This window comes from Alexandromys fortis, unplaced genomic scaffold (assembly GCF_014885135.2).
Source record: "Alexandromys fortis isolate MF-2015 unplaced genomic scaffold, M_Fortis_MF-2015_v1.1 scaffold_80, whole genome shotgun sequence".
Lineage (NCBI taxonomy): Eukaryota > Metazoa > Chordata > Mammalia > Rodentia > Cricetidae > Alexandromys > Alexandromys fortis.
This window is the reverse complement of record NW_026068174.1, coordinates 5,126,842-5,196,709: the sequence shown is the minus strand read 5'-3', so window position 1 is coordinate 5,196,709 and position 69,868 is coordinate 5,126,842. Positions and strand designations below refer to the sequence as shown.

Here is a 69,868-nt window from a genome sequence, read left to right as displayed (position 1 = left end):
ATCCAGACCTGGAGGCTGCCATTAACGAGGTCTTGAGCTACAAACCTGTGCCTTTCCATCGGAGCAGCCTGGAGCCCGACTCTGAGGAGGATGACCGGAAGAGCATCCAGAGTGCCCGGAGTGCACAGCTGGATTGCCCAGAAAGGGGCACCAGCATCCGCCGCTCTGCCTCGGCCGTGGATGTCTCTGGGCCGCGCAGTGGCCGCAAAAGCCGGAGCAAGCGGAGGAGCAGACGGAGCAGCCCCCGCTCCAGCTCCAGCTCCAGCTCCTCCAGCTCGGAAGGTTCCTCAGGGCACAAGCGGCGGAGGAAAGGGCGCTCTCGGAAGAGTAAGAAGAAATCCAAATCAAGAAGAAAGAAGACAGAGTCTGAGTCTGAATCCTCCTCGTCCTCATCCAGTGGCTCCACGGTCTCCGGCCATAGCCGCTCCAGTGTGAAAAGGGGCCCTACCGCAGATATCGAGGAAACAGGGCAAGCGCCAAGAAGGTCAAAGAAGGAAGAGAAGCAGCGAAAGAAAGAGGTGGACAGTCTGATGATGCGGTACCTGTATCGGCCCGAGAGTGACTAGCGCAGTAGGTGACACCTAGCCTGGCGTGGAGTGCAGCATGGCGTGTTCCACCCTTAGTGAACTAACTCCTCCCTACCCCTCCATCCACAACCTCGGGCTCCCCTCTTTGGCCTCAGAGAGCCTCCGGAGCTGTTTTGGAAACTAATTTGTAATTTGACTTCCTAACAAAGGTTTGATCAGCTCTGTTTCATAAAAGGTAGGGCCCAGAGAGGTTAAAGTTACCTGCCCAGGCTCCACAACTGGGAAATGAGGTTACCAGGAGCTGATGGGGTCTGTTTAACACCTTTAACCTTAACTGCTTCTCCATATGGCCATATGCAGAGCATGTGGGTGACACGGAGGTGTCACCAGCACCCATTTCAGAGCCCTCCTCCAACAAGAGGGACCCAGGAAAGGGTCCTAGCTGGCATGACACACTGGCTGTGAGCTCTGAGAGTCACTGGCTCTCTGCTCTGCTGCCTTCCTCCCTAGCACGGATCTCAGCCTACATTACACCACACCCTCCAGTAGACCCGGGACTTGCCTGCCGCCTCCCTATCCCTTCCGCCCACACTCAGCCCACACATGGGCGTCACCTCAGCTCTGCTCTTCAAGTGAAGTTCTAATGAATAGAAATTAGCAGGTGCTGAGTGACAACCCCCTCTCTGCTCTCCTGCCTCCCCCAGCTCTTCTCCCTGGTGCCCACATCTTGAGCCGAGAGGCAGAGCCTGAATCATTGGGATCCCATTGTTGCCAGCTTCCCTGGTGGGTGGTGACATTTTGAATCACCCCTGTTGCGAGAAGCATTTTCAGCCTGGCACCCTCACGGGGCATGCTTGCTGCTTCCCAGGAGACTCCACCCTAGGCTGTAACCCCCTGGGGTACGACAGTTGTTTCCCAGACGCATGAACTAACACACCTGTAGCATGCTTGTGCGAGGGGCATCTGGGGAATTGGGCTCTACCCAACGGGGTCCCTCCGTTTAAGGTCCCTTCGAGGAATAGAACAAGAGGAAGTTGCCTGTGGCCGTTTGGAAATGGGGAGGGGAAGGAAGGCAGGCAGTGATTGGGAAGTGGGAGTAAGGCAATGGAGCTTGACTCCAGACCAGGCTTAGAGCAGCTCAGGCCTGAGCTATGAAAACATGCCTTGGTCTCAGCTCTCCCACTCCTCCGTCTCAGTGCTGCTCTGTGGCTTCTGCCACGGCAGTTGGTTTCACAGTGCTCAAGGGAGAACAGGGAGCGTGAGTGGCCTTTGTTAGCTCCATCCTGAGAAAAGACAGGAGTCAAAATATTTGGCCTACAATTTCCACCTCCTTTTAGCAGGCTTGCGAGGGACCATGCACCCCAGGGTGAGGAGTCAGTTGGAGGGTGGAAGGGGAGGTCTAGAAACAAAAAGGCCAGGCCTTTCTGTAGGCCTTCCAGAAGGAAGCCAGCGTCTTTCTGGACCATGCCAGACTGATTGGTCACTAGCAGATGTCATACCTGAATCCCTCCAGCTCCAGTCACCATCTACAGTGAATAAGACAGAAAGCCTGTTTCCACAGCCTCCTCTCCCCCACAGTCTACTGGGGGAGTCACCTGGTCCTGAAAACCTACACTGGGCCACTATGCGAATTACAGTCAATGTTGGTAGAGCTTCCGTGAAGTGGGGGGCAGAGAGCTGGGAGGGCTTTGCTGTTACCTGCTGCCTTTGAACTGGATATGCCTGCAAAGGCAGAAGGTGGGGGCTGGAGCCTCCCCTGGGGATAAGGACCAGTGAAGAATTCCAAAACCTAGTGCAGCATCACCCTGGGCTTTCCCAGCAGGAATTAGCTTGTGTCCCAAATTGTTTGTGACAGGATGGAGCAGGAGCCACTGGCTTGTGGGGAGGAAAGCTTTTTAAAAAATTTAGTTAAAACGTTCCAATTGCCAGCCCTGACTCTTGCTCTGGGGACAGGGAGCTGCCTGCCATTGGCTTACTGGTGGTAGTGGCAACAGATGCAGCTAGGGAGGGAGACTGGCCAGAGGAGAGCTCAGGAAAGATGGCAAAGGATCTTGTGGCCCTGTCCTTGGCTGCTGCGACTGCGCGTACCTGGTGTCTGGGGTTTGGGAGCAGAGGCTGGAGACCCACCTGTGAAAAGAGATGAAGGATGGAAGGAACAGGCCACGCAGGGCTATGCCTCATTTACATCTGGGCCCCAGCCCTGGCATCTGCCTCATGCCCTCTGCTCACAGAATAACACCACTGTCTTTCTTCACAGTCAGGCGTTCCTTAGCCGGAAAGCAAACCTTTAGCACAGGGTGTGTGGAAATTCTGTGTTAAAGAAGACAATAACCGGCTCCCACTAATTCAGGATTCAAACAACCCCAGGGCTACACTGACCCCCATTTTTCCTGTGCTGCATAGTTATTGTTGAGCTTTATAGTTTTGTCCTGGAGATGCTGCAAGGCCCTAAGTGCTTCTGGTCCATCAGAATAAGACTCATTTATGTTCAGTCTAGTTTGTATTAAGTGTGTTTTGTGCTATTCTTATTCCTTTAAAAATGGTAATTCATTCATGAGAAATACGATAACTATTAACCAGACTGCCCTGTTGCTGAGCCATTTTGCATAATTGAACATATATTTTCCCAGGCTCTTCCTTTCCGCCAGGGACCCAGAGACCTGTCTTTACATACCCTCTTTCCGCCCCCATCCCCACCCCAGCAGGCAGGAGACTTCTGGTTTGGTCTTGTTTTCTTCTTGTCTGCTCTAGTGGCAGAGTGCCCCAAGGCTGAGGTTCAGGTTCATATCTTGGTTGTGACCTTGGTCCAGTTGCTTCTTCCCTTTGAACCAGTTGGCTTCTCCCCCCCACCCCTCGTAGGTTGCTGGGAGAACAAGACAAAATAGTAATTCCCAATCAGCAGTTCTTGACCTTCCTAGCACCGCGAGCCTTAACAGTTCCTCACATTGTGGTGACCCCAGCCATAAAATTATTTCCATTGCTACTTCATAACTGCAGCTTTGCTGCTGCTGTGAACCACAATGTAAATATCTGATATGCAGGAGATCTGATATGCAACCCCAAAGGGGTTGTGACCCGTAAGTTGAGAATCACTGGTCCAGGGGGCACTGCTTCCTATAGGAGGACTTGGTTGTGGAACCTTTTCCTCTGCACCCGCTGCTACCTCCAGGGAAACCTAAAATGCTGTTTGTTTTAAAAAGAGCAGTAAATCAAGGGCATCCTTGGGCTCCTAGTTTAGAATATAGCAGGCCTAGCGAGTGTAGAAACTGTAGAACAGTTACAAGGGCCTGGAGGTAGAGCCGCGTCCCTTCGTGACTCAACTCAGGCCATGGCAGCAGCTCCAGGGACCCAGATGAGGACAGAGCACCAGCAGAGGTGAAGCTGTATTGGACAGTACCTTCTCCAGGGGTGTTAGACTGCAGTGTATGTGATCAGGGCAGTGGGGACAGGAGGGGGCTCTGAGGTGAGGTCTTGTTGGCTGTTAGATGTCACAATCCTCCTCTCTCTGGGGTATAATGCTTCTTCATATCATCGTTCTCCAGAGCTGGGGGCCTGCTGAAGACTCCCAGGAGCTAAGGGCTTTTCCCATTGGTCCGTCCTAAACAGGTCTTGCCAGCCTCTGAATCTCCATCCCTTTTTCAGTAGAGGATGCCATGATCAAGGACAGAGTCCTCCAGGCCCAGGGGATCCTGTCAGGAGTAGCAGTCACTTGTCTGAGCGTTTCCTCCTTGGACAAGTTGCAATCAATCTCGAGTCATCATCTGTGTGGTCTGTGGTCTACCTGCATTGGAGGAAGGGAGCTGAAAACTCCGAATGCCTGGGTTCCTCCCCATGACTCAGTCCCAGCTTCTTGGGGAAGAACCGAGGAACATGCAGCTCTTTCTTAGGCTCACGGAACCCTGGTCCCTGCTGCCACCAGCCTCCCTGCCCTGATATTCTCCAAAGCTTTCTCAGTGTGAGCCCCCTGCTCCTTTCTCTGCGTTAAGCATCTCCTGGGTGAGCCCGGGGGCATTGACCCAGCACCATTTAAGTTTGGAAGTGCTCAAACAGAGCCTTGGTGGCCCAGAGTAGGAGTATTATTTGGCCTTGACCTTGTTCCTCTCTCTGCAGCCCAACCAGCCACTGGAAGTCCCTAGCCCCTGACCCGTCAGATGATGAGCACGATCCTGTGGACAGCACCTCCAGACACCGATTCTCCCACAACGGTTTGAGTGACAGCGACACAGAGGCCAAGCCAACAGAGACCAATGCATAGCCCGGGAGTGTCTCACGGCCCTCCCACCCCACAGCCTCTCCCAGGAAATGGAGGGGTACCTCTGTCCCCGCTCGACTGCCGACTGCCGATCTGCATGGAAAACACCGCAGCGCTCTGTAAGGGGTACTTTCCAGGCTGTGGGTGTCTGGTAGCTCCACGTGGAAGAGGTGGGGGAAGAGGAGTCTCTGCGAGAACTCCCACTCCCGCCTCAGAAATGCCATGCTCTTGGCTCCTACCCTGGACCCTGTGGACCATGTCAGGTGGCCTGGCACTTCATGGAGCCAGCGGTGGATCTCCGTGTCAGCCTGCTGCTCAGGGATGGTGGGTGGATAGGTTACCTGCTGGGCCACTCCAAGTTGCTAGGCCCACGTGAAAGAGTCAGGAGGGAGCAGCAATGCCTCCCCTCTGCTGGGGTGAGGGCTTTCTCTTCTCAGTGCCTGCTGTCTTTTTACTGTTTAATTTAAATACCCAAACCTCCACGCAGCTGCGGCCTTGAGAGTGGGAGGGGCTGCTGTCGCAGCTGGGCCCTGTGGGGTGTCTTGGGAATCTCCTCTCTGTCTTCACTCCGTCTTCACTCCTCCAGGGGTCCTTTCTCACGCACCCTGCAGCCGGGTGGGCGCGCCGGTGAGCAGAGCTGGGGCCCTGGCTCTTAAGAGGAAGAGTAGGGAGGCTTGGCGGCCTGGTGCTTCTAGCTTGGGCCTAGCAAACCTTGTTGAGTATTAAGTGCAATGAGCAATTATTTAAGAGCCGATCTCGTCCACCTGCACCAGCCCATGGCTTCCAGCACTGCCTTCCTTCTGTCCACAGTGTAGCCAGCTCATTTGGTGCTGAGGACTTGCGGTGGGCACAGTGGGAGGTAGATGTTTGGTCTGTTTACCAGACCAGAGTCCTAACCCTTTATCATCTTTCTTCTGCCCGTGTCCCTGTTCCCACACATACCCCAGACACAACAACAGGTGGTCTGGGCATCCCAGCTGCTTCCCATAAAAGTCATTGCACCTACTCTACCAGACTTAGGGGCCCAAGAGCAGTGCCTGGTGCTGGACCTGTCTGCCATCCCCCTTCCCTCCTGCAATTGGTTTGTACTTATCGGGCTGTGCTCGCCCTGTGGACTTGATTAAGGAAATAAAAGGCCCCTTCCCTCCTGGCCACACGTGTCACTGCCTCTCCTTGCAGGCTCAGGAGAAATCCAGGGTGACCCCAGGGCAGGGGCAGAGGTGGGATTCTGGTGGTGACATGGAGCCACCTTGGTCTCTGGTGGCCTACTCCCAAGCCAGACCAGTGCCACTCGGGGAGCCTTGGCAGTTGAGCTAAGTGAGGAGATAAGGAAGGCAGAGCCCCCGCCCCCCTTTTATATTGAAGCTAGTGGGGTTTGCAGCCCACTATGTTCTCCCCCTCTTCCACCCTTGCTCCCCCACTTCCTCCCTCCCCAACCCTTTTCACACGTTTGATTTTAGTCTCTCCAAAGGTGACTTTTTGATCAAAATTTGGCAGCATTTTCTCTGTCCCTCCACCCTTTCTAAGCACAGGAAGCTTGAATACGCTGGGAGTACCACCTTAGATGCCTGCTTGGCCCCTGCCTACACACCTGAGCTAAATCTTATGCTTTGTGGCAGTTACGGGGCAGTCACGCAGATGGGCAAGAAACCAAAGACCCCTCCCCCTCCTCTTCTTCCTCCTCCTCCTCTTCCACTTTTCATGACCAGATACATTTTCTGCAGGAGTTAAGCGGTCTGGGGAGGTATGGGTGGCGGGGGAGGCTCTGCTGATGTCAGCCACCCAGGAAGTCAAGAGAGGGAACCAGACCAAAACGAGCTGGAGAGAACTATGAAATGGATCCTTCTAGGACACACCTGCCTGCCCTCCAACAGAGGCAAGGCAATGAAAGTGAAGTTATATTTGTTTGTTGAAACTGAGTCTCACTGCACAGCCCCGGCTGACCTCCTGTTTCCACGTCTCCTGCCTCAGCCTCCCTCATGCCGGGATTCCAGGTGTGAGCCGACACACCCAATTTGGGGCGAGAGAAAATTTTTGGTGCTCGGGTAATCTGCTCAGCATTTGAGAAAGCTGTCTTGATTAGCTCCTGTTGCCTGGGCACAGTCCTTCCAGACCAGGGATGTCCCAGTAAGGAATCCGACACTCAGAGCAGACGCCTTCCCTACTGCTGTGTGTCAGTTTCCGTCCCAAGAAGAGTTAATCACAGTGCCTGTCCTCGGGGAAGGTGAGCAGGAGGGCAGAGGAGGTGCTTTGGAGCTCTGAGCCCAGAATGCATGGGCAGTTAGTGCGGGGACATGCACAGGAAAGGAAGCTTACACAAAGGTCCTGAGTCTGAGTGGGATAAACAGTGCTCATACCACAGCTGCCTGAGAAACCAGAGGCCACAGCACTACCACTACCACCAGTGCTTCTCGAAGCTTCCACATGACCCTCGGCTAGGGTTGTAGACTCCAGGTTATGAAGGGGGCAGTTCCCTTGGTTCCCACTCCCTGAGGTCCAAAGGGCCACCAACGCATGTCTTCATTTGGGTTACACCTAGAAAACTCCACAAGTTCCTGAATGCCCGCAGTACCTTATTCCTGAGATGTGTGTGAGTCCACAAAACAAAACCGTAGTCCACGTGCCTGTCTTGCAGCCACCCTGTGTCCCCTTCGAACCTCCGTTCTGATTTCCAGCCCTTAGGATTGCTCTGACTCCTGAATAAGAGGCAAGGGCAGGAACCAGAGCCCTTGGGGGACTCCCCATACTGCCCAGACACCACAACAGCAGCCAGTGACCCCCAAACTGCTCCCTTTGTCCTCGAGTCCTCTTGGCAGGTTATCCCAGTTGTCCTTCCCCCATCCCCGGCCGGCCCCGTGCCTGGTGGCACAGACACTTAGAGATTTGCTCCTTAATTGTCCCCCAGCTAGGCTGCGCAGATGCCGCTCTTTAATCTCTCCTGATAAATGAATCGCGCCGCTCCTTTAATCATATGTTCATATCCAAGCCAATTTGAATCAATTTGGCAGGGAGCATGTTGCAAGGGATGCCATGACTGCTGTTCTCCCCCCAGGGCCTCAGAGCCTCAATGACTTGTAGTCCGCACTCAGCAAGGGGCCCAGGAGGCCCATCTAGGAAGAGGAGTGCCTACCTAAAAGGTGGGGACTTTTTAAAGTCAGCCACCTCATTTGCTTCTTGCACTGCAAGCAGGCTGTGTGGGAATCGAAGATGAATTCCCAAAGGCCTCAGGAGTGGGAGAGACAGGGGATGAGCTCACAGCCTGCCTTGGTCACTGAATAAAGGGCCACATTATCATGCCTGGGAGAAAGTGCTGTCTTAAATCTAACCCTGATCCCTTCTGTTTCCTCGGAGCTGGCTCTCAGGAACTTGGAACACCTCATCGCCTCTAACACAGCAACACATGTCAGACCAGACTAAGCTGGTTTGTCCCCGCCCGCTGCTGGCAGCTGCAACTCTCTTCATCTTTCCCTAGGCTATCGTCTTCTTTAAACCCTCTAGCCCAGGGACAGCCCTGTACCACGTTTTGCCTTTGGGGTAGCTGCCTCCTCCCTGCCTCAGTTGGAGTTCAGACGCAATGGCAAAAAACAAGCAGGCTACCTACACTGCAACCTTTGGGAAAAGGGTCCAACTCTTCTGGCCTCGGTTTCCTCGTTTGTAAAGTGAGGTGGTGTTGCTGGCGAGAACTTTTGGTTCCTAAGTTCAGAGCTCATTGCTGCAGCCACAGCACCCTGAGGTGGCACCCGTGGGGCTGGGAGGCCTGGGTGGCGGGGAAGTTCATGGTCTGGTGGGGCTTGGCTTCTATCCAAGCCTCTTTCATTCCCTGTCCTCTTCCCTTCCCCACTCCGCCAGTCCCAGCACGGGACTCCTGGGAAACCAGGAGAGGGGTACCGTTTAGTCAGGTCTTACTTGCAAGTCCACAGCCCTGGCTGTAGAGCTCAGTAGACTGGCACCTGGAGATTCGTCCAGAAGCCACACCTTTTAAAACAGCAATGTTACCTTTGTCTTGGGTCTCTCTACATAGCTCTAGCTGTCCTGGAACTGAGTATGCAGACTGGGCTGGCCTTGAACTCACAGAGATCTGCCTGCCTCTGCCTCCCAAGTACTTTGGATCTCTCTTTTCCCAGATCGAATCGTAAGAGTGGTCTGGATTGTTCTGTCTTACCATCACGGTCAACATTGACCTTTTAATGATTTCAGCATCAGGAGGCTCCAGGAAGCAGAGGCCTCTGGGAAGTCTCAGGAGTGAGCGGAGCTGAGGCAGTGATGGGTGGGGCTGGTGAGCGGGAGGAGTGCTTCCCAGCGAATCACCTGTTTGGTGAGGAGGTAACAATAGCTCCCATGCACTGACTTTGCCAGGTCCCCAGCTCTTAAACTTGGCTGACATAATCCATCACAATTCTGTTAAGTGTCATTATCACCTCCCCACCCCCACAGGTCCCTGAGGTTCAGAGAGGTGATGTCAGCAAAGTCTTCTGCTTGGTTCCAGCAGCTGGCCAGGCGCCTGGAGCCATTCCAGGCTCCTCAGAAAAAGAAAGAGGCAGGAAAGCGAAGCACCACTGTCATAGCCTTCCCAAGCCGCTGTGTGCTTGGTTTTCACCAGGCCGGTCCTGAGGAAGAAAACACTCTTGGCGATTTCAGGATGAAATGCCTCCCCCACATTCGTGTTGCTCTTTATAGTTTCCCGAGCACCCCCATACGTTATCACTTTTGCGCCGCACCCCCACTGTGCCAACAGTGTGGGTAACGGTTCCACACGGCCCAGAATGCAAATTCTAAGGGATATTCCCTTCATCTAATTGCGCGACGGTAAGACAGAACAATCCAGACCATTCTTGAGATTTGATCTGGGAAGAGAGAAATCCAAAGCAATAGCCTTTTTGGAGCTAACAAGGATGCTAGATCTGTTTAGAAGGAATTTTACAGAGAAATTGAGTTTCCCGCAGTGTTTGCTCCTACGGTGGGTCATATCCATAAGGAGATTCCAGAAAGGCTGTGTGCCTTGTGATCGAAGCTGTGGTCTCAAATCTCCCGGTAGAATACTTATATGTGCAGATAGAATTTGCTTTTGATATCAAAAGTCAGCTATGACAGTTTTATCAAAAAATTTTTTAAAGGATATTAAGTTTTGACACCGTTCAGGCAAATTATATTTGAGGTGACTTAAGAGTCAAAGAGTTTCCACATTTTAATAAATTTTTATATGTTTTGTGCCACATTTATGATCTGACTAGATTAGGGAAAGAAGCAAACGCATTTGGGGAAGAGAGGGCGCCGGGGGATTTCAAAGTGGGGAATAAAAGAAAAAGAGGAGGTAAGGAAGAAAAGCTTGGCACCCACCGTGAGAAAGATGCAACCACAGCCTTTGCAACTGTAAGTCTGAAAGACAGGTCAGCGACCAGCAGCCCGACAAATAAAATCGTGTGTGATGAAATAGGTCCAATGCCTCATTTAAACCCCGGGGCCTGACATCAGCTGCAGGTTGGCACCTTGCTGGAGGGCGGAGTCTGGTCCCTAGGGACTACGATATGATGGAGAGCAAGTCATAGAAACCCTGGTGTGTGGCACTCTCTGGAAGGTTTTGTGCCAAGGACGGGTCTTGTGATGTGCCCCTATGGACCTTGGCTTTTATAGGGGGCATCTCTCCCTAGTGGACACATACTTAGCCATCAAGCAGGCATTGGTGATGGGAAGGGAACTTCTGCTCACAAGGACCTTCTGAAATAAACCAAGAGCAGAGAAGCAGCTTGGTGCTGAAGATGTAGCTCCGGGTACAAAACTTGTCTAGCCTGTGCAACACCCTGGGTTCCATCCCCAGAATGGAGGAAGGAAAGGAAAGAGGGTTGGAGAGGAAGGAGAGAGGAATGGTTTTATAGCTGTTAAGGGGTCCTTAACTATTACAAGTACACATGACAACTGGCCAAGGTATTGTCTTTATTCCCAACACTCCGGGAGACAGGAACAGATGGGTCTTCCTGAGTTCCAGGCTAGCCTGGTCTATATCACAAATTCCAGGCCAGAACATGAAAAGAAGAAAGTACACATGAGAATGCAGGACAGTAAATAAATGGGGAGCCGGGGCCATAGCTCTGAGTGGTAAAGAACATGTGTAAGGCCTCGGGTTCTGGGGGGCGTGTCTGTAATGCCGGGTACTAGGGCCAGTCTGCAGCACATCAAGTACACACACCCCTTCCCTGCCGCTCCCCTCCCTGTGTGTGTATTAACATGCTATTAACGGTATCTGTGCTATTAACATGAAATGTGTATGTGCTTTTTGAAAGGCAGTACAGGTGTGGGTGCCAGTGCCAAAGGAGGTCCCTCCACTGTCCTGTGTGTCTGACTGGAAGATTACTTCTTTCTTAGCCTCCTCTGTATAGATGTCAGGCTGTGCCTCGTGGAGTGGGGGGTGGGGGTGGGGCAAATCATGTGGCAAAGCTGCTTAAGCACCGCTTGGCTCCTTGCTCAGGGAATGCCGCCCTTAAAGCAGCAGGCATCCGCTGGCAGGCCTGAGAGCAGAAGCTGGAAAGAGACAGGTTGGAGGATGGAAGAGTGGGGAGAAGAGAATCCAGACCTCACTCTCCTCCCACCAGCCCTGAGCCCTGCAGGTGATGGGCCTGGGTCAGGACATTCCTGTTGATAAAGGGGCTGGAGGTGAAGTGGAGGTCGCACGAAGCTGTAGAAACACATCCCTGCTCTAAAGAGACATTTCTCACTGGCCCAACTTTGTCCTGGCTGATAGATTTGTGCATCTAATGTCTGTTTCCACCTGGGAAAGTTCATCCTCTTAAGGAGAAGGAGAACGTCTTATTAAATCAAGTGACCGGGGAGTTTCTCCAAGGAAGTGAGAAGGTTTGGGTGTAGAAGGGGCCACCTGGGGCTTCAGGCACACCAGAAGGTCTGGGAAGGACAGTGGGTGCCCCAGGGCCTGAGTGCAATTTCCACGTCCCGCCCCACCCCCACCCCGGCTCCCCAGTAGAAATCAGCTACAAATCTCAGCTTGTTGGGAACAGATGGCCTTGGCTGACGAATAAGCCACCGCAGGCTGCTCCACCTGTTCTGGAGCTGGAATAATCAGCTCGAGACAAACATCGATGCTGAAATAACTCACGGCAGCGGGTGATGCGCCGGCACGGATTCCAACACTCTCTTAAGCAGACCCCTCTCCCTCGCCCCTCCCCAGCCCTCCCCTTTCCCCAGCCCTCCCCCCCTCTCCAGGCCCCGGAGGCCATCAGAGAAAGTAATGGAGCAGAGATGATTGAGGCCCAAATGGAGCAAGCAAGGCTGGAGGAGGTAGCAGTGCCAGGCAGGGCCGGGTGGAGGGCAGGGCTGTGTCCTGTGACAGGGAGACTCACCCGATCTGGTGAGAAATTGTCTCAGGGGGCCTTCGAGAAGGTGCGAATGACGGTGGCAAGAGGGACCTGGCAAGGCTGAGGAGACTTCTTCCGGTCCCGGATGGAAGAGACTTAAGGATCTGAGGTTTGCTTCATTAAAGGAGCGCTATGCAAATAGGACCTAGCTAGGAACTGGCTCCCGGCACACAGCGACAGCACAGAGAGCTTTTTCCCCCTTGGCTGCGGGTGGGTGCCTGGCGCCCGCAGTCACTCGGCTTGCTTGCTTGCGGTCAGCTTCCCTTCACCTCCTTGATGAAGTCATCTGGGCTAGTGTGCCCAGCCTGGCCGAGGCTGCTGAGCCCAGGGAAGAGTGGTTGACAGTCAGTGGGGGTCAGGCTTCCTAAGGAGCTGGTGGAGAAAGTGCAATCCTTCAGACAGTGACTTTCTGGTTCACAGAACACATAGAGGGGTCCAGGGCACCAATTCTCAACCTGTGGGTCGCGAGCAAAATTACAGTTATGAAGTTATGAAGTAGCAATGAAAATAATTTTATGGCTGGGGTCCACCACAGCATGAGGAACTGTGTTAAAGGGTCTGAGCATTAGGAAGGTTGAGAACCACGGCTCTCAAGGCTGCTGGGCACAAGCAGAAGCCTGATGGGGACTCTGCGGTCTGGTTACAGCTCTAAATGCCAAGTTTCTGTGCCTGTGTTGCCTGAGGCCTCGGACATTAGAGGACAGGTCCCTCCCCTGTTGTGTAGGATCCTGTGAAACCCTTCTAGAAGCTGGTTCTGTTCTCAGAGGTGTTCTGGGTCCTGCTCTCCTAAGTCCTGGTTCTACTAAGTCATTCCTGCTTGTGAACAAAATGTAAAAAGAGCAATAAAGTGGCCCCATGTCACCCTTAGCCACAACGGTGTCATCAGGGACTGCGCCCCAACTGCTCCCTGCCAGCTGAGGGCAGATCTGAAGATTCATCAGGAGACCCTTTTGTATTGACCCTCCTCCGAAAGAAAAGAAAATGGTTCTTAGCTGGATGGTGGTGGTGCATCCCTTTAATCCTAGCACTTGGGAGGCAGAGGCAGGCGCATCTCTGTGAGTTCGAGGTCAGCCTGGTCTACAAAGAGAGTTCCAGGACAGCCAGAGCTGTTACACAGAGAAACCCTGTCTCAAAAAAAAAAAAAAACAAAAAAGAAAAGAAGATGGCTCTTAAAAAACACGTAATCACAATACTTTCCTCATACCCAAAAACTAATCAATAGTTTTTTACTCTCAAAGATTCAGTCAGTATTTAAATTTCCCTAATGCTATTACATACTTTTTATTTTACATATATTTATACATGTGTTTTATATAAAACAGATGCACAAGCTTGTAATCCCAAGTACCCAGGAGACTGAGGCAGGAAAATCACAAGTTCAAGGCTAGCCTAGGCAACTTAGTGAGTCTGTCTCAAAAATAAAAATAAAAGGGGATGGGGCGGAGGAGATGGCTCACTGGGTAAAACTCTTGCTTTGTTAGCCTGAGGACCTGGGTTCTGATTCCTCAGAGTCTGTGTAGAAGCTGGACTTGGTGGCATTTCTGCAGTCTCACTGTTGTTACAAGATGGGAGAATCCAGGAGGCTCCCGGGCCAGCTGGCCTGGAGTATTGAGCAACCATGGCAAGGTGGAAGGTAAAGACAGACACCCTAGGCCTTCTGGTCTCTGCACATGGCAAGTTTGCACCCATTTTCACCCACATACATACACAAGCACAAAATGATAAAATAGGAAGAGGTGGGGACAGAGCCCAGTTGTGTCTCATGTCTCATCTGACTGGCGTGTGCAGGACCCTGAATTCAGTCCCCAGTGTTAATAAAAGTGTGGGGGGGGGTGTTCAAAACAAGATCCAAATAAGATTAAAGGACTTAAAAAAAAAAAAAGCCGGGCGGTGGTGGCGCATGCCTTTAATCCCAGCACTTGGGAGGCAGAGGCAGGTGGATCTCTGGGAGTTTGAGGCCAGCCTGGTCTACAAAAGCTAGTTCCAGGACAGGCACCAAAGCTACAGAGAAACCCTGTCTCGAAAAAAAAACAAAAAAAAAACAAACAAACAAAAAAAAAAGACTATGTTCACAGCCTTCTCTGTCAGAGATTCTGGTTTAACTGGCCTTGGGTGTGGCCTAGCATCATATTGGTTTCATGTGCAGCCAGGTTCGAACACCCTGTGTTCCCAGCACTTGGAGGTCCCTGCGAGAGCCTCCCATCCAGGCTGTCTCCCTGGCTTCAGCCGGCGGCACACCGGGCGGCTCACACGGCTGCCGGCATGAACATGCTAGCCAAGAGGTACACATCTCCTCCAGGCTCCTCTTCTGAGGTGTGCTGGACGGGGTGTTCCTTCGCCTCCAAGTTCACATCACACATGCCCGCTGCCATCTCTTTCTCCCCTATGTGCCCAGTGCTTGTTCTTGCCTTGCAAGGATAACGGATTTTTTTTTTCTTTTACCCTTTTCTGTGCAAATAGCAAAATTCCTGCCTGGGAAAAGTGAGAACTTCCCTGGGGGCTGTACTCATTTGCGGTTTAAGAGGTGCGTGCAGAGCTGGAGCTGAGTGAGGGCCTCTGGAAGCTTGGCAGCAAGCCTAAGAGAAGTGAGGGATTTGAGTAGAATTTGAACCCAGCACATCTCAGGACATCTAAGAAATGGCCCTGTCTTAAGATGTCAGTCCCAGGATCATTGTTGTCTATAGCTGCCCAGTCTCTGCTTGGAGCTGGCCCCGAACTTGCCTTCTTGTGGTTGCTTCTGCACTCCCAATGGGACCCCTCCACTCTTCTCGCTGATTGGATCCCTTCCTCCCTCCTGTGTCCCCCACTCCATGCCTCACTGGATGTTGGTGAAACAAATCAAGTCTAAAATAATGAGCAATCAGCTACCCTGATGCTCGGGGCAGCCTGGGCAGGGCTGAGGGAAGGGGTAGAGAGCTGAATCATTTATAAAGCTTAATAAAGATGCAGATGAGCGGTGCTGAGGAGGAACCCCAGAGCTGGGTTTATTCATTATTCAAAGTTATGCAAATGCCACTGGGCATGCATGATAGAATCCTGCCCCTTGTCCCTCCCCCCAACCCCATCGGGCTGACAGATCCAACCCTCCTTGTGTATCCCCCTCCTACACCTAGCAACCCATTTCCAGTCATGCTGGGTAGTAGGGATCCTAGCCAGCAGCCTTCCAGAGGGATTACCTCAGGCCCTGGCCTTCAAGTGAGCCTCTCCAGGCCCGAGGCGCAGGGCTTCTCCATGCCTACCGATACCCACAGAAACTTGTTCTAGCATTGCTCACGTCCACGCCTTCAGATCTCACATTTCTGCCTAAGGGGGATAGATTTCCCAAAGTCTAATCTAAATCCCTCTTGCTGCATAGAATGTCCAACACAGAAACAACCAGATTCTCTTCATTTGCTCTCCCCAAGAAGTGAGATGCAGGCATGCCTAGAGTCATTTTCCAGCCTGTGTCTGCAGGTCAGTTCTTCTGTTTGCCTGGCTTTGGCCCCTTGCAGGTTGGATTGACATCCCTTAAGCTCTCAAGCCTGTTCAGGAATACCAAACTTTGTTGAGAGCTGAACCCGGCCTGACCTTCAGATCATTGAGCTCCTAAGGCCTGTCTTCCCTCTGCGCCAATCTTTCCCACTTTCCAACCAAGACCTCATTTGTCAATTTAGTGAGACTGAGGGATGAAGAATTGGGTCAGAGTGGGGAGCGGCATCGATTGCCTCGGCTCCCCTCCTTTTCTGGCCTGGCTCTCCTCCCTCTGCAGCCCGTCTATTTTTAGCCTGCCTCTGTTTTCCGTAGTCTGGTTGGCAACCACTCTGGCCTCTTTCTCTTCATTGCCCTTATCTCTCCCTTGCAGCCTGTGCAGACCCCAGCTGCCCCTCCTGAGGACTCCTACTGCCTCCCAATTGCTTCTGATTTTCTTCCATCTTGAAGATACATTGGGGCTGCCCAAGAGGGGATGCCTGGCCATGCTCCGGCAAAAGGGAGGCAATGAGATGATGCTGTGTTGGGTAAATCCTTCACTATTGTCCTCCAACCCCTCCTGCAGTGACTTTTGCTTCACTGTGATCCCAGACATTTCCCTATGCCACCTTTCCTGTGACCCCATCCAACCACAGCTAAGAAAAGCTCCCTCTGCCCACCCGTGCAGGCTGGGCCTTGGCCTCTGGCTTTGTGTGTGCCATGCTCCTGCAGGCTCAGCTTTGGTCTGCAGCTTGCCAGTCTCTCCTTACCTGACTCTGTTTCACCCCATTCTTTGCTACCCTGTTCCCCTACTACCTGTTCCCAGGGCTACCGCTCTGCAGCTCTGGGACTCTCTGGTCTTGTAGAGGCCTAAGACTGCTCAGGCAGGGTTTGGTAGCCTCCCCCACTTGTCCTTTCTCAGGCTCTGCAAGACATTGGTCTCCCCTTTTGGCTGTCACTGAGAAGCTGAATAAGGCTGGATATTTTGGAAGGGGAACCGCAGCTGGCTGGGGGAGGAGGCCAGCACATTGGAGAGACAGAGGAAACAGAAGGCAGGCGGTGGGCCACAGAGCAGAGGGATGTTCCTTAGCCGGCTCTTGCCAGCTTTGTCAGCATGAGAGTTGCTGAGCTCATAGGCAGGATGCTGGCCCTTCTCAGCATCTGGTCTCTCTGCCCTGCCACCCCCTATGTTATACTACAATGCAGTCCCTTGCTTTGTGGCTCATTCCTTTTCAGACAGAACCACGCTGGCCTTGAGGTCGCCCTTCTAAAGCTGAGCATGACCTTGAACTTCTGGTCCTCCTGCCTCCAGTGTCTAAGTGCTGAGATCACAGGTGAGCACCACTCCTGGTTTATGCACTGCTGGGATCTGAACCTGGGGCAGCATGCACACTAGGCAGATACCCTACCAAATGAGCCGCATCCCCTCAGCCTTTCCTGCCGTTCTCTAGTAGACATGGCTCGCCCTTACTGACCCACTCCTCGGTAAGACTGCCGGTGACCATGCATGGAACGGCTCAGCATCTGCCAGACTTTCTTGTCCTTCCTTAGTCCCCCAAAACATTATGTGTTATAATTTACATGGGTTATAATTTACAGGTATACTCTACTCTGAGCTTGGGGGTCAAACTGGTCTTTTGAGCTAGTTCCAGGAAAGCCAGGCCTCACAGAGAAACGCTGTCTCAAAAAAATTTTTTTTCTTTTAAAATTTACATACATGCATAGCTTACATGTCCTCTTACTGCCACCATGAGCTCCACAAGAGTAAGAATTTTTAACCAGGAGGTGGTGGCACACGCCTTTAATCCCAGCACTTGGGAGGCAGAGACTGGACTGGCCTACAGAGCTAGTTCCAGGACAGGCTCAAAACAAAGCTACACAGAGAAGTCCTGAAGTCCTGTCTCGAAAATCTAATAAAAAAAAAAAAAAAGGAATATGAATTTTTAAAAAATCACAATAGAACACATATAACATCGTCTTAGCTATTTTAGGTGCATAGTCAGCTCAGTGACATTAAACACTTTCACACTACTGTGTGACCAACTTCCAGAACTTTTTTCATCCTCCAGAACTGAGGCTCTGGATCCATAAAGGAAGCACAATTTCCTCTTTCTCCGCTCAGTCCCTGGCAAGACGCATCCTCTCTGTCCCTCTGCAAATCTCACCTCTGGACTCACACAGGCGGATCCGCGCCGCATCAGCCCTTCTGTCTCTTCTCTCATTTCACTTAGCATGTCCCCATTTCAGCCACCAAGTGGTACGTGTCAGGGTTCTCTTCCTTTGCAAGAGTTAGCACTGCCCCATGACCTGTACAGACTACATTTTGTTTGTCCATTCCCAGGTTAATGGACATCTGGGCTGCTTCTGCCTCTTGGCCATTGCGAACAAATGATGCTATAATCATGGGTGTATAAATATTCTTTTGAGACCCTGCTTTCAGATCTTTAGGAGATATTCCCAGAAGTGGAACTGCCAGATCATAGGCTACTTCTCTTTCCTGCTGGCTAGGTTTACGTTAACTTGACACAAGCTAGAGTCATTTGGGAAGAACTTTCAACTGAGAAAAAGCCTCCATAAGATCAGACCACTGGCAAGCCTGCAGGGTATTTTCTTAATTAGTGATAGATGGGGGAGGGCCCAACCCATTGTGGGTGGGGCCGCACCTGGGCTGGTGGGCCTGGGTGCTCTAAGAAAGCAGACTAAGCAAGCCAGGAGAGCAAGTCAGAAAGCGGGACCCCTCCAGGGCCCCTGCGTTTCTGGACTCCAGGTCCCTGCTGTTTGAGTTCCTGCCCTCACATCCTTGAGCAATGGAGTGTGACCTGAGAGTTGTGAGCTGAAATACACCCTTTCCTCCTCCGAGTTGTTTGTGGTCATGGTGCTGATCACAGCAACAGAGACCCTAACTAAGGAAGACAGGCCCGCTCTGCTGATTTACAACAGGGATTTCCACCTGTGTATTTACTGATTGTCTTGGTTGCTTTTCCTGTTTCTGTGACAAATATCCTGGAAAAGCAATTTAGGGAAGAAAGGGATTTATTTGGCTTTCACTTCCAGATTAAAACTCATTATTGAGGGAAGTCAAGGCAGAAGCCTAAAAATATCACATCTGTAGTCAAGAACAGAGAGAGGATAAACACGTATATCCTTGCTTACCTGCCCGTACTCAGCTAGCCTTCCCACCCTTACAGAGTGTGGAGGCCTCTGCCTAGGGAATGGTGGTACCCACAGTGGGCTGGGTCTTCCCATGTCAGTAATCAAGACAATCCTTCACAGACCTGCCCACAGGTCAGTCTAGGGAACTCCTCCTTGAGAGTCTCTTCCCCGATGATTCTGGAATGTCTTAAGCAGACAGCTAAAACTAACCAGCACACTGAGGCGGCTGCAAAGTACCTGACACATACTACACACTAAATCAGTATTTATGCATCAAATGAGTAAGTGATAATAAAATTCGATCCTCGCACACTTCGGTGTAGTTGCCATTACAGAGACTGAGTTCCTGGGAACTACCTGAAATGGCCCCAAAGCAGACTTGGCACGGGGCCGACAGGATGAGCTGGCTCTGGAACTCACTGGAGAAATGAATCAGCTAACGCATATGTCTGGGCCTTTAAGGACTAGGGTAAGTAGAGTGATTTTACTTGAGGTGTATTTCTTTGTGAATATTTCATTCCTATCGTTCACTTTTCCTGTCATTTCCTCCTGTCATACCCGCCCCTCGTTTTCCCAGCTTCGCTCTCCCCAGAACATGTAAGAGCGTGTTCTCCAGGGTGGAACTGGCCCTCTCTGAAGGTCCCCCGCCCCCCTGGCTTTTGGGTACCGTCTAAGCACATCAAGCTTGCATGCATCCCTGTTCACACCCCTCACCCTTCCACCCACCCAGGGGTAGTTACAAGCCCCATTCTCTTCCAAAGCAATTAGTGCAAGGAGGCCAGCCGCCTGGGTGCTAATGCTGTTTCATTAAGTGGGAGCAATCCTAATGATAATAAAATGGCACATTTAACATTCAAACATTGAACGGGGTTTCTAAGCGAGTGTGTCTCTGGCTTTCTTTCCAGTATAACAGTTCCGTCTTCATAAGGACCTGACAATACACCTTAATGAGAGAGTGGGGAGCTGAGCATCTTTACAGATCTGGGGAGAAGATGAGGATGAGACAAAGGAGCAGACGAGAAGGACACAGGGCATCGACAGATCGGAGACTCCGTGGATTCCTGGGGGTAACGGGCTCTGCGGCACTAATAGATCGTTAGAGCCGATAAGAAGCGGCGTTACATAGAAAATAAAGGCTTCCTCAGACATTGTGCAATGCAGTTTATTTTTTCAGCAACATTTTCTTTCTGGCAAATATTCATCTATTAGAGCATGCTCAAGTTCATCCAACGTCCCAGCAAAGAGAAATTTAAGGAGCCCCTTAGCGTACTGAGCCCATTCTCGGGCCCCTCCTAAGCTCCTTGCTGGTCTGTGATGGTGAATCTCTGGCTGATTTTCTGAGGATGGGAAAGGAGGATGACTGTGAAAAGAGGGTCAATCATTTGGTGTTTACAGGAGAGTCCATAGAAGCAGGCGGAAGGGAAATTCGGCAAGGCCACTTCCTTCTCCCAGAAGTCATCCCCATGAGGGCTGTCCCCCGCGGGAGAGAGTCAGCTGGGGTCAAAGGTGGGCTTTGCTCAATGTAGAGAAGCGGCTTATCCGAAACGGTGCCAGGTCATAAGATGGCGGTAATTTCATGCTTAGCTCATAGAGGATCTTGCCCACAACGGGGGCCAACTTAAATCCGTGCCCTGAGGGAAGAATGTATCGCGTACCTTCAAGTACAGACTATGGCTCTAGAGAAGGTCCCCCCACACCCAGACAGCGCCACCTCTCCTCTCTCATCCCAAAGCTAGAAATTGTCTCCTGCCACAAGTATCCCGTTTTTGGACTGCCCGCCCTCCCTATACACCCAGTGTGCAGACTTCAGTTAAGCATGCACGATCCCCTCTTGTCTGGTATTTCAGTAGGTCTGTTTGCAGGCTCCCCACCTCCCCATCCTCAAGCTCACCAGAGAATCCAGCACCGATGACAATGTTGCCATACTTCGGGTGACAATCAAGAATGAAGTGCTTATCGGGCGTGTTCTAGAAAGAAAGTCATACCTGTGTCCTCTGAGGACAGGAGGGGTAGGAGCTACAGGCTCTGGCAGGAACTGGCCTGGGACTCTTTCAAGAGAGAACTGGATGGGGCTGAGGTCTGCCCTACTTGTCCCATCCCCCCAGACATGCTGGTTCTTACTGAACAGCTGTCCCTCTCCTACTGTGCCATGGACACAGGAGGTAGTCATCTTCGTGAACTAACTTTAGCCAAGATGCCTCGGGCCCGATAGCGTCTGTCTCTTCTCTTTGTCCCCAAGGCCTGCTCAACTGGGAACATCTTGCCAAGAACTGCTTTAGAGCTCTTCTGGGAAATACAGGGAGGGACTGCCAGGCGAGAGCCTCGCCTCCTAATAAAAAGGAATATGAATAATCTCTAACAGGTCCCTCGCTTATTGAGGCGAACCAATCCACAGGAATAGGCTGGCTAGTTTGAGGTCACATACTGGGTCAGAGGTCAGATGGAGTAGGGTCTGTCTGTCCCCTCTCCTCCGCTACTCTGCACCTTGGAACAGCCTGCTTACCGTGTACATACAGCGCTCCATGATGTCAGGCTCGGGCTGGAGGCCTGGCATGTGCTCTCTGACAAAGTGGCATAGAATCTGAACATCTTGGATGTCTGAGAAGGTTGTGGGGCAGTCCCGCTCCTCTGGGTCCACACTGTCACCATGGTGATAGCCGATCTACAACCCCATTAAAATAGCATGGTCTGCAAAGCTGACCTTCTAAACATAGCAGCCAGTGAAGGATGTGTTTGGACGCAGGGTGACTCCACCCATCACCCGGGTCCCCAGACCTGGCAGGTGCTATGTGTTAGCACCTGAAGTTGCCTAGTGCTCATCCCCAGCCCTGTCTTTTATTTGGAAGGACAAGGCAGGCACCCTAGATCTCAGGGTGGGGATGGGACGTATGATATTATGAAGCAGACACCAGGAGGGTCCTAAAGAGGTATGTTAGAATATGGATTAAATATGAATGCCCAGAACTGCATGGGCACCCAGTAGCACAGTGGCCTTCTTAGCTCTTTGCTTACCTTCATCAGCCCTGGGTACTCTGATGCTGGAAGTCCATAGATGTAGTGGGGATCCTGGCCCAGACTCAGAATACACGGGAAAGCCTGTGATACACTGTAGCTCCCAGGGACCTTCTCTCTCCAGTAATACACATTGATCCTAAGGGTCTTGGTGTAGGAGATGAAGAGGAAAACCATGAAGCTCTACCGACGACAACAGCAGACTCTGGTAGGGTCCTGTGGCCCTTTCCCATCCAACTTGCTTGACCTAATTCTGGTGTCATGTCATGGACTTATGATCTATACGCTGTTGTACAAAGGTCTCTAAATTCATCTTGTCCCTATTCTTACTTTTCTTCCGCAGCAGCACCCCGGCCCTCCTTAACCATCTTTTCAGGAGTGCTTACTCTAAGTCTGGCCATCTCCTGGAGGCTCTAGACACGCCAGATAAATCAGTTGACAATAACCTTTTGAGGTAGCTGTTATTTCCCATGCTGGTAAACCTGACGCTTAAAGAGCTAAGCAAACTTGCCCAGTGATGACCGCTAGGAAGTAGAAGGTCCAAGGCTAAATCAAGCCTGGCTGGCTCCAAGGTTTCTTTTCTTAGCTATGACTCTCAGGCCTCCAGTTTGCCCTACCTGGAGAGGCAACTCAATTCCCAGGGGACGGAGAACCCGGTTGGTCCAGGGACCAGCAGTGATGACCAAGGTGTTGGCTTGATAGCTCCTCAAGGCGGTTTTCACTGTGACAGGTAGACCAGGTGTTATCTCTACCACCTTCTCTCCGTCACACACCGTGCCTCCGAGCTGGCGAATTACATGCTGAAAGGGCAGGCCCGTGAAAGACGAATTAATTAGTTGTGTATGTGATTCACCCTGGGAGACCAAGAGTCCCCTACTCAGGGCAGACAAGATTTCAGAATCTTAGGATGGATGGTGGCGATGCACGTCTTTAATCCCAGCGCTAGGGAGGCAGAGGCAGGCGGATCTCTGTGAGTTCAAGACCAGCCTGGTCTACAGAGTGAGTTCCAGCAGCCAGGGTGGTTATACAGAGAAACCCTGATGAGAGGGGGGGAAGAGAGAGAGAGAGAGAGAGAGAGAGAGAGAGAGAGAGAGAGAGAGAGAGAGAGAGAGCCCTGCTTTAGGACCAAAGTGAACAAGGCAAAACCTTCATACTGACTTCACCAGGGGCTGCCTGTGGGGGCCAGGATGCCCAGAGAAGGGACCTGTATTGCCCCTGGGACTGCACAGCCTTACCTGGAGGGCTCTGAGGGCCTTGTCTGCATAGAGAACACCTCCAGTCTTGTCCAAGAGCCCCACTTCTCCCCCGGTGAACCGAATGTTTGGGAAACGTTGCTTTAAATCTGCTGGTGAAAGACACTCATGCTCAATCCTCTGCCTGGACAGAGTGGCCTGGATTGTTTTCAATTCTGGATTCTCCTTCATTCCCAGCAACAAGAGCTCAGTCTGCCTGTTTCGAAAAGGAAAGGTCAGCTGGGTGAAGGGATTTGTCATGGCCCTGGTCACCTATCCTCATTCCTCAATAAGGTACCCGTGTCTACATCATCACAGCTTGGCTTACATTCGGAGTACAGGAGAAGCATCTAGACTCTGCAGCTGTTTCCAAACTGTTCCCAAGTCCTCCCTGACACTCACTGTTGGTTAGCTTGTCCCTCTCTCCTGCTCTTGACAGCAGAGGTCCTAAGTTCCCATGATCTTTACAACCCCTCGGAAATGCCAAATGAACTAGCAGGTGTCCACTCAAATGCGGTTTCTTGCCCTTCCTCCTGTTTCCTCTTTGCAGAGCCCTCTGTGCTATCCATTGCCCTTTCCTTTCCCATTTTTTCTTCCCTTCCCCCTTTCTTTATTTTCCAAAGATTTATTTTATTATGAATTTTTAAAATTTTGTAGGTATGCATGCACATAAGTATAAGGGCCCACAGATGCTAGAGGTGTCTGACCCCCCAGGAGCTGAGGTTCCAGGCAACTGTGAAACTTCCCGACTTGGTGCTGGGACAGAACTCAGGTCCTCTGGAACCCAACCATCTCTCTAGCTCCCCCTCCCACCCCACCCTCACCCTGGTCTGTGTTCTTAGCAAGTACTGCCTTGTCCTTCTGCATTTGTGGGCTTCATTGTTCCTTCTCTGTCTGTGGTTTAAGGAGGTCTGGTTCTGCTTCTAATCCGGGTGTCACCTTGATGTGACCTTGACCAGTGACTCACCACTCCAAGTTCCAAATTCTTCCTTTGAAACCCAGGACATTGAATGGAAGCAGTACTGGCTGTTTTGCGGCTGCATGATGGCTGGGGTTGCCCTCAACATTCAAGGGTTGCCAAGCCTGCAGCGCCCCAGAAGATCACCCCAGACCTGCGGCTCTTTCGCCAACAGCAATCTCAGAGACTCTCTGGTTTTGAATCTCTCGACAGGCTTCTCCTGCCCTTCTCACTCTGTGAAGGAGACAGCCAGTTCCCTTTGATGCTTCCTGACTCTCTGTCACAAGAAACCAGAAGTCCTTTTGGTGGGGGAGCTATCTAAACAATGGAAAGTTGCCTCTGCCCCTCGGGACTGCTCCAATGTTCCCTCTCGGCTTCAGCAACCCCACAGCACAGTGGCAGCCAGCCACATCCCCCAGGTACTGCCTATAAAGCTCGTAATAGCCTATAATGGAGTCTCATGGATATTACATGCTTCCAAATCCCACATTATCTGGTTGTGGGGATTAAAGCGGAGACTGGGAGGGGGTAGGGATGCAGTGGGCCTGGGGGCCGGTGTCAGTACACAGAGCCGCGCAGCGCGCCCAATCCATTCGCCATGGCCCCCGCCTACCCAGCATTCGCGGTGAGATAGCGACGCCGACTCTGCTTCTTCAAAACTCAGCTTAGGCAGGATGAGACAGAATCCCCAGCCAGGAGCCAGTCTCCTTTCCGTAGCCTCCCAAACGAACTTCAGATTAATTCTTAGGTTATGAAAACTTGCCTAGTCAACTTATTGGTCAACAAGATAATTTAGAAGCCACCCCAAAGGCTGGGAGTGCGGGTGGGGGTGTGGCTTAGTGGGGAGTATTTGCCTAGCATTCACAAGTCCCTGGGTCCCATCCCAGCATCTCCAAAAATAAAAGTACCTGGTGTCTTGTAGTTAGGTTATGATGCTAGAGCTGGAACTCAGGGATTCCTGCACGCTAGGGAAATACCTCACCAAGCCACACCCCTTGTCTCAGATGTGTGTTTTGGTTTGTTTGAGAAAGGGACTTACTGTGTATCCTAGTCTGGTCTCGGCCTCGAGTTCTTTCTGCCATGTCTCCCACATGTTGAACTTCAAGCATGTACCACCAGGCCTAGCCAGCTGTCCTCGAACCTTTTTATCTGACAGACTCCAGGCTGAGTAGACTTGTGGGAAAGATGCCGCTTGCAGCAGCTCACCTACGCAGATACAATGTCTGCTCTCTGGTCCAGACACCCCACAGAGTGACTCTTTAACCCTGCCTGCAATATGGCAGCCTTGGTTTCTCCTGTACTCTTCCCTTCTGCCATCTTGCCTTCCTTCCTACCTTCCTTCTTTCCTTGAACCAGAACTCCATTTACAGAGACATGTTGTATGGGGAAAAGGAACTTGTGCCAAGACAACGGGCATATCTGTCGACTTATGAAATGCTGAGTGATGTCCTAATTCCCAAGTCGTCCTCTGGTGGATGAAGCCAGAGCTCCCCAACCCCGGGAGTAATCAGTGAGCTGATTCTGCGGTGGATGTAATTGTGCCGATTGTAATCATTTTGCTCCAGCTCTCTGCCCCTGTGGCATTTATTTCTTAGCCCAGATATTGATCTAACAGTGGGAAATTTTCCATCTGAATCTGTGATGCTAGACCCTCCCCAAGTCTGAAGATGTTTTTGGGAAATTCTCATTTTCCGTGGATCACAGCTGAGCTATTTGGCCTGAGGGAAACCGTGCACTGTTGGAGAAATGCCTTGGATTGGAGAGAGATTTCTGACCATTATGAGCAAATCAGAAATAAATGTAAAACACTGCCTGGAAATGCTAAGGCCTGTCATTATGGGAGACAGGTGAGAGGCTCCTATGGGAAATACTCAGCGCATTGGAAATCAGTCAATCAAAACCAGGATCGGAGACCGGGCCTTTCCCCAAGTATGAAGACAGATGACTTCCACAGGCAGATTGAAAATCATTTAAGTGCTGATTTCCTTAATGGCTTTTCCTAGATCCCAATAAATAGTCTACTTATTCTGCATCAATTTCTTACACACACCTGTGCTTGGGGATCCCCCCGCCTCTCCCCCCCCCTCTCTTTTTCTCAGATACAAGCTACAAAGTTGGAGAAGAGAAATGAAAGGGACAAAGGCCTTTACATAAATGGGGTTGGGACTAAGAAATGAATAGTTAAGGCTAGTCTAGAGAGAAGGGTCTAAAATCCTAGGGTTACCAGGGAACCCTAGCAAGTTTGCAACACACCTCCCAGAATGCCCATCACCTGACTCTGGAGCCCTTGATATGAATGTCGCCCACTTTGCCCCAGCACCGAGAAGAGGCCATTAAAGAGCCCTCTGGAGGGCCAAGTTGATACCTCTGTGGCCCACATACAATGGGGAGCTAGTGATCAATGAATGACCAATAAAATAGGGCAAGGGAGCAGGGTGTGGTGGCACATGCCTTTAATCCCAGCACTTGGGAGGCAGAGGCAGGTGGATCTCTGGGAGTTCGAGGCCAGCCTGGTCTACAAGAGCTAGTTCCGGGACAGGCACCAAAGCTACAGAGAAACCCTGTCTTGAAAAAAAAAAAAAAAATAGGGCAAGGGGTCAGGAGGGAGGAGAAAGCAAGGAGGCGCTGGGAGGGGCAGACAGCTCTCCCTGAATCTTCTATTTCCCGTCATGGGCTTTGGCTGCCTTTCTCTTTGCTCTAGTTCAAAGTGCCAGGTGAACCAGCTCTCATCAACACCTTGGGGAAGGGACTTGGTAATGGCTGCTGTCTTTGTTGGTTTGGGAACAGCTCACTGTATTTCATCTTCTGCTCAGTGGGCCGAAGTGGAATTGGTTAACAAAGATTGCTCCAGGGAGGGGATGTGGCTGACAAGCCAGACACTTCGCAGGCACAGGAAGCAGCAGCTGCGGAGGGGGCCACCAGGTTCTGCCAGCAGCTGTACTGCCTACGGCTGTGATCTTGTCTGAGATTGTCAGTGAAGCAGGGGCAGCCAGGGTCAGGAGCTGGAGAGTGGGACTCAAAGGGAGAAGGTGGAGCAGGAAAGAGATGAGCCTCAGAGCCGGGCTTCTCCGTTGATACTAGCATCCTGGCTGTACACATCACAAAAGACTCAGGCCTTGTGATCCGACACATGTCATTGTCTGTTCCCAGAGCATATGCAAATATCCCGAGCCCACCCGTGTTTCGTATGCTCTGTCACAGGAAGCAGAACAGAAGAAGAATTGGGCAACCTCCTCCACTACGAGCTCGGAAAGGTTTTTGTGGTTTTTTAATTCATCATCAGATGACATTAAATATACTCATTTCTATCATTTATCTTATGGTATTATGCCAGTGTGTCTAGAAGGAGCTCGAGAGAAGCAAGACCGACAAAGATGGTGAAATCATTTAGAAAATCAAAATTAAGAGCAAAGCTAAGGCAATTTGGATGGCATTCAGCCCAAAGGTGGAGAACTATATTCGGATACCATTCAGAGAGTGGGAAGAATCTGTTCTGCATCCTACTCAGTAAAAGGGGAAAAAAATCTATTACACGTGAATACATTAGGGTAGCCATAAGAAAGGATTTGCTAATGATGGAATAATAGCAACAACAATAATAATACTTAGCACTCTGTCGTGCTTTGAAGGTTTTTAAAAGCACATTCACATTACTCTTCATTATTCTTAATTGGAGCTGAGAGACATCTGAACGCTCTCTTCATACAGGCGACCGTGTTCCCTTTAAAGTGCACAGATGCGGGGGTGGTGGCGCACGCCTTTAATCCCAGCACTCGGGAGGCAGAGGCAGGTGGATCTCTGTGAGTTTGAGGTCAGCCTGGTCTACAGAGCAAGGTCCAGGTCAGGCTCCATTCCCACTGAGAAACCCTGTCTCGAAAAACCAAAAAAAAAAAAAAAAAAAAAAAAGGTGCAGCCCAGATGCATTTTAGGCCTGGATGTGCTTGGAGACAGGCATGGGCAACATAACCGGTTTGAACTAAATCTGGCTTCATGTCTATTTAGTCCACAAGTTAAGATGATTTTTATTATTTTTTAAGTGGTTGATTTTTAAAAATGTAAAGCAGAATTCCATTTCAAGGCACACAAATCACGAGCAGGCTGGTGTTCATGCCCAGAACCACTCCAGAGACTAAGGCAGGGAGGGAAAGCTCACATTTGAAGTCAGCCTGGGCTACTTAGTGAGTCTGGGGCCAGCTACAAAATAGAGCCTTGTCTCAAAAAGGAGGGTATGTGGAGAGATGGCTCAGTGGCTAAGGGCACTGGCTGCTCCTGCTGAAGACCCAGGTTCAGTTCCCAGCACCCACGTGATGACTAACAAGTGTATCTGTCTTGGGGATAAAATGCCCTCTTCGGGCCTCCCTGGGCACCAGATACATGGATGGTGCATACACGTATGTAGACAAAACACTCATAGACATAAAAACAGGGTGGGAGAGATGGCTCAGCTGTTAGGAGCACTTGTTGCTCCTGCAGAAGATCTGGGTTCAGTTCCCTGCACCCGCATGGTGGCTCCCACTATCTGTGGATCCATTTCCAAGAGTCAAATTCCCTCTTCTGGTGCCTCCAAGGGCAGCAGGCATGTATGAGTTACACACATGTATATGCAGGCAAGACACTCAAATGCATAAAATAAGAAAAATAAAATCTTTTAAAAATGTAAAAATAAACCCTTAAAAGCCACAAAGAAATAATATGAAATTCAGATTTCAGTATCTTGAAATAAAGTATTTTTTTTAGATAAAGTTTTATTGGAACACATCCAGGTTCATTTATTTGCATCTTTGGCTGCTTTCACACTACAATGGCAGACTTGAATATTTGCAAGAGAGACCATATGGCCAGGGAAGCCTAACATACTTACTGTGTGGCTTACAGAAGAAGTTTGCTGACCCCTGTTACAAACCAAGAGCACAGTAATTCAGTGATTTAGAGTAATATATTATGACAACTACACGGCCAATGGTGGCACACGCCTGCAGTCCTCAACACCCTATGCTTCAGTAGAACCCAAGGCTTCAAGGCCAGCCTGGGTAACACAAAGAGATCTTGTTTTGGAAACAACAAAAGAAGAGGAGATGGAATAGGAGGAGAGAGAGAACCCTAACCTTCAGTAGCTGCCCTTTTCCCTTTTATAAAGTTGTGACATGAACTAAGAGAGCTATATGTGTGGAGGGAATGGCCCTTCCTGAAATGCCTGGGACCAGAAGTGTTCCTTATCTCTTTAGACTTGGATACATGGATGCAGGGACTCCCAAACTCTGGTCCTCAAGTCTGTGCAGCTCTTTTAGCTACTGTGCCATTCCTCTGGTCTCTGTCTCTGAGCGCTGGGATTACAGGGATATACCACCATGCCCAGTAGCATGGGGCTGCTGGGGATCAAACCCAGGGCCTTGGGCAAGCTAGGCAAGCACTCTACCAACTGAGCTATACCCCCACTCTCTGCTGTATCTCTTTTGTTTCCTGTTTAGGCCCACAGACCCAGGATGCAGCTGGCGAGAATAGGGGGAAAGACCTCCAGGGTCTCATTTCACCTTTACAGTTCCCTATGAGAGAGGCACACACACACACACACACACACACACACACACCATCACCATCACCATCACCATCACCATCACCATCACCATGTAGCTGGTAGGAGTTGAGTCAGGAAGTCAGACTCAAATTGTGACTCCAGACATCTCATGACTGCCTCATCCTTCAACATTGGCTGGGCAGACTTGTGCCCTCCAAGGCCTCAGGCACGTCTCCTACCACAACATGGTCAGTAGTAGTCCCAGCCAACTGCCAGAGAAGGGTCCCTTTGCCAGGCCACTCCTCAGAAAGACATTCTCCTTTATTTGGGTGCTGGGTATATTCTCTGTCTCTGAATAAATCCTTAATTAGTTGCCCTGGTTGTATTTGCATAATGGATTTCACTTTGTTCTTAAGTTAATGGTGTTTTCGTAACAGAACAGTAACCTCTTGGTTCACAGCCATTAAAATAACTGCCACCCTGTAGGGTAGAGCCAGGGTTATGTAAAGGGAGTTCAGCTAAGAGTTCAGAGGAAAGAGTGGGTGCAGGAGTGGTTTCTGCTTCCTTCCTTAGGGGTGTCTGAAGGGTCAGTGAGCCCTCAAGTTTGGAGAGAACCACAGGCCAACAGGGCACTGTTACGGGGTCACATCCAGGCAAACTGTCTGGCCCGTGGAACACTCTCATTTTGTTCCCAGGAGATAATGTATCAATAAAATGCATTTGTGGGTTGTTATGGGGGTGAGGACTCAGTATAAAAAGATAGGATACTAGGGGGTAGGCGAGATGGCACAGTGGTTAAGAGTACTTGCTGCTCTTGCAGAGGATCCAGGATCAATTCCTGGCACTCACACGGCAGCTAGCCGTGTTTGTAACTCCAGCCCCAAGGTCTGACACCCTCTATTGACTTCCCTGGGTACCAGGCACAAGACACACATGTTGTTGCATCTACATATACGTAGGCAAACATTCATACACATAAAGTATGCATGAGTAATTTTTTTACAGTTAGGACATGAGTAATAATGCAGCCGGGCTGTGGTGGCACAGGCCTTTAATCCCAGCACTCGGGTCTCTGTGAGTTCGAGGCCAACCTGGTCTATCTACAGAGTGAGTTCCAGGACAGGATATATATACTGCTTCTTCCATTTTGACTGCACCAGAAGGCTCCATGCAGGCCTGCCCTGCTCTAGCTATCTGCCCACAGTGGTTCCTTGGGTTTTCAGAACACAATCTGTACCAGCCTTGGACACAGAGTCTGATGCAGGGCAGACCTGGAATTCAGAGCTGGTAGGGACCAGTAGGGCTGGTGTAGAGACAGTGGCAGTGAGCAGGAGCTTTCATAGGACTGGCACCTCCCCCAGGTATGTGTCCTTCCCGGTGCACTTCTAAATCACACCTTCCAGCGTCAAATATCCAAAGCGTCTGGAGGGGTAGATCCCCGACATTCGAGGTCTTCCTCCCTTGCCCACCTGTGCAGTTGGGTTCCCGCCTCGCGCTCCAGCTGGGCCCACGTCTGGTAGCATTCATCCATCATCCTCACGTAGAAGTCCTCCTGGTAAGCCTTTCTGATTATGCGGCTCTGTCCGTGTGAGCTTCCACGGGAATGCGGAAGAAAGAACTAGAAGCAGGAGGTGAGAGACAAGAGAAGCCACTGCCCTTTGTTCAATCCTCCCTTTGCCCTTTGGGAGCCAGCTCATCTTTCAAATGTTTCTCTTTGCCAGGCGATGGTGGCGCACGCCTTTAATCGCAGCACTCGGGAGGCAGAGGCAGACGGATGTCTGTGAGTTCGAGACCAGCCTGGTCTACAGAGCTAGTTACAGGACAGGCTCCAAAGCCACAGAGAAACCCTGTCTCGAAAAACAAAAACAAAAAACAAAACAAAAAAAAAATGTTTCTCTTTTTCAGATCCTGGGGGTTGAACCTCTGGCCTTGCCCACACTAGGCGAGTGCTGTGCAGCTAAGCCCTAGCTCTCTTTTTACTTTTTATTTTGAGACACGGTCTTGTTATATGGCATAGTCAGGCTTTAAACTTGCAATCCTCCTGCATCAGCTTCCTGAGTACCTGGGATCTGAGTCCCCCATCACCAGGCCTAGCTATTTTCATACGTTTTTATACAATCCTTCCAGTGTCTCCTTGCAGCCCACTGACTGGCCCGGCAATCGGGCCAGCAGCGTCTCAGAAGCCCTGAGTGAGCTCTCCCTTTAAGAAATGACTCTCACAGCCGCTAGCGCTAGCCCCTTTGTTAGCAATCTTCCATTGTGCTCCACCCCAGTTAGACTCCTAGGAGAGCAGAATTAGAAAGAACCTTCCAGATCATGCCTCTCTAGCCCCTTGATTTTATGGATCAGAAGAAAATGCCATCTCACGGAGTCTTCCCGTTACTCGGAATAACTAACTACCTTGGGATTGGTGCTCGGGATGCGGGTGTGTGTGAAGAAAATGGGGAGCTTCCTGAGGGATGTGATAGGAATCCCTTGGGCTCTGGGGAAACGGATAGAGAAATTGAAGGCAATTTCTAACCATTTCAGGAAGAGTAATTGGTAACCAGCTTGGAGAGCTGCAGGCGGAATGGAAAGGGAGAAGCCATGGAAGTAGAAAACCCCAAGTGATGGACGATGTAGGCCCTGCCCCTGAGGGGGTCCTGCAGGTTCCCAGTGCCACCCTCATTTGCAGTAGTCATGTGACCACCTTTCCTTTGAGGAAAAGAAGACCCTAGTCTTAGTTCCTGTGTGTCAAGCAAAGAGGCTGCTATTCCCCAAAGGCAGTGGAATCAACAGAGGCTCCCGCTAGGTTCCGGTAGGAGAGGAGGGAGGGGGGAAATGCAGGAAGAAACCTTTCCTCCGAAGCTGGACCTGAACCAGCCTTTGCTTCTAGGCAAAACCATCTTTATTTAAGGTTACCCAGAGCAGAACTGATTCTTTTTCTGGGTTGGATCAACAGTTTGGGCACAGAAAAGACAGGGTAGCAAGAAAGAAGAGAGATGAGACACTTCTTGCTTGATCCAGGGCAGGAATTGAGAGGCAGTAAAAAGAATATACCAAGAAACTCCATATGGACGACGGTGGAACTTTCCTTTCAATTGTCAAGATTCACGCAAAGTAGCTAAACTAGGAAGTGCACAGAATCCGTGCCGTTCAGCCTTTGACTTCACCCATAGCCTGCAAGTTCTGAAAAGCTCTCCCTAGGTGAGGAAAAAGGAAAAGACAGTCTTGTACAGCAGAAGGGACAGTGTACCTGCTCCAGCAGGAGGACCCTCTTCGAGTGTTTGGCCAGGTGGTATGCAGTGAAGCTGCCCTGGATGCCTGCCCCGATCACAATAGCATCCCAGAGATCTTTCTGAGCAGCCATGATGTCCGTTTAGTCCTTCAGCCACAAATGCATGAAAGAGAAAGCAAACAAAGACTGCCTCCTGGCTAGAGGAGAAGGAAGGCAAAGTTCAGTTTGGCCAGAGTTCCCACAATCCCCTGGTGACCGTGTCCTTGTCTTTCCTTCCCTTCCAAAAGCCTGGCACAGGGCTCAGCCTCTGCCTCCCCTGCGGAGCAGAGCTGGGTAGACTGATTTGTGAGGTTTAGCCCAGCTCAGCTGCCAGCCTCACCCTTGCATCCCTCTAACTTGCTATTCTTGGCTCAATTATTGTCATGCAAATGGGCTCCTTCCTATGCCACCTTCCTGTCTCATTATGATCTTTGTCTCAGGACTTCGGCCCTGGAATTTCAATGCCTCCTAGACCAAGCCGGGCACCGGGAATGCTGCCTCCCCCTGCTGGCTTCCCCCTCTGCAGCTTGATTCCCTCTAGAGATCTACAGGGCCAGCAAAGAACTTGGCAGAATGCCCAGGGTCTGGCCCTCCTCCCTGGTGGGTGGTGAGGTCAGGGGGTAGATGCAGAGGCCAATTGGGAGGGCAGTTTTGTGATTATGAAATCATTCTCAGTGTGTTCTACTTTCATGTTGAAAACAGAGAATAAATGATCCTGGGGGTGGGGTGGGAGGAGGGAGCTGGATAGGACAGTGAGGAGGAACCTTGTCCTCAGGCACACAGGGAACCAGGTGCCAGCCCAGCACACATAGGGGCCATGTGTACTGAAGCCTTCTGTGCCAGGCAGCAGGCTCAATGGGTATTGTTAAAGGCACTGGGGACAGAGCCAGGGTTGGCAGGTCCTGATTCTTACACAATTTGGAGGTCCATTTTAAGATAAAAGGAGAGGGGACTGGAGGCATAGCTCAACGGAAAGTATTGCGTTTAGCATGCTTAAGGTCTCGGGTTCAATCCCCAGCACTAAAAATAAAAGAGAAAAAAAAAATTAATTAAAAAATTAGTCATGCAAAATTAGATGGCAGAATTCCCCCTCTTAGGAGAAACTGCTCAATGAGGGAGCCCTATGGTTGAGGTTTTATTAGCTTCCTGGTAAATTTGCCTCTGAATACATTATCTCATTAAATTCTCATCTTTTTGTGTATTTTTATCCTCATTTTTGGCAGCTTGAAGATAGCCTCAAGTTCTTTGATAGTCTTCCCCCCACCACCACCACTTTCCCGATAGAATGTGGTGACCGCCACACTCTTTCTGGCCTAAGCCTTCGAACAACGTCCTCCTCTTGCCTTGGAGAATGCATTCTTAGACCCTGAACTGCTGTGTTAGAAGTTCAGCCATGGAGACGGCAGATGAAGAAGCCCCAGGATGACACAAAGAGCCACACGTAAGGGAGAAGCCATCTTGGACCTCATGCCTAGGCCAATTGAATGCTAGAGTGACCCAGTCAGAGCCCCATGACCCAACATCACTCAGCCGAGCTGCATCAATATTCCTCGGTTTTATGAGGTAGAATAAAATGTTGTTTTTAAGAAACTAACTTTTGAGAATGATTGTTTATATAGTCATAACTCAAATACCACTACACAGCCCAAGATGGCAGGATCTACCCAAAGCCCCATACCCAGTATACCCAGGTGCTGAGACATGAGCCTAGGCCTGTCTGCTCCGAAATTCACTTGTTCTTGTTATTTCTATTTCTTTTGTGTGTGCAGGGTCTCATGCGTCACTTAACTGCCTTCTAACTTGCTTTGCAGCAGTGGGTGGCCTTGAACTTTTGGTTCTTCTGCCTCTGTCTGCCTCCTGGGAGTATATAGATCCTATCAGCATGTTTGGTTTAAAATGGTGCTGGGGGCTAGGCGGTGGTGGTGAACACCTTTGATCCCACCACTCAGGAGACAGAGGCAGGCAGATTTCTATGAGTTAGAGGTCAGTCTGGTCTTTAGAGTGAGTCCCAGGACAGCCACAGTTCCACCATAGAAATCCCATCTCCAAAAAAAAAAAAAAAAGTGCTAGGATCAAACCCAGGGCTTCGAGCAGACTAGCCACGGACCCTATCAACTGAGCCCCATGCCCAGCCTCAGGACACGTCCCCTTCACCACAGTGTTACTGTGACAATCCACCGGAGTTTAGAGTCAAGTTTCCAATCACAGTGTTTTGCTGTTTTCTGATGGCCACACAAGAAAGAGAGAGAGTGACGTGGTGTGCACATATGACTGCAGGGAGTTGCTTCAGCTCAGCACAGCGGCTGAATGAGGCCCCCAGCAACACTTCTACGCCACAGACAACACCCAGAGTAGCCTTAGCAACCAGCTGTCTTCTGGCCAGCCCTTCCTTCCCTTGGGCATAGGAGCCCAAGGAGGGACTGCCATCTGACTAGATTGTTTTTTTCCCCAAAGAGAAGAAAAAGAAAAATCCTTCTTGAGTCTAAAGGTCACGGCTCTCTGTCTCCCCACCCCACAGAAGTCAGGATAGCATTTGCCCCACCACTGGACAGATCCCTTACAGTAAAATAATAGCAGATATAACCAAGAAAAATATGGTACCCCGCGTGTGTAAGGGCTTGATAGAAATATATAAGATCAGCCCCTGGATTTCTTATAAGATGTCAGCAGAGATGAACAGCTTGCACGCAAGGAAAAGCAGGCAATAAATCCTTGCATGGAAGTGTGCCCAGTTCCACCAGCAGTCAAAGAGAAGGGAATTAAATAACTCTAAGGTACTATTATGTGTCTATTAAATAAACAAAAATAAAAATGATACAACCATATTATGTTGTCCGTGTTGCAGGTAGCAATTCGGATTTGATCCTGTGGAATATTCTGGGGCTACGCACAATAGGATAGAATAGTTTAAATATTCTGCCCTAGAAGTTCTACTTGACGACCACTCCCCTGGGGGAGAAAAAGGCATTGGTATGAAGACATGCATATCTATGCTTTTATAATGTTTAAAAAAAAGAAAGAAAGAAACGATCCAGCAACAGGGAGTAGCTAAGCAAACGCTGACATGTTGACACACTGCAATACCGTCTGGCTATTCCAGATAGCAGGCGCGAGGACCCTGCTTTGTAGAAATGCAGACATGAAACTGATACAGAGACACAGAACACATGACACACACTGATCACAGGCGTGATCTCTGCGCATGCTGATCAAAGATCTAAGAAGAAATGGGTGAGGCAATTGATCTTAACGCTCATTAGGTCCTGGATTCTATAAAAATGGTGCCTCCATTCACAGTTTGTCAAAGAAGGAGAAATCCCTGGGGGACACGGCTGCTTCCCATCTCCCTGGTCACTGGTTCCAGGGCCTGGGAAGTTCTTTCTTTGTTCTAATTGCAGTTCTTCTAGCTACCGACATTGTTCAGTCCTCCAGGGAAGTCACTCTGTATCTCCCCCCCCCTGCCACCTCCCGTTTAATATAATATCCTTTCAGAGATAAAATGTCAATCCCATTTCCCCGTCCCTACTTCACAAGCCTGCCCTGGATTCCTGGACTCAAGCATTCTGCTTCTAGTTAAGAATTTCAAACAGCGGCTCCGCCGAAAGCCGCCACTGGCCACTGCCCAACCTTGAAATGAAAAGCAAATCTGCTTCTAAAGGCTTTTCCTCTCTCACAGAGGATTGCCCGTCCTTGCAAATGTCCTGACAGAAGCAGGCAGAGGGAAGCGATCCCCTCAAATTCCATTTTAACACCCTATTCTGGATCGGAGGACTATTAAAGGGGGAGCCAGCAGCCCTACACCTTGCTGCTTGTGTGTGTCAGCAGTCGCGGCTCGTGTCCTGGGGCACAGGCGCCGAGGGTGTAAGGCTGAACTGCTCATCCGATAGCTTGATTGACACTTTGCAGACAGGGGTGGAAGAAGCGAGCCAGGCAAGCAGCAAGCTTTACAGCTCAGAAATAATGAGAGGACCCGAATGGAGAGAGAGCGTGGAATAAATACGAGAGAACTAGGAGGGAACAGAGAGCCTTCTGCTTTTTTCTTCCCTGCCCCACTTTGCCAAGGAGCTGAAACCTAGGGCCAGGAGGCAGGAAGGCGGGGATGAGTCCTACCCTGAGGGCAGATCCTGCCCCGCTGCTGGGGTGCCTGGGGCCCTGATTGCTCAGAGGACGCCCGAATGTGGGAACGCAAAGAACAGGCTTTGTGAGCGCTTTCCTTGCACATCGCCGACCCACCCGCCGGCTGTTCTATCTCAGGTTGATCGCTGCCCCGACCCCCCAGTTCTGCTCCCCTTAGGTCTGATCATCTACCCATCTCTTTAAATGGCAAATCTGTACAGGTTACCTCCCCGCCCCCGTTAAATTTTTCTTCATAGCTGCCCTTTCCTGCTAGGATAAAAATCTGAACTCCTTAGCTCGGCACACGAGGTGGCTTTCGCTCTGACCTCTGCTGGCTCCCGCAGCTCCACCTCTGATCCTTTCTCTCTGTGCTCTTGGCACCCCAGCCACGCTGAGTGGAGAGAGGTTCCAGCACTCACCTGATTATTTCAAACTCCCAGTCACCCCCAGGCACCCCCAGGCACCCCCAAGCAGATGCAGTCTTTCCTACACTGTCTCCCTATCCTGCAGAGTCCATGCTAACAATAAGCACATTGTGCTGTAATTGTTTGCATGTCTGCCTTCCCCCTACGCCTCTTAAAAGGAGGGAGTCTTCTTTCTATTGTCATTTTTCACAGGTAATACATACACATGGAACAACAGTAAAATGTACAAAAGAGGACACCGTGGAAAGAATCTCCTTTGCCACCTATTCCCAGAGCTCAGTTCGCCTATCAGATGCAACACTGTTTGCTATTGTCTTTTGTGTCCTTTCAGAGATGTTCTGTGAGTATACAAACATGCTTATACAGTATGTACTCCGTGTGTGTGTGTGTGTGTGTGTGTGTGTGTGTGTGTTCCTATATAACACCCTGGCAGTTTCATTTCCTTTATTTTGGCGATCCACATCAATCATAAAGAGCCGGCACATTTGTGTGATGGCTGTGTAGTATACAATGGTATGAAGGAGGCATTTGGCACAGAAACAGTGCTTGTTATAACAGACACCCTGGATTCCCAGGAGTCTCTGACTGTTCTGGTATCGGTGCTCAACAAGGAAGGGTTGCCTCCCTGAGCTGCCCAGGGTAGACTCCTCCTTGAGTTGGTGCATACAGAGGCCCTGGATCTCGCTTCCTGATGTCCCTCTGATTTTGTATTTATTAAAAGGCAGCTATCAGAGTTGACTCTACAGCAGTGAAATCTCTAGGCTGATTCCAGGGATGGGAGATAAATAAAGTCCTGGGAATTTGGACTGACGGCTCTGCGGAAATATTAAATCATCTTTCCGTCTGACAGAGTTGGGACACAACTATAAAAGGACGCTCTTGAGCCTGGCATAGTGACACACACCTGTAATCCAAGCACTCGAGAAGCTAAGGCAGAAGGATCAGAAAGTCCAAGCCATCCTCAGCTACATAGAAAGTTTGAAGTTAGCCTGAGCTTCACAAAGACCCTGTTATCAAGGGGTGGGGAGTATAAAAGACTCTTACTGACCATGGAGGCACAATGGTAGTGGGAGGCTGAGGCAGGAATTCAAGTCCAGCCTGAGATACATAGAAAAACCCAGTCTCCAAGAACTAAGGGCTGGGAATATAGCTGAACAAAAGAACCCTTGACTAGCAGGAACAAAATCCTGCTTGAACCCTGTGCACTGAGGGTTGGGGCATTCTCAGAGTTTACTGGGATAACCAACTTTACTAAAAATGAGGTGGGATTTTCCGCTGCTGTTGTTGTTGTTTTGTTTTTTCAAGAAAGGGTTTTTTTGTGTAGCCCTGGCTGTTCTGGAACTAGCTCTGTAGACCAGGCTGGCCTTGAGAACTCACAGAGATCCACCTGCCTCTGCCTCCCGAGTGCTGGGATTAAAGGCGTGCGCCACCACCATTGTCCAGTTTAGCCTGTTAACATCTTGCTATTTCATTAACTGTTCAAGGCTTTAAAGGTGTCCTTGTTATATAGAATTTTCCATTGTTTACTGGCTTGGTTGGCCTAAATAACCTGGTTTACCATGGCCAGGCTTCCAGCCTTGGTTCTTGTTCAATCACTGAACTTCAGACACATAAACTCTCCAGGATGGCCTCTGTTTATACCGCGCTCACGTTACCCAGTCCCCTTCCTTCCTAGATATCAGTGGTGGAGGAGAACAATGACAATTATCAGCAAAAATGACCACCTTCCTCCTTGGGCAGCAAAAGTGGCAATCTCATCATAACAGCCAACAGGAGTGCTGACTTCATGTGAGGCGGCCAGGCTTCCGCTGGGGACCAGTTTGCATGGACATTGAGGCACCATCCTGAACTGAAATAAGTGCAGGAGGAATCTGGCTGAAGAGATTGCCTTTAGGAAACCACTGTGTTTGATTAAAAGGCCAACGTAGATAAGGAGCAGGTGTAGGCTGTGACCCCAAGGTTGTCTTTAGCTGAGACAGGGTCCTGCTTCCTGTGCATGTTTTGAAGAATGGGGTGCATAATGGCCCACCACCCCAAATGGTACAGAACACCTGAGAACCACAGTCTAGCATTCATTGTCCCCCCCCCCCCCGTGCAGAACCTAACCTCACTAAAGAAAGTGTTGAGCAAATGTTTAAAGAAAATTAGGGTTTTCTTGGTTCCTATAACAAGAAGCAGAAGCGCCAGCAGCTGCCTCTGAGGAGTGTAGCTGGGTGGAATCTTGTTATGTATAGGAAAGGCTTAGGAAGAAATGCTGTACAGATCACTGCGGTCCTGATGGGACCCAGGAATAGGTTCTGGGCATCATCAGCATCCTGCCTACATCCTCACGCTCGCCCTTGGCTTAGATAGAATCCAAATCCACAGAGAAGCTAGAGAACAGGTGAAAGGTCATGAGCAGTGCCTGGAAATTCCAAGAATATAAAGAAAAGGAGGTTGTGGGACCCATGCTGAGCTTCATCTCACTAGCAGGGTTCTCGACAGAACCTTAAAAGGAGCCTGCTGGGTTCTCAGTGGCATGGTGAGTTGTAACCAGCTGCTACCAGCTTCCTACCTCATAGTGGTTGGCAGCCCCTCTCAGCCTCCCAGCCTCCCTGCAGCCTTCCCTCTATACCCTGCCCCCACTCCCTGGCAGTCTCTCCTTTGAACATTTGTCCACCTATATTTGCTCGCTGTTTAGGGGGGCAAGAGAAAGAAAGGTTTAGAAAAGACATTGGGATGATTCCAGCTGTGTTTGGAACAGAATCTCAGGGCATCTTGCCCAGAATTCTCAAAGGAAAGAAGAAAAGTAGAGGTTCCTGGAATAGGCTAGGAAAGGTCTATAGGGAGCTGCCTCAGAAAGTCAGAGGGATGGCTTAGTGGGCAAAGGGGCTTGCTGCCAAGCCTGAAGACCCAAGTTCGAGCCCCTGGACCCACAAGATGAAAAGAGAGACATCAACTCCTGAAAGTTGTTCTCTGACACAACAGTGTCAAGTATCCCTGTTCCCTGCACCCCATGCACACAAATAAAAATGTCATAAGAAAAGTTTAAAGCTGCTTGTGGACACCTCAGAAGGCTTGTCCTCATCGTGACTCCTTCAAAGATGCTTGCTGAAGGTTTCAGAGTGGTCACTTCCTAGGTGTCTCAGCCCGTCACCAGCAACAGCCCTGTAAAGCCAACTGGCAGGCTCTTCCTTTCTTCCTTTCTCCTTTCCTTCCCTCCCTCCCTCCCTTCCTCCCTTCCTCCCTTTCTACTTATTTTTATTTGTGTGTGTGTGTGTATGCTGCATGTGTGTGTATGCTGCATGTGTGTGTATGCTGCATGCGTGTGTGTGTGTGTGTGTGTGTGTATGCTGCATGTGTGTGTGTACCTTCAGAGGCCAGAAGGTAAGAGATCCCTTGGAGCTGGAGTTAATAAGTCACCAACATGGGTGCTGGGAACTGAACTCTGGAAAGACAGTAAGTGCTCTCAACTACTGAGCTACTCCTCCTGCACACCCTTCCCCTACCCCGCCCCCACTTTTCTCATTGGACAGGGTTTTATCTTATTGTCCAGACTGGCCTTAAACTTGAAGTGATTCTCCTGTCTCAGATTCCCAGATGCTAGGATTATGTGTGCCAACATACCCAGCTAAGGAGGCAGGCATGTATGTATGTATGCATATATGTATGTATATGAACATGTGTATATATTGTAGCTTAGAGACAGAGGCGGGTAGGCCTCTAAGAGTTCAAGGCCAGCCTCATCTCTCTATTAAGTTCCAGGCCAGCCAGAACTACACAGTTGAAACACTGTCTCAAAACAAAACAAAACAAATTAAAAACATAATTCACAGACGAGGAAACTGATAGGTCCAGTGTGGAGCCAGCACCCAGGACTCCTCCCCAGCCTCTCTCAGTGTGCCACTGAGTCCTGGTGTCTTCTGTGAAGCGAAGGCAAAGACTGTGGCTCACTCTGTCGCACACTGCTGAGCTCCACATTCAGTGTTACACACCAGCACACACTCCTGCAGAGAGAGAGAGAGAGAGAGAGAGAGAGAGAGAGAGAGAGAGAGAGAGAAGATGGCCATCTCCTGATGGGAAGGGAGTCTAAAGCAGTCTAAAGCAGCCCTGGGGACCCTCGGAGAGACTGTTTGATTCATTCCATCCCCCCCCCCCACCCCCGGTACTCTGTGCCACATCTATAAATGTCAAAGCCGAAATGAAGTTCCCACTGCCCCGGCAGCTGTTGGTTACTGCTGTTGCTCACCCAGGATTTGCCTCCAGTTGATTGATAGGGAGCCAAGGAAACGAAAAGCTCCCAAGAGTATTGACGAAGGGAGGGGCAGTCTCTCCAGAGGAGAAAAGGAAGGATCTAGAAAAGTAGAAGGGGATGGGTGTGCGGTCTTGTCTGTCTGCCAGTGTGTAAGGAAAAGGCCAAACAGTGTGGAAAACACCCTCCACTTAGGTGGAGAGAGAAAATGCATCTTTAATCAGAGCAAGCCAGTCTTTCAAGAGTCTATATCACAGCCTGAGCCTGAGGGAAGGCAAAAGCCTCAGCCAGGCTCTTTCTGACCTGCAGGCTCTTTTCTCTGAGAAGCGAGGCAGGGTAGGGGCTGGCAGAGCTTCAGAGCCCGAAAGGCCCTGGGGGAGAATGGGAAGAAAGGAAAGGTAAGAGGATCTCAGAAGGTCTCACAGACTGAAGATAGTACCCCACTAACTGAGCCGGCAGCTGAGATCGGGCAGGAACTGCTCTAGGAGGAAGCTCATCTTGTAGACACGCCTTCTGCATTGGCCCTGTTGCTCCCGTGACAGTCTCCGATCCTGGCAAATGGCTGGTTGTGACTGGCTCGTGCCGTCCCAACCAAGCCCATGGGAACACATCAGTCCATGAGGGATGGCCTGAGTGGTTCCTAAACAAGACATTTAAAAGTTGTTCATAATTCGACCTTTGTTGACTATTTATTTATTTATTCATTTATTTATTTGGGGTTTTTTGAGACAGGATTTCATTGTGTGGCTCTGGCTGTTCTGGAACTCACTCTGTAGAGCAGGCAGGCCTCAAACTCAGAGATCTGACTGCCTCTGCCTCCCAAATGCTGAGGTTAAAGGTGTGTGCCACCACACCTGGTTGTACCCTTATTTTTAGTCTCACGCAACCAAATGTTTCAAAATGATGGTCATTCTCTTCAAAGACTTCAGAAGTTATGAGGCTAAAAAGCCCAGCATCCTTAATGTGTGACCCAAATCATCTTGCAGGGTGATGTATGCAAACCTTCAGGGTCAGTTTATAACCCAGGTAATAAAATATCTTGTTTCTTTATAGGCTTTTATTTTCTCTCCTTTGGCTTGCTTTGTCAGACCTGAGTTCCTGTCACTAGTGGCCCTTCCCCCAAACCAAATGCTGAGCCAAGCAGCATTCCTGGTCAGCCTTCAGGGACTCAGTTATTCAATGATGGGACACAAGTTTATTAGCAGAGAAGAGGTGCAAACTCCCAAAGGGCAGAAGAATGCCCACCTCAGTGAGAGGGGTCCCAGGAGGGGTCTCATCAGCTTTCTTGTATGGAAAATATTTTTAAAGCTGGAAGGTTTTTTTTTTTAAGGTGGAATAAACAAAATTTGGCAATTCATGCAAAAGAATATCATTCAGCCTTAAAAAGGGGTCACTTCTAGGGCTGGAGGGATGGCTCAGTAGTTAAGAGCGCTTGCTGCTGGCTCTCAGTTCCCAGTACCTACATCAGGCAGCTCACAACTGTAACTACAGCTCAGGAGATGTGAACCTCTGGCCTCTGTGGACACCTACACTCACGGGCATATGCCTACATCATACATGCACGTGTATACACACACACACATACACACACACCCCACACACAATTAAAATTAATAAAGATAAATCTTTTTTAAAAGCGGACACAAAGCAGGTGGGGTCACTTTCTCTCCCATCTCACCGCCTGGGTGAGCACTGAGGACATTGTGCTGAGTGAAACAGGCAGACACATGATGAAAACATTGCATTAACAAGGGCTGTCTAGAATAGGGGCTTCACTGAGGCAAAAGAGCAGGGGGGAAGTTAGGGGGGCAGGGTGGGTATAGAATTTCCATTTGGGAAGATGAAAAGAGTTTTGGAGAGGGTGACATAACAGTGTGAATTTCAAAATAATTAAATGCTAAATTTTCTCTTAAATATGTTTTGCGAAAATTTTAGCAAAGTTCAGATAACAAAATCCAACCTACCTTCTTCAAAAGCTGAGAGACTGACATCAACGATGTTATTCAAAAGAATCCATGACAGTGTGGGCCAGAGTCCAAAGACAAAGATCAAAATTTCTCTTCAGGGGGACGTAGATGGGCTCCGCTGAGTTAAACATGGGTGTCTAACTTCGCTGCTCTCAGCAGCTCCAGAAGGGTCCCTCTCCTCCCGCTCTTTCCTTCTGTAACATCTTGACTTGGTTGCTTTGCCCTCTTAGCCCCTCTCCCAGCTCTGGAATGTTCTACATCCTAACCAAAGTGTCTCTGACCTAGCCCTCCAGGTCTGGCCCACTCCCCTGGCAACAAGGCAAGGCTGTGGCGAGCCAGGCCTCTGCTAGCCAGGAGGCTGCTGAGGTGGTTTTTTTTTAATCCTCCAGCCGTGCCATCTTAGTGATTGCTTTTATTAGGAAATGTAATGAAAAAGACTATATGAAGCCCCTGCCAGAAAAAAAAAAAAGCTAATAAGATTTTGCACCAAGTGTGGCGAGAAAAGAAAGGGGGGAAGAGCACATTAGGAGTCAGATAATGAGATAAATGAAAGACCGCGGGGAAGATCATTTTTGCAGACTTGCTGGATGGTTGTAAAAATTTTAATTTGCTGAATTCTCTTTTTTCGTCGCCCCTGACTCGCCCCACCTCAGTCTTCCACAGGGTCTCTCTGATGCTCTGGATTCTTCCGTGTGTGTGTGTGTGTGTGTGTGTGTGTGTGTGTGTGTGTCCCACTCCCACCGAGGCCAGAACCTGCTTCACAACTTGAGCAGGAGGCTAAGACCCACCCAGTCACTGGACACAAAAAGACAAAGAACTGGCCCCCTTCCCCCAACAGAGCCTGCAGTGATTGAACTAGTGCAAGAAGGGGGAGGGGGAAAGAGGAATGGAAGTATGGAGCGGGGTGCGTGGGGGGCGGCGGCAAGAGATCAAAGATCTGGGAAGTAAGGAGGAAGAGAAAGCCCCCGCTGCTCCCGCAAATCGATTCTCTGCAATGCCCGCCTCCCCGTCTGTGCTTCAAGCTCCTAAGCAGAATGCTGCCTCCGTGGGTTGTCAGGCCTGAACAGAAGGGCCCAGGAGCACTGGGCAAACATGCAGGTCAAGCTGCCAGAACCACTGGGCCTGATTTGTCCTACAGGGAGGTCCAGCATTCCCAGGACACCCCCTGACCTCTCTCCAAAATCTCTACCCTCTGCTTCCTTCAGGGGACTCCTGCCTCCTCCTCAGCTCCTGAGGATTCTGGGATGTTTTTTCACTGCTGTCCCTAAGGCTCAGTTCTCAGCTGCAGCAGGCCAGACTGAGGGTAGACTTGGGTAGCCTTTCCATCCTGAGCTGTTCATTCCTGCATTTCACAGGCTCCCATACCAAGAAGCCTACAGGAGCCGGAGTGTTTACAGAAGTGTGACTACGGGGCCCCAGTCAAGGTGAACAGAAGAAAAAGAGGCCAGGGAAGGGCTAGGTGGGCCAGAATGGTAACAGAAGAAGGAGCCTTTTCAGGGGAGGAGGACGGGAGAGCTCTGGGGTCGGTTGGGGAGAGAAGCAGTGCGTGACTGTGGAAAGGCTAGCAATGACAGCTAATTACGGCCACATACGATGCCACATCACATAGTCCCACTCTTTCAGGAAGCTGAGGCAGGAAGGTCTCTTGAGCTCAGGAGTTGGAGGTAGGGGAGCTTGGGCAACATAACGAGACCCTATCTTTAGGGGGAAAAAAGTCAGAAAATATACATGATACAGCCTGTGTTCTGAGTACTGCTCTGGAGACCTGAGGACACTTACTGAATTGTCACCCCAATCTTGAAATGTCACCGTGAGCATCTCCATTTTATGCACAAGGAAACTGAGGCATGGAAGAGGTTAGGGAGACCCAGGAGGCCTTCCATTGTCTGGGCTTCTAATTTCCTCCCTCTTGTTCCCAGCAGTACAGGGCCGAGGGCAGCAGGGCACTGCGGGCTACTCGGCAAAGCAGCAGCAATGTGGTCCAGAGGCTGGAGAGTTGGATCTGCCGCTAAGAGCACTGGCTGCTTTTCCCCTGGACTCAAGTTCGGTTCCCAGAACCTACACGGTGGCTCACAGCCATCGGTAACTCCAGTTCTGGAGGATCTGACACCCTCTTCTAGCCTCCATGGTGTACATACATACAGGCAGGCAAAACACTCCCACACAGAGTAAAATCGGTAACGGAAAAGTGAAAAGTTTTAAATGTGAACTTCCAGGGGTCCCCTCTTGACTACCAGAGAGGCCTTGGGTAGGACCCTTAGTGCTGAGGCCACCACCTTGGAGAGACAGGAAGAGTGGCTGAAGCATGTAGGTTAAAACACAAACATGGCACTGGTCCCTGAGCCTGGACATGGCTTCTCTGCTTGCTGTGAGATGAAAGAAGCATCTTGGGTGCTTAGCAACCAGCCAGCCTCAACCTCCCAACTCTCACCCCACCTCCCACCCCCAAGAAACATTGGAGCAACCTTCCCCCACCAGAAACCAGCTTCTTAAGGACCCACCATCCTGTAAACAGCCCCCCCAAAGTCCCAGCACACACAGCACAGCCCCCTCCCTGGCTCTGTCCTACCAACCCTAGAAGTTCCCAGGCTCTGGGGGCAGCCCCCTGATGCTGAGGCTCCTTGCATTATTCCGGAAGTATGTGTCACCACCCTCCTCCCCAGCCTCCCCCTTCTCCCCCAAACCCCTGTTTTATTCTCTTCATGGAGAGGGCACAAATTAAGCAGAAAGGAAAATGTTGACAGTTCCCAGCCCTCCTTCGCTGGGGATAAAGAGAAGTGCGTTAACGGTGGAAGCTTTAGGCGGATCAAACACAGTTTGCGAGATGCTTCAAATGTATTATTCATCTCGCCAATGAGATGCAATCTTGGGCTTTCTTCCCCCACCCCCACCAGGAGGAAACCTCAGCTACTATGCATCTCTCGCAGGGCTCCAGAGGAAAGCCTTCTTTCCATACTAAATCAACAAGTCCTTCCAGATGACACAGGTCCACTTGCCAGAAACCTATAGGGGCTAAGGTTGTAGACCAGGTACAGAACTGGGGGTTTGGACATAGAGGGCAGGGGCTGGAGATGTTGGTTCTAGAAGTCTTCCAGTGTTCCACACGAACCTAACCAGATGTGACTCTGAAAAGAGTCATCACAGCCTTGCCTTTGGGTCTACGCTAGTCACTCAGGGATATGGAGCATCTAGGGGAACGGTCTAGATCTGTCCTGGCTACCTAACACTTTGATCTTCTAATTCAGACTCCTGGAGGCCCCTGCCCCTCCTGCTGGGAGATTCTATAACCCAGGTCCTATCAACTTCCCATTTGTCCACAAAGGCTCCCCCAGCACCTACCAATGAACTAGAGAAAACTACCGCCCCAGGTCTGGGGCTGTGGCTCAGCGGTAGAGCACCTGCTTAGCGAGCACAAGCCACTGGTCTGATCCTCAGGATCAAAGAATAAACAGATGGGGCTGGAAGGCTTACTCAGTGATTGGAGCACTGCTTGTTCTTCCAGAGGACCAAGCCCCAGCACCCACATGGAAGTCCACAACTGTCTGTAACTCCAGTTCCAAGGGTTCTGACACCTTCACACACAGGCTTACATGCAGGCAAAATACCAGTGCACATAAAATAAAAATAAGTAGTTAAATAAATAAATAAATAGCATCCTGTCAGGAAAAAAAAAAAAACCAACCTCTCCTGCTTCCTTCTCAGTCTCCCTAAGCTGATCCTCGGCCTATGATGAATGAGGCTGAAGTTGGGGCTTGGGTCAGGTACTACTGGTTGAGTAAGAGATTAGGACAACCTAGAAGGAAAGAAATTTGACACTATGGATTAGAAAACCTCACAAAGCATATATGCAGTTTCTTTTCTTCCTTTAAAATAATGTTTTTCATTTTAAGGCAGGGTCTCACTGTACAGTCCAGGCTGGCCTCACACTTGCTATGATCCTCCTGCCTCCGGCTCCTGAGTGTTGACATCACAGATGTGTGCCACTGCACGTAGCCTAATGCTCTTTTTGTTTGCTTGTTTGCTGTTGTTTTGTTTTAAGACAGGGTTTCACTGTGTAGCCCTGGCCGTCCTCAGACTCAGAGATCTGCCTACCACTGCCTCCAAGTTGCTAGGACTAAAGACTGTGCCCCCACACCCAGTTCTATAGGATCTTTTCCCAGCAGTTCACTTGCTCGAAATGCTCACAAAGAGGCCAGGTGTGGTGCATATGTCTTTCAGCTCAGCACTCAGGAGGCAGAGGCAGGCAGATCTGAGTTCCAGGCCAGCCTGCTCTACACAGTAAGTTCCAGGCCAGCCAGCCAGCACTACACAGTCATACTCTATCTAAAATAAAACGAAAAACTTGAAAACATCTTCAGATCACAATAATGAATCATAATAGACAATCATTTAGAACCAATTAAAGTATCAGGAGGAAGTAATACAGCGTAAATACATTTTTATCCTGAAAGGATTTTCAAATAACGCCGTCAGTCTCCCCAAGGCACCCCAATTCTATCCAGTTTGAATGCATCCTCTCTGATCTTTGTTTCTGAAGAGTCATATTTAATGTAAACAAGTAATAAAACTGGGTTATGCAAGCTTGTAACCATCTATGTGGAGAGAAAAGACTGGCTAGACACCGAAATGTGCAGCGCGCTCAGCTCTGAGGAGTGTGGCACATGTGACTTTTATTTTCTTCTGCAGGAATTATTGTATTTTCTACATGAACAGAAAAGAGAAACAATGCTATTTTTAAATATCACGAAACAAGCTATTGATGGCATCAGCTGCCTCTGAGGCCTGGGAGAGACTGTTTGCTGTGTGCTCTTTTGTGCTCTTTGAATGATGCACCTTGGGTACATATTACCTATTCCAAAAACGAATAGAAAAAATTTTAAATTTAATATGGCAATAAAATAAAATGAGAAACCTGCTGGAGAAGACCCGTGAAGAGCAGCAAGCCCTAAGATTCCGATACTGCATAAAATCTACTCTGCGGGTTGCGGTTTCTGGATCCGCTCTGGATTCACCCCCAGAGTACCAGTCTCTTTCTCGCCAGGCAAGGAAATGAGGAAGGGTCTAAAATAAACCAGACTGTGGTCCAGAAATAGCTTTATGCTAATCTGTGGCCCAGCCCTGGGAAGGGCTTCACTGAGTCCATCCCCTTTCTCTTTCAAAGGACTTCTCATCTTCTTTGGTTTGCCTGTATATTCCTTAAGGCTACCTGCTGCTGTCAGGGTCCTGGGGAGGAGAGGCCGAGACCAAAGGCCTTGTCTAGAGGACCTCCGTTTGAAGTCAGCCTGTAAGATCGGAGCTTCGAGCTGCCTGGGCTGAGCTGAGCCTCGGGCAGCAGCCCTGTCTCCCTCCAGAGTCTCTGCATCTCCGGCCCCTAATTGGTGAAATGAGGGTATTCAGCCTTACCCCACAGACGGGTTGTGAGAAACGGACGATGGTCAATGGCTGATTTCAAGAGATGCTGCCTGGTTGGACCAGAGTCCCCAAGGCTCGAATGACCTGTAGCGTTCAGCTGGGGGAGGACAGAAATCCTCACAGCAGACTGGCTCTGGGCCTGTAAAGCCATTATTTTATTAACTGATGGCAGGTTATGTTATTTTCTCTTTGACAGTTGAAATGACATAGGGCCTCATTATTTAGCTCTGGGTGGACTTGAACTCGAGACCCACATGTTGGGCTTGTTATTTACACCTGGCTGCTGACAGCTATTCTCAGCTGTTGGTTTTGCTGGTTTTCTGTTTGTTTGTGGTTATGAAACAGGGTGTCTGCTAGCCAAGGCTAGCCAGGAGATCCTGCCCCGCCTGCCTCCATCTCCCAGGTGTTGGCGCGGGCTTGCACCGCTACGCCTGGACCCTGACAGCTATTTTCAGTCAGCCGTGTTGAGAGAATTAAATAAGACGTGAGTGTCGGAGCGAGGACATAGGCAGTCCACCAGCTGGGTGAAGTATTAATTCTCTCCCTTGGAAACCTACCCTCCCCACAGACACCTGCCAGTCACAGCGTCCTGAGTGTCTCCATCTGCCTGTGCTGCAATCGTGTCCCTCAGTCATACACAGCCTCCCCAGGCTGGCTTCCTTTATGGCACCATTTATGCCCACGTCATTTTATACCACGTAGAAGGTCCTCAAAAAAAAAAATTTGCCAAATGAATATGTGAGTGCTGTTTATTCAGTCATGATCTTTGTAGCTCCCACTGGGCTGCCTCTTGTTCCTGGCCCCATGGCTGCCAGAACCCACTCCAAACTGACCCGGTGGACGTGGGGGCTGACAGGTCTGAAAGAGGCAGTGTGGTAGGGGCCGTGGCCCTGGCTTTCGGAAGCCATTTCTTTATCTCCACGCTGCCATTACAGAAGGTCAGACTGAAAACTCAAATGTGCACAGAGCCTGGAGGGGAAACAAAAGATGGGCCAGGCACTGGCTGGAGAGCTGGGCACATTCCTTAAATGGCTCTGCCCTCCAGTGACCTGAAGGTCATTGCCAATTGACCATGGGTCAAGGGAGGCAAGAGTCTCTGATTTTTCGAGAGAAGCCATAAATCTTAGCTTGTATGTGAAGTCCCCCGAAGAGACCCAACTCAGATTCACGGCTGGTCTTCAGGCCTCACACCCCAGCTACTTCTGATCCTCATTCCACTGGGCCATCGCTCAGCTCACCTGGGTACCTCAACCCTGTGATTTTAGGACAGAAACTTAAAGGTTTCCCGTTTGGGGAATTAACCTCTCATTGGTTTCAATTTCGTTTGTTAAGACAAGGTCCTCATGTACCCCAGGCTGGTCTCTAACTCAGTGTGATGTCAGAGGATGACCTTGAACTTCTGATCTCCAGGCCTCCACCTCCAAGGTCTTCAGATTACAGATGTGATCCAGCAAGTCCAGTTTTAGGTGGTGGTTGTGGCTAAAACAAAGGGTGTCCTCAATGGCTTGCCTGAAAGCATTCTAGCAACTGGGCTATATACCCAGCCTGGCAGTGACCCTTTAAATGGAAGGACCCAAGATCCTGGCAGCTTGTCTTCTGGCCAAGTGCCACTTTGACCCCCAACCTGCAGCTTTAGGCAAACATAGGGGCTCTAAGTGCTCAGTCTCTCCAACCTTCCACTCCTCATTTGGTCAGAAAAGAGGGTGCAGAAAGGGCAATGGGCCCTGCACAGTCGTCCCTGTCAGGATACCCAGGCCTGGAGGCAACTGGCTCACCTTCACACTGTCCCTATGCAGGGCACCCACCAGTGACACAGCATCACCCATAAATTCCTGTCAGGGAAGCTGTCGGGGCTTGGGAAATAAATAATGATATTTAACATTTTGTAATAACAACAATTAACCAGTAAATAATGTCCTTTAAACTGCAAACGCTGGAGTAAATTAATTCTTCTAATGAGCTGTCAGGCAGGGAAGAAAAAAAGTACCGGTGTTCTTTGGTGGCACGCGGCTGCCGTGTGAGCAGCCGGGGAAGCTCACCTTGGGCCCTGGGAGCTCATTACCGGGAAGCACGCGGCAGCGGCAACGGATTGCGGGGAAGCAACCCGGCCTCTCCCGCACCCACGTGGGCGCCAGGCCGCAGCCCCCTCCGCACCGCGCACCGTGCCACTCTAACTAAGCTTCCTGCCAGGTGCTGGTCCGGAGCGAGCAATGCATTTCAATTAGAGACGCCCCTCCTCCTCCCTACCTCCCTTCTGGTCACCTGGGCAGCGCTGGGAAAAAGGGGGATAGGGGCTGGGGACATCTGAGGGGGAGAAGCTCCAGGAACAGGTCTCTAGTCCTTACTGCGTGACCTTGGAGAGGTTTCCAGCCCTCTCTGAGCTGAGATGTTGTGAATGGCAACATCTGAAGCTAATCAAACCAGCTGTGATTACTTCTGTGCTCCTGAGAAGCTGTGACCATAAAAAGACACCTGAGTAAGACACTCTTTATGTACTGATTCCCAGTCATCGCCAAGATATACTGTCAGGTGACAAAAGCAAGGCACGCGGGAGTGTGCGGCGACTGCTAAGGACCGGCCATGTGTGCCTCTTTGCTGGCTGTGCATCCAGATAGGAAAGGGGTAACACCGCAAGCCCCTGAGGAGGGAAGCTGTCCTGTCCAATGTCTATGCCCTTATTTTAAAAGCCATGTGCAGAAACTACCAATTTAAAAAAAAAAAAAAAACTGAAAGCTACAAAAGACAAAGGCACAATCAGAGGTCATCTTGCCTCTCAGTAGCTTTCAGGATGTGAAAGTCCCCAGGAGCCCTGCTGAACTATGACCCCACCAGAACCTCCACCGAAGCCAGTACAATGCATCTCCAACATCCTATCCTAACTGTAAGCTAATGAGGAAGTCCCTCCCAGAGGCTAAGCCTATTCCAGCCAGCTTCAACTTCAGTTTCTCTCTGTTCTGTATTGGGTGGGTGAAAGGGCTGCTGGATGATTTCTGCAGAACAGCAGTGGGGAGCAGAGAGAAGGGAAGGGAGGGGAAGGGAGGGCAAGCCAAGGGAAGTCCTAGCCCTGAAAGAACACACAAGCCCAAGTCTCCATACCTGTGTGGTTATGGTCACTCTGCATTGCTGAGCCTCTCTCAGGAGTCCAGCCCAGCCAATGCTCCCCAGGATGGACAGAAGACCCCTCCATGATCTGAGGCCTCTCCCCAGCCTTGACACTCACCTCCACCCCAGAGCAGAATGGTATGTGAGTGACCTCATTCAACATCCCTGTGGACACAGCAGGCTGAGAGGGCTGCGTGGCACAAGCATTGCTGGAGTCGGAAAAGCCCCCATCCATGCTCTGAGGCAGTGCCAGGGGGCTGCGGCTGTGAGAGCACCAAGCCCCCACAGATATCTGACCCCAACTGGTTTTGTTTTTGTGGCCTCGCCTTTGCAGTGAGGTGAATCTTGACTCAAGACTTTTTTGCCAGGGCTGCTTGCAAAAATTTGTAATTCCAAGCTACTCAGTAAGTTCAAAACCTGGTCCACAAAGTGAGTTCAAGGCCAGCCTTGGACACTTAGTGAGACCCTGGTTTTTCTGTTTTTTGTTTTGTGTTTTAAATACAAATGGGGGCACCGAGGAGAGTGCTCATGGAGTTCAAGCAGGAGGACCTGACTTTGGATTCCCAGTATTCCTCCGAAAAGTCTGGCACAACGGACCCACCTGTAACTCCAGCACTGGAGAAGGAGATTAGGCAGTGTTCTGTGCTGCTGAGCAGCCAGAGTAGCCAATCAGTGAGCTCCAAGTTCAGTGATCCAGTCGGTCTCAGGAAATAAGGTGGAGGGCAATAGAGGAAGGCACCTTCCATCAAGTTCCGACCCCCACTACCCCCACCCTTGCCACAGAAACACACACATACACACGCGCACACACAAAGGTCTATGTATCTAAGTATACAGTGCAGTGCTCAATGGCAGGGCAGTTGATTAACATGGGGAAGACCCCAGATTCAAGCCTTGCTACTACTAACAAAAAAATTAAGTTTGAGGCAGCCTGGACTACTTAGCAAAGACCCTGTCTCAAAAACCACAAGAGTAATGGGATATGGTGGTACATGCCTTTTTGTTTGTTTGTTTGTTTGTTTTCCAAGACAGGGTTTCTCTGTGTAGCTTTGGTGCCTTTACTAGAACTCACTCTTATAGACCAGGCTGGCCTCGAACTCCACTTACAGAACTCCACCTGCCTTGGCCTCCTGAGTGCTGGAATTAAAGGCATGGTCCACCATTGCCTAACTGGCATATGCCTTTTAATCTCAGCACTCAGGAAGCAGAGTACAGCTAGATCTCTGTGAGTTCATGAGTTCAAGGTCAGCCAGGGTTGTGTAGTAAGCCTGATTCAAAAAACAAAACAAAACCCAAGGGCAAAGAATGTCACTTAGTAGTAGTACATCAGCTGCCTAGCATGTGCAAAACCCAGAGTTTGATCCTTAGCACTCCAAAAGGATGTGTGGAAAATACACAGCCTAGTGTCCAGGGAAAGAGTAAGCACCCCCAAATCACACCATCTGACTGGTGAGCTGTCGCTCTGCTAGACAAGCCCAGTTTCCAAGACCAAACGAGGTCACTACGATGGCTCCTGAGGTAGGCAGCGCACCTCTGCAGTGCCTGTTTGGGAGGCCGCCCAGAAGAGCCTCCAGGCCTGGGTTTCGGTTTTTTTTTTTTTTTGCATCGGGCAGCAGAAACTGGAGCTGAAGCCAGCAAAGTTCCCAGCTTTGGGTCTGAGTCAGCTGCTTCTGGGCCTGGGGGTTCAAGGGTTTCAAAGTCATAACCACTTGAAGGTCACCTGGACCTCTGTGCAGCTGGCCCCATGGCCTGAGCCCTCCGTAGGTCTCCTGTGCCTGAGAGTGGAGCACCAGCTGGAAAAGAGGCATGCTCCTGCGTGCACAGGAAACTGAGTTTCAGCTGCATGGAAATTAAACCAGCTTGCCCAGTGCTGAGCTACCACGTTGCTTGCAATCAGATTGATTTCTTGGGCTTGTTGTGACGGCAGTGTTGCGATTGATTCGTCTGGGTGGCGGGGAGTTTATCTATTCGAAGCTGTCTGTCATTGATCTGGAAAAGCTTCTGAAACAGCCCAAACACCTAGCAAGGCCGAGGTGACCACCAAGCCCAGCTCAATGTTAATTATAATAATGAACAGGCATGAAGAGGGTGGGTCCATTGCCTGCCCTGCAGGGCTGGCCTCTGTGAGGGTCTGTGTTTAAGATTCCTTTTGAATCAACCACGTGCCAAGTGCGGCTGCTGGACATGCCTAGACGGAGGGAAGTCCGCACGTGTGAGAACTTCCATGGGACTGAGAAGGAGCAAGCACTGCTGAAACAGGAAAGGTTTAGGGTAGACTTCAAGAGGGACTCCCTCGTGGACACACAATATTAAGCCACTTATCATCTTAGGTTACTTCCGTTTGGGTTTGTTTCTTTGTATGTGTTTGCATGTGAGTAGCATGTATATGCATGTAGAGGATAAACGAGTGTTGTTTATTGAATACTAACCANTATATATACATGTATATATATGTATATATATACACATATATATCTCTTTAGTGACTGGGTCTCTCACTGGCACAAACCTTGTGGATTCGGCTAGGCTGGTCAGCCAGCGAGACCCAAGAGTCCCTCTTTCTCCATCTTTCTAGTGTTCTCCACACCTGGTTTTTACATAGGCACAGGGAATGGAACTCGGGTCTTCATGCTTGCATCAAAATCACCTCCCGCCCCCCAGCCAGCTCCCAGCCGCTGAGCCTGATTCTTCCTCTGTAAAATGGTTTCTCAAAGTTGCTGCTCCATGTCAAAAATCTAGACCTGACAGCACAAAACTAGAGAGCTCTTCTGGGCAGTATTCCAGTTTGGGGGTATCAGAGGACCCCTACTTCTGGCCATAAACACCTTCCCTTCTCAACCTAGACACAGAGTAGGCATTCAACCAAGGACTGTAGTACCGGTTAATTCAGTGGGTGTCGCCTCGGTGCTTGCTACATGCCCGGCAAACATACTAGCGAAGCTATGATGAGCTGGTTTTGAGGAGATGAAATCTGGAGTGGCCATGGAGCTGGGCCTCCCCCTCACCAAAGACCTCAGAAATGGCCTGCCCCTGTGGGATCCCTTGCAAGTTGCTCCTGGAGACCTCAGGTGGGTTGAGGACAGACAGGGAACAGTTCCCACGACCTCCAAGAGGATTCTGTGTAGCACATGGGTCCTGCAGAAGACCTCACCCTCACCCAGCAGACCTGGTCTGACCTGGGGTTCATTTCAAGAAGCAAAGATTCCCAGCTGACTCCCAGACCCCACCATACAGAACCCCCCCAGAAGTTATGAAAGACACCCATACTTGAAAGACCCCCATGCCCATGTACTATGTTAAACTTTGCTGAAATTTAGCTGGGCCCCCGGGCTCAGCTGATGCTAAAACTGGATATCTATGGGTTGCAGACTCACTGACTAGGCTAAGGAGAGAGACGAGTGCTATATCTAGCTTTGTGGTTTTTCGGGATTAAGGAGAAGGGATACTCCACCCCCTCCCCCCAAGATATCCTATCTAAACTGTAAACTCGCTACAGGGTGTTTTATCTGTCTTTATGGTTTTTCAGGGAAATTTGAGAATAGACATGGGTCCATTCCCAGGATGAGCTAAGCCCACCAATTTGAGAGCCAATGAAATGCTTGTGCTATACTACCCTCTTATGTAATTATTTTTCCCTATAAATATGGCTGTTTGAATTTGCCTGGGGTGAGCAGTTGGCCTAAGCTACTGTTACACCCACAGGCGCCTGTGTAATCAATAAAGACACCTCTTGCTGATTACATCTGTTGGCCTGAATTATTGAGTCTGGGGGATTTCTCCCACCACCCTTTAAAACAAGGGTTTTTCAGTCACAGCAAGAAGCACTGAAGTTAAGAACTTTTTGGCTGAAGTCTGCACAGTGAAGGTAAGGATGGAGAGGCTTCCTGCCTGACAGCCCTCCCTACTGTCCTCCCTCTGACACTCCCACCCCCTGTCCCTACAAAGCTCTCCTCTCTCCTCCTGTTTGGCCGCTGCAGAGACCCCCACGACCAGCCCTAAGAGAAACATCAGAAGAAAGTTAATAGCGAAATGCTGTGGCGGATCTAATTGATTTTTTTTTCCTATTGGTTCCCTAATATAGGCAACACTGTTCCTGCCGCTTTTCTGGGCTGGAGATTATGTCATAAATAAAGAGATTTGCTCCCTATTTCCATGTGCTTATCTTTAATAAGTTAAGAACTCAACAAGCTTTAGGACGACTTGAAATAAGCAATGGATCCGGTGGTGGCGCCTGCTGGGGCGGCAACAGCCAAAAGCTGTGCTTGAGGGAAGGGGGAGGCGCATGACTGAGGCAAGTAGAGAATCTGCATTCTTTGAGCTGCCCTGGGACAATATCAGAAGAGGGGATAAGAGGGGAAGCTGGAAGAGAGCCTGGGCAATAGGACTAAAAGGACAGGTAAGGGCTGTGAGGCTGTGGGGAAAGTGGAATTATGTGTGTGGGTTCAGAGGGGGATGAAGCCCAGTTGGCAGGGCTTGCCTAGCATTTATGAAGCCCTATCACCTCATGAACCAGGCGTGACGATGCACACATGAAATCCCAGACTCCAGTGGTAGAGGCAGGACGATCAGAAGTCCTGGGCTAAATACCAAGTTCCAGGTCAGCCTAGGATATATGAAACCCTTATCTAAAAGAAAAAATAAAGTAAGATAAAAGTCTGTGAACCCAGAACTTGAAAGGCAGAGACAGACAGATTGCAATGAGTTTGAGACCAATTTGATCTACATAGGGAGTTTTGGGGCAGCCAGGTCTACACCTCTTAAAAAAAAAAAAAAAAAAAAAAAAAAGAAGAAGAAACAGCCCCAGGCAGTGGCAGTGCACACCTTTAATCCCAGCACGTGGGAGGCAGAGGCTGGCGGATCTCTGTGAGTTCGAGGCCAGCCTGGTGTACAAGAGCTAGTTCCAGGACAGGCTCCAAAGCTACAGAGATAACCTGTCTTGAAAAAAAACAAAGACAGGGGTTGGAGAGATGGCTCAGAGGTTAAGAGCATTGCCTGCTCTTCCAAAAGTCCTGAGTTCAATTCCCAGCACACATGGTGGCTCACAAGCATCTGTTATGAGGTCTGGTCTGCAGGCATACACACAGAAAGAATATTGTATACATAATAAATAAATAAATAAATAAATAAATAAATAAATAAATATTTTTAAAAAACAAAAATTAATAATAGTAGTAGCAATAAGAATAATAGTTGTAACAATAATAAGGTGTAAGCGCTTGAATGCTAACTCCATCATTGCATACTGTCTGTGTGACATCAGGTAAATCATTCATCCTCTGTGCTCCATTATTTTAAAACAGAGGGCTCGGGAGGTGAATTAGCAGGTAAATATACTTACTTACCTCCAAGCCTGACGAGCTAAGTTTGATCCCCAGGATCTACACGGTAGGACAGGACCAACTTCCACACGAACACACACACACATACTAAATAAATAAACAAATGTAATCCATCCTCATCGTCATCACTTACAGGCGGAGGCTGGGCATGGTGGTGCACATCTCTCATCCTGTGACATAGCCCTTGCCTAATGTGTGTGAGGCCCTCTGCTAAATCCCCAGTACCACCAGAACCCAAAGAAAAATGAATAACAACAGTGATACACATCTACTGATTGTTCTGGGGACCACTGTACAAATGCTGAGGACAGATCCTGGTCCAGGGTATTCAGAGAAACAACATTAGCTTGTCTGTTGTTGGTCTTCCCTGAGCCTTAACCATGGCTAAGCACCTGCCCTATGTCAGGTTCTTGCCTGGTCTTCACAGATCAGTGAGTCGTGGACTTTCTGCAGCAGGGAGCCCGTGACTGGACTAAGACAGGTAGTGTCACAGGGTACTGCACAGGGGGACCCAGAAAGGGGACGGGGACCCTTGGCATGGAGGCAGCTTTCCTGGGGTCCTGTCCTGAGGCTCCCTGCTCTCCAGTTCTGGTGCCTCTCAGAGGAACTCACACTTCCTGGAAGGTGACTGAGGCAGAAGCAAGGTCCCTCAAGACAGAGCTGACCTTCTGCCCTGCTCAAGCAGTTTTTTTAGCCTAGACAATACTGTTTCTATTTTCCATTTTATAGTCAAGGACTCTGAGGTCCAGAGGTGTAGCTTAAAGCTGGGAAGTCGCAGAGACAGGACTTGAACCCTGCTCTAAACACCACCCTCTATCTTCACACAGCAATAGTGCCCAGTGACATACAGGTGATGGGGCTGGAGGGATGACTCAGTGTTTAAGAGCACTGGCTGTTCTTCCAGATGACAAAGATGTGATTCCTAGCACCCTATGGTGGTTCATAGCTGTCTGTAACTCCAGTTCTGGGGAATCTGATGCCTTCTTCTAGCCTCCATGAACAGAAGTTGTGCAAGTGGTACACACACATACACACACACACACACACACACACACACATATATATATACACACACATATACATATAGGTAAAACACACACATAAAATACATAACAAAAAGATGCTAACGAATGTCACCCACCTTAAATATATATATAATTAAATTATAAATCATAAAAATAAATAATGAAAATTAAAAATTCAGGCTAAGGACAGAGGAGACAGGGCACATAAAAGGCATTTATTGATTACCAACCATGTGTCATGCTCTCCTGTGGGTCTTCTCGCTGCATGCACATCTGGAAGACAGGTGACACTGCTTTTCTTTTATAGTGAAGTGGAGACTCTGACCTGCACCTGATGCACGCACGAGGCTGGGATCTCAAACTCGGGCCTCTTCTTGCAGCCTCTGGGTGAGCAGGGTCTCTTTCTCACAGACTTTGTCCTTGTAAGTCACCACTGTGGCCCCACTGAAGATGGATGGACAAACAGAGTCCTCCCTGGATAGGTTCTGAAGCTCTGCTATTTCTGGTGGAAGAAGAATCCGTCACTCTTGCGTGCGCATTTATAGCCTTCCTTTTCTCCAGGCATTGTCTGGACCTGCAGGCTCTGTGGCTTTAAGGACCAATGACCTCACAATCAGTTGCCATAGAGACCATTGTGATGTCACAATCAGAGGACAAGTAGTTCAAGGAAAGGAGTCGGGGATGGGAGTGCACAGCTAGAATTGAGCACCATTTGAGAATTCTGTCCTATATTTCTGCGCAGAAAATGAAGAGGCGGGAGGCAGGCCTGCAGCTGGCTCCTTAGGGACCACGAGGAGAACAAGAGCTTCTGACACTCCACCTGGGGTCTCCTGGGACGGCACTGTGCCCACACTCACAGGAAGGGTCCAGGGAAAGGAACCACAGAAACTCATTCCCACACTGTGGGGCTGTTGGAAGTGGGCTACTTCTATAGCAGGAGGGACTAGGGTTAGACACCAGGAGGTTCTGTAGCTAGAAGATCTCCCTGAAAGGCTTATGTACCCTTGTCCCTGATTGCAAGGCTCAAGGCAGACACTGCATCTCAATGGCCTCCTGAGCCTTGTAGAGACAGCCATGTTGGAGAGAGCTCCTGGAGGACTCTGGTTCTGGCATACACAAAGTGCTCAATAAAGGCTTCCTCATTCTGTCAGCCAGTGACTGAGAGAGTAATGAATGGCCAGGGTCTGCAGTGAGGGACAAACGGAGGGAGAGACAGATGCGAGGCGCGTGGGGAACCCAGAGGCCACACAAGCTTTGGCGCCCATGCCATGCTCCTCACTCTCTGCCACACGGCCACATCCCCCCATTCTGCGTTTAGCCAGAGCTTCCGTGTGCTGTCTCTGAGGATATGAAGCACTTGACTTCTGCTCTGGATCCCAGCTAAGCGCTGGTCATTTAACTGAATATCTATTGGGTGAATTATAGAACCAACTGTCCCTACTGGTTCCAAGCAGCTACCCCCCAGGATTCTCCTCCTGGGTGACCCTCTAGGTAGGCCTAGGCCCCTGCAGATGAACTCTGGGCAGAAGCCCAGGCCCAGGGAACCTGTGACTCCTCTGCCACTTGCCCCACAGAGGTTCACTGATAGGTCCCTTTCTTCCTTACCTCCTCAGGATGGCACGTTAAGTAGCTGTGAATCACCAAGTCTCCTGGGGCCTCAATGTCCCTATCTGTTCAATGGAGACAATGACAGCTTTGTACCTGCCTCATAGGATTGTTGTGAAGGTGTTGTTAAATCCCCTGGCTTAATGCCCTCAAACAGCAAATGATAAATGGAGCTATTATTATTTTTTAAGGTAAAGAAGAAAAAGAAGAAAAAAAAAACCCTCTGAACTCAGGGCCTGACTTTCTTTAAATGGAGAATAGACAGATCTATTGTGAATTTGCTTTCAATGCATGTGACAATCTTTTTAAAGAGGAAATACTTCAGACCTTTCTGTAAAATGTGAATCAGCTATGAGCCCATGCCTTCTACAATCGCAAAGCTTCTTAGCAGGGTTTGCTGCAAAGAGGAGGCATGATTATTCTTCCATATTATCCAAACCAACCCCCCAGTCCTGCCTCAGGCATAAGGAGAACAAACACAATTTTGCCTTCACCTTGGCCCAGGCTGAGCAGCTATCAGAGATGGTGGTGTGAGGTCAGGTGTAAGGTCTGGGATATTTGCTCACACCAACCCTCTCTTGCCTTGTATCAGCAGAAGTGAGTGGTGCTGGCCCTAGCATCTACATCTGAGGGGGCATCCAGCTTCAGTCTCCCCGGCCCCCCAAGAGAGAACTAAAATGCTTTGAGGCAGGGTCTCATACAATCCAGACTGACCCACAAATGGATATATAGTTGAGTGTGACCTTGAACTTTTGATCTTCCCATCTCTACCATCTGAGGGCTGACTGGTATTATAGGCATGAATCATCATGCCCAGCTTATTATAGCGCGAGGTATTGAACCCAGGGACTCATGCACGCTAGGCAAGCACTTTATAAACTGAGCCATATCCCTATCTCAGAACTCAGATGTTTCCAGATGTTTCAACCAATTGGCAAGCCTGACTCTCCTGCTGCCATCTCCAGGTTATCATGGAATCCCTGGCGTCCACTGACCAAGGAAGTCTAAATGGTGTACTTGAGGCCTCTTCCACCTGCTCCAGAGTTTAACCCACCAGGTGACCCATTTCCTTACCACGTGCCTGGTATCGAGTCCCCAGCCCCTGAGCAGCACCGTAAACCCAAGCCTCTGGTGGATATGTTTTATGTCAGTTCAAGCTCAGGGACAACCGAGTTCAGAGGATTTTATTTCTGGAGCCGTCCATATTTCTCAGGGATTATCACCTGTCTTTGTTCCCTCCCTCTCTTGGCTATTATCCTTGGACACTTTCCAAGCCAAGCTGCCTTGATTGCTTGGGGAGACGAAGGCCCCCAGCATCCTCCATGGTATCTCTGGATCTGGCAAGGATGCCCTTGGGGACTATTTCTTCTTCCTTCAGCATAACTCTGCAACTGGCCACAATATAGGTGGCCTTGACTTTCAGGAGTTGGTTTGCCTAAGAGACTTTCTGTGTGTCAGAGAATATGAAGGGGGGAGTGGAAGTAGAGGCCTCTGTCTCCAAGGCTGGGGAGGGCTATGTGAAGAGTAAGCCCGGGGGTACAGAGGGGAGGGAGAAGGCCAGCTGTTCTTTCTTACACCGTGCCAGCCTAGCCTGACACCAAATTAATAGCATTCAAATGAGATGCAAAGCATTATGCAAATACCGAGGAGAAGGCCACTCTTACCAGAGCCTCTGGGTTGTTGGAAGGCCAGTGCCTGGAGCCCTTTCATGGAGGGCCCCGTGGGCTCTTGTCAACTTCAATCCTCACACCTCAGCACCAGCTTGTGCATAGGATGGAAGAGACTGGCCAGGCGTTCAAATTGGCTTTGCCTCCCAAGCACTCGGGGGCCCCTTCCCATCTGAAACAACCCACAGGCAGCTGCAAGGTAGCGTAAGCTCCCTGGGTTCCTGTTTCCCACTCATCAGCATGTATGCAAACTAGATGCAAGGCTTTTGCATCTATTTAACTGTCCATTAAAATAGCCCCATGCCCGTCACCTCTGCACAGGCCCAGGCTTCCAAATTGCCAACCCCTGCTGCCTGCAAAAGCCATGTGTTTCCTGAGCCTGGTAATTGCTGTGGTGTTTGTTGAGCTGTATTTGCATTTGATTGTCATTTAACTTTCTATCTTTCTCCTTCAATCAAACCAGGGGTGGGAAAGTGGGAAGGGGCGAGAATTAGGCTTCTACAATTGATTCTTCATTTTAGTTTCAGCCCCATTGGGGTTTTCAAGGAACTACCACAAACTTGAACCTTGGGACCTCTCCCTCCACACAGTGGGGGAGGGCCTCCTCCCACCCATCCCAGGACTCCTACATACAAATAATTTAGCCAACGGGATAGATCTCAAGTCCTATCTCCAGTCTGCATGTTCCAGCACCTGCCTCATTTCTGCCCAGCTAGTGGCATTAAACATTTATGGAACTGTGGAGGATCAAAGGCCTTGGCTGGGGGTGGTGGGCAGGCTGGAGGACTGGGTTTGGAGAGGAAAGTAGTTCACATCAAACCATTTTCTGCTGCTGTCTCAGCTCACCCAAGGCTCCTGCCGCAGTGATCTGGTCCCATTCCCGGAGTGGGGGCAAATGCTCAGAGCTGGGACCTTCGGCTGATTGACTTTGGGTAACCCAGGAAACCAGGCATATCCCTGGCCATACCAGAAGCCACTGAGTCTAGGGACTTACTCCAAGAAGATGGTGGCAGTAAATAGAAAGTTGTGACCCTACAGCCCCTGAGATAAAGTGGCAACCTCCTTCCCTGCCCCCCTAAAACCCTAACCTCTTTGGAAGCTCTACTTTGAAAGTTGTCTTGGAGAAGAGTGGATTTGGATTCCCCCCTCTTCTTGCTCAGAAAGCAAGCGCTATCCCAACAGAGACTTCAAAATAAGTCACCAATGTGCCTGTGACCCCTAGAGTTGACAGGCTGTTTAGAACTGGAGAAGTGAGGCTGATTTCCCCAGGGATGTGGTTAGAGACCCACTCCTGTCTGGGAGTCCCCCATCCCCCCGGCTTTCAAACCTAACCTTTCTCCTGCTTAGCAGTGAAGTACCATTCTTCCCACTGTTCATAGTGTCTGAAACCCACCCAAAGGATGCCAGACTGACATGTTTTAGCTTGTAGACCTTCATAATGAAGTAACCCCTGCAAGGTAGCCACCAAGAATGACCTGTCACTCAGATGACCTGACCAAAAATCCTCCTACAGCCAAGCCACGGATGACTTCAGCTCTTGCTCACTTTCCTATGGGGGCTCAGCTTTGTGGAACCAGTCCCCCTACTGACCTCAGCTATCTGGCAGTTTCCCTCATGTTGCTGGCCACATAAGCCACACCCCCACTCTGTCCTCCTTCCATTGGATGCCCTCCTACTCCATTCACTGAGTAAGGCAGATTCAACTTGGTTTCACCCATCTGCCGTGGGAAGTCCTCACTGACTTAAAGCAATGCTCCCTTCTCCCTGTCTCACAACATTCATACGCCATCGTGCCGTGTGTGTGTGTGTGTGTGTGTGTGTGTGTGTGTGTGTGTGTGTGCAGAAGCCAGGGGATAACTTACAGGGATTGGTCAGGAATTGGTTTTCTCCTCTCCCTCCACCATGTGGGTGTTCTGGGAATAGAATTCTAGCCAGGCTTGACAGCAAGTGCCTTTTACCCACTGAGCCATGTCACCAGCCCATGCCACTCTCCAGTGCATGTATGAATTGAGGAAACTCCCAGACTGTAAACCTTGAGTATAGATTAATGTCCCCTTGGGTACTTTATTGTCCTAGGTTACAGGTAATGCCAAGGTCTAGGAAGAATAGACCCTTTGGAAAGCATGAGAAAAGATACTTACCAAAAATTCTACTACTTCCTAGCTTGGTCCAGGCTCTGCTTCAACCTTGCATGACCATTCCACAGGAGCCATGTTTACCAGATCTCTAGTAAAGACCCATGGCAAGTTTTGCTATCATTCCAGTCATACAGTACAAACCATCCTCCGGGTTCAGGGCAGAGCCTGCATTCTGGGACTGTAGTCTCCAGTGGTCCCTCCTGAATGCTCAGGCAGTAGGAAGGTCATATTGCAGGTTCCCAGTCCATCCGGAGTCTCACCGTCAGGACAACTGAGTGAGACCAGCAGCAGCCTTTAAGTCACTAGGAACCTTCCTGATGTATAAGGTTCAACCTGCATTGTGGCCATCCCCCAGAGCTGTGTAGTCCTGGGGGCCCAGGGAATACCTACAAGGAAGAAAGGCAGGCTCTCACGATTCTTGCTAGTTTCCAGACTTCAGACAGGCATTTCTGTGCCTATTCCCTGATTCTTTTGGCTATTCTTGTCTTCCCTCCCCTCCACCCCTCTTTCCTGGCTTCTCCTTACTTCAGATCCTTTCCTCAAAGGCCTCCCTCCTCCCAGCCTTCTGCTACTCTCCCCCTTTTCTTCACTTCTTCAAACAATTGTCCAAAAACCCTCTCCCAGCGTCTTCCTCAGGTAATTCTGCATGACATCTGGTGCTTGGAATTCCTGACACCAGGCAAGGTGGCTCCCCAGAGCCCACAAGAGAATGTACAGAGAATCAAAGGAGCAGAGCTGGAAGACCACAACGACCAAAAGACCTGAGGAATAAAACTTAGGGCAGAAGGCACCTATTTCCTTTGGGGGGGGGCGGTGTTTGAGACAGGGTTTCTCTGTGTAGCTTTGGAGCCTGTCCTGGACTAGCTTTTGTAGACCAGGCTGGCCTCGAACTCACAGAAATCCACCTGCCTCTGCTTCCCGAATGCTGGGATTAAAGGTGTGTGCTATCACCTGGCTGGAAGTCATCTGCTTCCAGGGTAAGATGGAGGGGATGCAGTGGACAAATGCTTGGTTCCTCTACAGATGTTAGCATCACCCGCACGGTCGTGTCCTATTGACCTAACCGTGGTCCCTTGGATCTAAATAACAGGCTCAAGTTCTGTACAATTATGACTAGCTTGATGTTGGCCCGTGGCTTGCTGGGATTCCTCAGATCACAAAGAGTCGTAGAATCTTACTTTTCCACATGGTTGAATGGGATAGCCTTTTGGTTACTGCCCCTCTTCAAGTTTCCCTCCGTCTGAAACAATACTGATGGGCTAGAGATATAGCTCAGTGGTGGAGTGCCTTTTTATGAAGTATGAGATCGTGTGGGAGGCCTTGGTTCCTAGCACTGAAAATAAAAGCAATTAAATGAAAATTTAAAACTAAAACAGCCGTAAAGACCTCTGACACTCATGCGGGCCCCATTTTCTCCATCAGTTCCAAAACCTGAGCTGGTACTGGCAAAAAAGCTCTGTGTCACTGCGTCTGTGTTCTGGTTCCACAGAGGAAATAGAGGAAGAGGGTCTGGAAATTCGGGACGGCATGGGGACGGAGGGTGCTGCCTTTAGCATCCCACAACTTGACCCAGGTTGCCTCCTACCAAGTGAAGAATGTCTCCCCAGGACACAAGTGCCACTGGCTTTTAACTATAATATCAGGATAATTAAGCTTTTCTGTGAGCACAGTTTGCTGCTGATGCAGCTGCCTGGAGCCCCGGCATTTATTGAGCGCAAAGTAATAATTTATTGTGCTTTGTACGCTCAAAAGCCGTCTTCATTATCGGCCCGGGATGGAGCTGCCACAAGGGCAGGCGGGCCTCACCAGCTGCCTCACTGATGTGCATCTTCCCCGGTCATCCTCGGAGCCTTCAGGTACGAGGATAGGGTGGGGAAAGGTGGGGAGGGGGTTGTTCTCCTTAATGGAGAATCCGATTAGAACCTAACACCCTGGGAGGCTGCTAGCCCGGGAGAGAGTGGCAAGCTTGGCTGGGCGTGGGCAGTTTGGGAAGGCGGAGACTGTGTGCCACATTAGCAGGGCAGTCCTTTCTCCAGGTTTGGCGTGGCTCGGAAGCCTGTGCTCTTGCCGCTGGGTCTTCTGCGCCTTTGCTTGGGACTTTACGGTAAGCCGCTCCTCCCGCGCCCCCGCCCCCAGCCCCGCGCGGCGAACCCCGGCGCCGACGCCAGGCGCTGGCCGTGGTGCTGATTCTGTCAGGCGCTGGCGGCGGCGGCCCAGCTGCTCTCCCGGGGACCGACTCAGCCCCCCTGCCCACCCCTCTCCTAGTCCCTAGTCCCCCTGCCGCGGCCCCGACCCGGGGCGCGGCCGCAAGCAGCACCATGCACCCAGCAGTCCTGCTGCTCCTGCCCTCGCTGTTGGCGCTCCTGGCTCACGGTAAGGGACCCCGGCGTCCGGCCACAGGACGGGGGCGGGCGCGGACTCCCAGGGGTAGAAAAGCAGGGTCCGGCGCCTCGCTCAGCGCGTCTTGTTGTCCCTCCCAAACACCGCGTCCCGCCGACTGCGCTGTCCCCGGCGCCGACCCAGCCGGGCGGGGCGCGGGCTCCACCGGCGGGAAGCTGTCGCGGCTCCCGCCATTCGCTCCCGGCCGAGACCTCGCCTTTAATCATCTCCCCGGATCTAATGGGATTTCTCTGCTGCAATTCATCACGCCACCCCCTCCCCGCACACACTCGCTCACCCGTGCGCTACCTCGCTCCACTCCAGGCATCTAGGAGCGCCGGGGCGCGTGCCGGGGGTGGGGGGTGGATCGCGGATGCAGAGTCCGGACAGTCCAGCTGGCAGCCCGCCGTTCTGCCTCCCCTGCCGCTCTCCAAACTTCGCTCGACTTTGCCGCCAAGTCTGGGGCCACTCTCATTCTCACTGCAGAGGAACCGGGCCGGGTGGTGGCGGGACCTGAGATTGGGTCATCTCTCACCTCTCATCGCCTTGGCTCTGAAATGTCAGAATTGGAACCTAGAGCACAATTCTGGGGAGACATTGGGGGACCCTGGGGGCCCTCTGTCCTTCCCCTCGCTCTTCGCTGGGCTGCAGCAACTGGGGTCCTGGGACTGGCTGTCCTCCCCGAAATTATTTTATTGCACATACACATGCACACCCTCACATGCCCGGAGTGCTACCCCCCTCGGAGTCTGCCTTCCCACCGGGTCCTATCGACCCCAGAGCGGCAGACTAGTTGGCGGAGACCCAGCCCGGACTCCCAGCCCCGGACTCCGAGTCAAGTCCCAACTTCATTGGTCTCGGTCAAGAAAAGCTTGGCCTTGGAGTAGGCAGCAAGGGAGTTTGGAGGGAAGATGAATGAGAAGCAGAAAAGATGCTAATCTAATCTGAAGCAAGCGTTCTCAGAGTCTACAATTGCTCAGGTCCTTCTCGGCTTTTACTGGTCGCTTGGTGGGGTCCGCGAAACCGCACTTGGACTTGGGACTCCAAGTCCCTCGCCATCTGGTTATGGTTCGTAGCTTCTGCTGTGGAGGAGGGAGGAAGGGGAATTTCTAACCTTCGGGCTCCGTCTTCCTGGGCCAGAGATTGGAGGTCAGATCATCCCGACTATGGCTGGTTTGGGCTGGGATGGTACTAGGCAGCTGTTCTCCTGCCCTGGAGGCACTGGAGCCTGCCTGTCTTTGAACCTCGAGCTCTACCCACAAGCAGACCATGTCTTTGCCTAGCCCATCTGGCTGCCCACACTGGCTCCTCCTAGGGCTAGGAAAACTTGGGGTTGTATATTCACCTTGCTGGGAGAAGGGAGAATTTCACAAGCCCCAATCCAGGGATGAAAATGGATGAAGAGAAACCCATCTCCTGGGCGAACAATCTAAGGATATCTCTGAATTCAAGATCTGTATGGGATCTGGCCACATCCTGGCTACTTTCCTGGGGCACAGAGTCTGTGTCGGTTCTCTGGCAATGGAGTCCTTGTCTGAGGGTGTGAGTGTGGTCTGGAGTCTGCAGGTCCCAGGATGTCAGCACTTCAGGAGCTCTGAGTGTTGGGTGTTGAGCACCTAGTGTGAAGGTGTAGCCTCTGCCAGCCAGTTCCTTGCAGGTTGGAGAGAGAGAGAGAGAGAGAAAGAGAGAGAGAGAGAGAGAGAGAGAGAGAGAGAGAGAGAGAGAGAGACCAACCTGTGTATGCCTCACAGTCCAGCCTAGACTGGAGGTGTGGAGGAATTTACCCACTCCCCCAGCCAGTGTCCTTCTGGGATTCATTAGATTCTCCAGTGCTGGATTGTCTTTCTGTTGGGTTCCATAGGAAGAAAGAGATTTGGAAGCAGTGGTAAGCCTGGCAGGTGGGAGAGCCTGGACCCAGAGCTAGGTGGCCAGGATGTCCTTGCCTCTACGACATAAATGAAAGGTTACACATCAGAGTCTGAGCCCTCTCACGGGAAGCAGCTCACTTGGCTTTCTGGGGCTCCTGGAGACTTTTGTAAAAGAGAGATTTGGGGAGTAAAGGCTTTAGGCTGGAAGTCTTTCAGCCTGAGGATGTAGCCCTGTAGCCTGGGAGACCTCAGAGCTCTGCTCAAAAGAGGGACTCAGACCACACGACGCAGCCTGAACCTCCAACCTTCGGTAGTCCAGGGGAGGCAGACATCCTGAAAGCCAAGGAGATAGATGGGCAGTTCCCCCGCCCCATGGGCTCAATTCCCCATTTCTTTTGCAGCTCTTGGATTAATTGGTCCCAGGTATGACAGGCGTTAGACTATGGGACATCCTCCCAACCCACAGGGAGTGCCAGGGAGGTCTTGCCACAGTGGGGGGGGAGAAGACAGTTCGGCAGGAACCAGGCCTGCCTAGGCCTGCTGTGTCAGTTTAATGATTTTTAATGAGCAATTACCTTTAGTCATTCTCTTAATTTCTGAATATCAATAAAGTTAATTAAACTCTGCGTGTGTGAATGTGGCCTGGGGAGATTGTGAAGGTAAAAGCAGCCAAGACTAGGGTGGGATTAGGTCTCCAGGTATATAAGCTGCCTTCACAGTTATGTGACCTTGGACCCAGGGTTCTGTCTCTCTAAGCTCTCTGAGACTGCGGTAGAAAGATGGGGGGAACCAGAAATAGCAAACCTCAGTTGCTTATTCTTCCAGAAACTGGGGGATAATGTGTGGGAGAAAAAAACGGAAGGATTTGGTTTCCAGGATCCCCACTGATGCAAGGGCTAACAGCCTAGGACTGACTTAACCTAAAATGCTAATTGTTGCTTAGGGTGGAACTCGGGTTGGGACTGGCTTCTGACAGCAGATTGCTGAGTCTGGGGGCTGCTTCAGAAGCAATCCCGCTTCCTTCTCTAGCCTGGTACTTCAGGATGAGGGCTTTTGCTGGGGACAAAGGCCCATGGGAGATAGCTTAGATTCCACTCAGAGATCCGGAGGTGGACGTGGCAGGCAGGCAGGGAACCCCTGCTGGGTTTTTGAGGAGACCCGCCCTGAGAGGAAGAGAACTCTGAGCTGGCTTTTTGCCCCTCACGGACCTAAGTGAATCAAGCTTGGCAGGCCCTGGCGGCCATCCCAGCCTTCTCAGCAGGGTGGCAGCTTAAAATGCCTTGGGGATGCTGTGGGGCACTAATGGGGAGCAAGAAGACAATGGGACTGGGGCTTAATTAGAAACCGAGCTTCCATGCCCCTCCCCACACGTGTCTGCCTGTCGGAAAGGCTGCCTCCTTACCCTCTCTCTTACCCAGTCCTGGCCCTCCAGCCTCCTCCAGCCCTCCTCATCTCCACCTCTCCTAGCTCCAGTTAAGCTCAGGCTCTAGGTGGGGCTCAGCTTAGGACTCCTGTGTCCTACTTGGGCAGAGCTACCCAGGTTTATTATTCTACCCTCCAACCTCCCCAGAGAGAAAAGGAGCGGTAGCCAGGGGTAGCTTCAGTAAAGGAACCTCTCGGCCCAGATGGTGAAGAGCCCAGGCTGCCATGTCCTTGGCTTCACTAGACCTCCACTCTCTGGAGCCTTCGGTGTAAGGTTGCATGAAATTCATGCTTGCCAAGCCTGGTTTTTCACCTATGAGAGGCTAAGCTCTATAAATAAGAGTCACCTAGAAGAGGAGAAGCTGCCAGACCCAGTCCACAGCCAGGAGGTAGAAAGCAGGTACAAGGAGGTCTCTGAGGCCAGTTCCCACAGGAGCAACACCATACCAGAAAGAT

General features: G+C 50.3%; 2 protein-coding genes and 1 long non-coding RNA gene across 14 annotated transcripts in view; 2 read left to right on the top strand and 1 right to left on the bottom strand.

Moving 5' to 3' along the window:
* Positions 1–5,939, top strand: part of Myo18a (myosin XVIIIA) — a 100,810-nt gene extending 94,871 nt beyond the window's left edge. For all 9 annotated transcript variants that reach the window (XM_050128576.1, XM_050128574.1, XM_050128572.1 and 6 more), the window contains one exon: positions 4,638–5,939. In XM_050128576.1, coding sequence (XP_049984533.1) covers positions 4,638–4,782 — 145 coding nt within the window. In that variant the 3' untranslated portion in view covers positions 4,783–5,939. The remainder of the gene's footprint in view (positions 1–4,637) is intronic.
* A 13,950-nt stretch (positions 5,940–19,889) lies between these two features.
* Positions 19,890–32,888, bottom strand: Pipox (pipecolic acid and sarcosine oxidase). Of its 3 annotated transcripts, XM_050128659.1 has the most exons (8): positions 32,696–32,881; positions 30,930–31,078; positions 22,991–23,204; positions 22,373–22,555; positions 21,756–21,902; positions 21,247–21,405; positions 20,635–20,710; positions 19,890–20,374 (listed from the first exon to the last, which is right to left on the bottom strand). In XM_050128659.1, exons 1-8 carry the CDS (start codon positions 32,807–32,809, stop codon positions 20,244–20,246), a joined length of 1,173 nt encoding a protein of 390 aa, XP_049984616.1. In that variant the 5' UTR covers positions 32,810–32,881; the 3' UTR covers positions 19,890–20,243. The 3 variants fall into 3 exon arrangements, with proteins under 3 accessions (XP_049984616.1, XP_049984618.1, XP_049984617.1); XM_050128661.1 differs by lacking the exon at positions 21,247–21,405 and having other exon boundaries at positions 32,696–32,888; XM_050128660.1 differs by lacking the exons at positions 19,890–20,374; positions 20,635–20,710 and adding an exon at positions 21,004–21,072 and having other exon boundaries at positions 32,696–32,885.
* Positions 32,889–33,018: 130 nt separating this feature from the next.
* Positions 33,019–34,310, top strand: LOC126492323 (uncharacterized). Of its 2 annotated transcripts, none has more exons than XR_007589563.1 (2): positions 33,019–33,298; positions 33,940–34,310. It is a non-coding gene; the product is annotated as an uncharacterized lncRNA (long non-coding RNA). The 2 variants fall into 2 exon arrangements; XR_007589562.1 differs by having other exon boundaries at positions 33,019–33,316.
* Positions 34,311–69,868: the final 35,558 nt, after the last annotated feature.

Excerpts from the sequence above, each read along its gene's own strand:
- Pipox (XM_050128659.1), bottom strand. The coding sequence starts at position 32,809 with ATGGCTGCTCAGAAAGATCTCTGGGATGCTATTGTGATCGGGGCAGGC. Across the intron at positions 22,556-22,990 it reads AGGCCCTCAGAGCCCTCCAG|CATGTAATTCGCCAGCTCGG; the intron begins GTAAGGCTGTGC and ends CTGCCCTTTCAG. Across the intron at positions 21,406-21,755 it reads AGTACCCAGGGCTGATGAAG|ATCGGCTATCACCATGGTGA; the intron begins GTAAGCAAAGAG and ends ATGGGGTTGTAG.